This window comes from Gopherus flavomarginatus, chromosome 2, assembly GCF_025201925.1.
Source record: "Gopherus flavomarginatus isolate rGopFla2 chromosome 2, rGopFla2.mat.asm, whole genome shotgun sequence".
NCBI lineage: Eukaryota > Metazoa > Chordata > Testudines > Testudinidae > Gopherus > Gopherus flavomarginatus.
The window spans coordinates 50978801-51050404 of record NC_066618.1 but is presented as its reverse complement, the minus strand read 5'-3'; the positions used below and the strand labels follow the sequence as shown (position 1 = coordinate 51050404).

The window sequence follows — 71604 nt, the reverse complement described above, 5'->3', positions numbered from 1 at the left end:
GTACACTGTTGTGTTATTTAGACAAAAACAGTCTCAGCCCCCTGCACTCCCAACTTCACTGGGACTATTCATATGAATAAGGCAAGTGGGATTCAGTCGCAAGTCATTTTTCAGGTTGAAAGTGCCTGATCAATAGATATTAAATAAGCAACATATATTATACATTTTTCATTGGAGAACCATGCTCCCCAAGATCTTAATTATCCTACTGTCTTCCTTCCCTGCCTCAGTCCCATGTCCCTGTCCACAATGGCCTATTGTCATGTTGTATTGTCCTGGATTTAATTGATTGCAAATTCCTCATGGAATGGACTTTTATTTTGCTTCTAATCACACATTAACTGCAATGACACTACTCTAGTATATTACACTGTTTACATCTGTGTAAGCGAGAACAAAATCCACCCCCATGTTTCTATTTGACTGAAAAGCACCATGTACAGCTATAGAAGTATATAAAAATAATAAAAGAGAGCAATTTTTGCCCAAGCAGAAGAAAAAAAATCCATATCTATATAGAATTGGAGAACTGTAGAGCTGGAAGGGCCCTCAAGAGGGCATCTCATCTGACCCCCTGTGTTGATGTATACAGCATAGTGTGTATTGTTATCTTCAGACAAAAAAGCCAAAAATGATTGGTAGCATTTGTTAATGCTGATACCAAGTTTAATTCTATAAAGGTAATTTTTCTAAACTTAATAATTCATGAACATTTTATGTCCAAAATAGTATAATTAGTAACATCATCACTAAGGCCTGGTCTACGCTGGGGTGGGAGGGAGGGGGAATCAAAATCTAAGATGCACAGCTTCAGCTATGAGAATAGCATAGCTGAAGTCAACATATGTTAGATTGACTTACCTCCCGTCCTCAGAGCGCAGGATCAAGGGCCGTGGCTCCCCCATTGACTCCGCTTCCGCCTCTCACCCTGGTGGAGTTCTGGAGTCGATGGGGAGCACATTCGGGGATCGATTTATCGCATCTAGACAAGACACAATAAATCGATCCCTGATAGATCGATCGCTACTCGCTGATCCGGTGGGTAGTGTGGACATACCCTAAGTTATGAAGAAGCAAAAACATAATTTAGAGCTGAGAGAGCCATATATTATTGTTTGTATTGCAGTAGTGCATAGAGGCCTAAACTGAGATCAGGGCCCCTTCAGAGAGACCTTGTACAAATACTTAATAAGAGAGTTTCCCTACCTTGAAGAGCTTACAGTCTAAATAAACAAGTGGTGGAAGAAGAGAGATAGGCACAAAGAGGTAAAGTGCTCTGTCTAAGGCCATTCAGAAAATCAGTAGAAGGATCATGAATAGAAGCCACATTTTGTAAGTCTCACTCCAGTACCCTTATGCACTGGGCCATGCTTCCTCTCATAGAGGATGAGTTTAATCTCACACTAACTGTAAATTCTTTGATTCCAGTAGAATTATAACTGATTTGCCCTAGTAAAAACTGAAGTTACACCTGATTTGCTTTGATCTAAAGTGAGATCAGAAATAGGTCTATTGTTTTTTGGAGGAAAGAATTCTGTGGCAATTATTATGGAAGGAGCTGGCAGAAACCCTTAGATTTAGGCTGCCTAATACTTTTCATTATAAAAGATTATTTTGACCTTTAGTGAGTAGTACGAACAACTCCATTCTTTGTACCATGCCTTTGCAAGTCAACTGGGACAAAGCCCTGGGGCCAGACAAGTGCCTTTTCTTTTTCCCAAGGTGTTCAGTTCAGGTTTGACTGAGATACAAATTTCTGAAAATCATCGTTTCCTTTCTGTTACTTGGAGCAGCAACAAAATATTGGCAGCCTGCCAAAATAATAACTGATAATGAACATTTTAACCTAAGTTTGGGTGTACCCAGCACTAGAATATTGCAGCGATGAGAGTCCTAGAAGAGACTATGAAATAAAGACTGAAGTGTTCACTGCATGATGTGAGGTAAATAAGTTAGAGACCACTAATGTAATGATGATGATAAAAAATATTGAACAATCTAATTCCCTGAGCACCTTCCATCCTCTGAACTGAATGAGGCAAGGATCCTCTAAAACAATATATTATGTGAGCATGTAATTAAAGACTTCATCATAATGCATATACACAAGGCCGAAGAATTAAGGTTGCATGGCATTCTAAATTCTGGCATTTCTTAACTACCGAGTGCTTGATTTTGCAACATAAACAACATTGTTTTAACATCTTTTTTTAATGTAACAGGAATATAAACTTTACTGGAGTTGCACCTGCTTACACTTGGACTAAATGTTGCCCATAGCATGTAGTATAAAGTCTTTTCATCATTTTTTAAAAAAAGGCTTTGAAATAGCTGAAATATTTGAGTTTGAAACTCTGTTACTGAGCACGCACAACAATTACTTCTGATATAATTTTTTTTTCTGCAGTCATGATAAGACCCTATTTATTCAAACTACACTTAGTATAGTATCATCACAACACTCTCGTGGTGTTCTCAATGCAAAGTCAGTTGAGATGACATATCAATGTCAAAATGAAATGCTGTCAGAGTAAATGGATAGAGATGACATAACGATGTCAAAAAATGAAAGAAATCAGATCAATGTGTGCTCCACTACCACTCGAAAAATGGTAAGAGAGACGGATGCCACAGTTTTGGGCAATGTTTGTTATGACAGAAATGCTGAAACAACGTAAAAAGGAAGCTGGCACATGGCAGTAAAATAGCTTTGTATCCAATGGATTTCTCAAGATTGTCCATTAATTTCCCTGCATGGAGATCTTTGGGCACAGAATGTGGGCTGTTGATTTTTAATCTGTTCACATTTTTAAGAATCACGTCTTTGTTTCTTTTTCAATATTTAATTTGAAGGCCCATTACTCATTTAATTAAATTATCACCTTTCTTTCAAAACTATGAGAAGGAAAACACTCCTCATTCAGTTATACTCTATGGACACCAACACTGAAAGTGTCTTTCATAGGGATATAATAGTTAACAATCCTAAAGGAAAGGAATGCATAGGCATTGTGGATGTGATCAGTTTATGTCTACATATATCTATTTTTCTACTTAATAGTGTTCGTAAATCCTTCGAAAAGCTGACACTCTTTGGGGAAAAATCTTGGTATTGCAAGTGTTCATTTATAGATTACACCACAATGCAGGAATTCCTGCATTATCTGACGTTTTGTAAGAGAATTTTGATGAGATGTGTTATAAATGTACAGGCTCCATTTCTGCAAACCCATATGCACTTGAGTAGTCCAAGTGAATTTAGGGGAACCAGGCCCAAACATAAAATCACTCTTGTGCATAAACATTTGCAGGAAGCTGTTACAAAAGAGATACTGGAAAGGAAAATGGTTAGTAACTCAGAAAAAATGCAGCTCTCAGGTTTTAATACTCTGCACTTATACAAGCACTTTATAGACATTTTTAGTTATGAAGCAGGTCAGCGTCATTACCCCTATATTAGTATGGGGAAATGAGGCTCAATTATTATATTGCTAGATAAATGCAAAGTATTTTAAGGCCAGGCAGTAGCAGAGATGGAAATGCATGTAGCAGCTGTTACAGGTGCCCTATATGTTTAAGGCTAGAACTATTGCCTCCAGCATAATACAGGCCAAAGAATTTTGCCCAGAGATTCCTGCATCTAGCCTAACAACTCGGAGTTGAACTAGTGAAAATCATCCATGAGTGGGATTTTCAAAAAGGATCAACACTGGCCTAACTTTGCTTCTACTGAAATCTATAATAAGCCCCCACTGACTTCAACAGGAGCAGATTAGGGTTAATGTTGGATGCTTCTGAAAATCCCACCCTACAAAGACATCCAGTCTTGATTTGACGTCCCCAAGTGATAGAGAATTTATCATGTTCCTTGGTAAGTTGTCCTAATGATTAATTATTCTCACTGTTAAAAATTTGTAGCTTGTTTCTAGTTCAAACTCTCTGATTTCAGCTTCCAACCATTGGCTAGAATATAGGACCTCATAGCTTTTTGTCCTGGGATTAATCTATTAATCCATATGGTTTTGGGGGAAAGACATGGCCTGTTTTTTTATTTGTTTATATGACACTTGAAGAATGAAAAGATATAACCCACAGTTATAGAAAGCTCCTCTCTTCATTTCTGGATGCAACTGAAAGTTTATACAACACAGATCTGCCTTGACATGTTGATGCTCTATACTTCTAGTGGATCGTGTATAGCTACAATTCCGAACAAACACGCCATGTTACAGGAGAGATAATGGGGTCAATCATCTTGACAAGCCAAGTTTGGTAGCTGTCCTACACTGCAGCCAGTGCCACTATAAATGTTTTACTTTATTTAGCCTGTATCCTTGGTATGAGTAGTAGTCTGGGTATGTACTTATACAACTTCCTTGGTTCCTTCCTAAGAAGCAATCATTATCTTTCTCTTGCTTTTTCTAGGATTGGAAAGAGGTCAAACTTCTGTTCGATCTGCTTTCAAGTATTTTCTGTATTTTCAGGATTTGCACTGAGTTTCCTCTCGACACTCTAAGAGATTTACCAGATAGATACAGCAGATAGAAAAGGGAATATATTAGTGAGCCTCCTCTAAAGATGTCAATTTGTATCCTTTATCTAGTATCTCTATGTGCATGCTAAAAAATATTGGAAATTTTTATAAAGCACTATGGTCCTACTGTGTACCTTTCAAAATCACCATATCTTCTGAACATGGGAGGAAACAATACTCTTTTATCAAGTGACAGTTTTCAAAAATGATCAATTTATAGGGAAACAGAACTTAATTGTATGGCTGGGATCTTCAAAGGAGACTAAAGGAGTTAAACACCCAAATTTGCCTAAAATCCCAGCCTATGAGACAATTTTTCAGAAGTGCCTAATTGACTAAGGAACCTAAGTCCCATTTTCAAAAAAGAGACTTAGGTCCAGATTTTTAAAGGTATTTAGGCATTGTTGCACTCAGTGTTGCAAGTCTAATTGATTTAGGAGCATACACCTCATTTCAAAAGTGATTAAGGCACTTAAGGGCCAAAATCTCCATTGACAATGAGATTAAGGTTCCTAAGTGCCTAAATCACTTTTTAAAATAAGACTTAGGTATTGAAATGTAGAACACAGTGATGCCTTAATACCTTTAAAAATCTGGGCCCTAGGCACTTAGCAGCATGTAGTTCAGTGAAAGTCAATGGAATAGTGTCACAGCTCAGGGCAACTGCACCTGTATTCCCTTTCATGGTCCAGCAAGGGAACCGACTCTAAGCTCCCAGCTCCTCAGCCATCACTTCTCTTGAGATGATACCCATGTCTCTCGCCCTCCTGACCAGGGAATTTCCAGGTGGCACAGCCCTCAGCTTACATTGTGAATTCCCCAGCAAAGTCTGTTGTACTGGAGAACTTATGACAACAGTTAAACTAAATTAGAAGATTGTGATTTGGCCCCAGCATCCAGTAACTATCACCTGGGAAAATAAAATCCCTCAGACCCCACCCCATTCCATAGGTAAGTAAAACTTAACCCAAGCCTAAGGTGCAAACAAAGTATTATTTATTTGGGGAAAGTGAACACAGTTTAGGGGGAGAAACAATGAACAGAGCAAAACAGCACAGTGGTTGGAACCAGTTGGGCCTGAAGCCCGGCTCCCAAATAACCCTTAGCAAACTATGGCTATCCCTAATTAGAGTCCTTTTTATACTTGCCGAGTGATGGTGGTGACTGGCAAGTGGACAGCAGACAGCTGACCGGGAACCTAGTCCCTACAGCGGCTATTGGGGTCCGGACCTTCCACTGCCTCAAGATGGAGTTCACAGCAGGAACCTGGCTGAGATGGAGCAAATGGTACGGCTCGGCACATGCTCAGGATTCTCCTGGATGGTTTGCAGGTAAGTGATGCCGATAATGTTGACTCTCGAAATCCACGCAAAGTGATGGGTTCAAGGGCTGCCTCTATGGCAGACAGCCATCGTTGCTGGACACAGTGTCCTTATATATATAACCTCTATGGCGCAAAAGTTCTGTAGAGAAGGGCTATTGTTTAGCCCTATAAAATATGGCGATGCCAACAAGATTGCATCCAAAACCATAAATGTGCATAAGCAGCATACAAACCTCATTACATTAACCTGTTATAACAGAGGGATTCACATAACATAACAAAAACCTGAAAAATAAGCCTACAAATCAAGCTGCCTAAGCAGGCCTTCTTTACATTTCTCCTCAGAAATTTAACTGTGTAATTGCCAAGTTAACTTACCAGCAGTTCTTTATAAGCAAGCACATTTATTCTTAAGGTAAATGCATTACAGAGAAAACATAGTAAAAATAATAAAAGGAACCTACATGCATGCTAATAAGCTTAGCAGAGATCACTCCCATTCCAACAAGAGCTCAGTCCAGTGAGCAGACTTTCAAATCCCACCCAGGGGTTTTCCTGTGATCACCAGTTCATAAAAGCTGTTAGCTCAGAACAAGCCCCCAGACTGGGCCAAGTCCTTCCAACCCTTCCAGGAAGGATGCGGGCCCTATTGAAGGTCCAATCCAGTTGTTGGATTAGAAAGAAGGCCCGGGGTCAATTTAAACTCAAGCTATTTAACCAGAAATCTTTTCTTTGTCTGTTGGTCCCTGGAAAATCCAGTCTGAACCAGCATATGTGAATCTTTCCCTCAGTGGAGGTAGCTCGCTGGAGGTATTACAACCTGAGTGAATTTGCCTAACCACTCGCCACTGTTCTTATTTCCTGGAGAGCTATGGTCACCCTCCCCCACGGAATTACAACCAATCCCTGGCCCACAGTGATACATAAACTTAATTCAATAAGGTTTAATGTAATTCAATAAAGTATGTCCAGGATATTGCAGGAAATCACCATATCTGTCACAAATGTGACTTAGGCTCCCTAGTACCAAAGACACTTTTGAAAATGGCACTTAAATTCCTAAGTCATATAGGTGCTTTAGAAAATGTTATTGCCTGTCACTAATGGATGAAGAATAGAAAGCAGCATTATTGATGTAAGATGAGAGAGTATTTTTCTCTACACCAGGTCTACAATTTTTCCTGGGGTAGAAAGGGTGCCATAGACATGTACATTTCATTTCAAAGGTAGATATTAGAGCTGGTCAAAACTGTTTATGAACATTTTCAAAAATATTTTGTAAAAGAATTCAGCAATGTTTTAGTTTGGTTGGGGGGGGGGTTGACCATCTTATACAGACTTGTTGAAAATTTTCAAAAATTCAGAATTGTGGTGAAATAATTTAATTTGCATTGGATCTCTGTCCATTAGGTTTTCACATTCACAAATGCCAAATCTATGTCAAAAAGTATTAACAACACTATAAAATAACTAGTCAGATCATGCTTACCAGTAAAAAACAGATAATATGGAAATATTTTGGAAAGCCTTTAAAATAAAGTTTTAATTAAAAAAATTGAGTTCCCTTTTGTTTATGTCCTGTATAATCGAGACTTACACTGTGAGCAAATACTACAAGTACCTTTTTATATATGTATATGGTTAAAAAGGGAATGAGTCTATTGCTGTTTAAAACATGCCTCGCTGGAAAAGCTATTGACTTTTCCATTCTAATGCTTTAATTTCCGTCTACTCTTGCACATTGGAACACTCCAGGTGAGTACTGTGTGTGCAACTGATTACACTGTGTTGCACAGCAGGAAAACCTCTTATCTCCAGACTGGTTGCCTGGTTGAGAAGAAAAAAAAAGTAGTAAATACAGCTGTAGAAGAATTATTTTGTGTTTCTGTGCTGTTTATTTTAATGTACTAAAATGACAAAATCATGGAAGGCTGAAAAAAATGCCAAATTGCAAAACAAACCATAAATCTATATACATGCTGTCATAACTATAAAGGGAATGGAACAGCCCTCCTGTGTACAATACTATAAAATCCCTCATGGCCAGAGACACCAAAATCCTTTTACCTGTAAAGGTTTAAGAAGCTCAGGAAACCTGACTGACACCTGACCCAAAGGACCAATAAGGGGACAAGATACTTTCAAATCTTGGTGGGGGGAAGTCTTTTGTTTGTGCTCTTTGTTTTGGAGGTTGTTCACTCTTGGGACTAAGATGGACCAGACATCAATCCAGGCTCTCCAAATCTTTCTGAACCAGTCTCTCATATTTCAAACTTGTAAGTAACAGCCAAGCAAGGCGTGTTAGTTTTATCTTTGTTTTCTCAATTTGTAAATGTTCCTTTTTGCTGAGAGGATTTAACCTCTGTTTGCTGTAACTTTGAACCTAAGGCTAGAGGGGGTTCCTCTGGGCTATATGAATCTGATTACCCTGTAAAGTATTTTCCATCCTGATTTTACAGAGATGATTTTTACCTTTCTTTCTTTAATTAAAAGCTTTCTTTTTAAGACCTGATTGATTTTTCCTTGTTTTAAGATCCAAGGGGATTGGATCTGGACTCACCAGGAATTGGTGGGGGAAAGGAAGGAGGATGGTTAAATTCTCCTTGTGTTAGATCCAAGCGGTTGGATCAGTGTTCACCAGGAACTTGGTGAAAAAGTCTCTCAAGGCTACCCAGGAAGGGGAAGTTTTGGGAGGAAAGGGGGTGTTCCAGATTGAGGAATCTGGATAGTGGCAGAGAAACAAGATCTAAGCTGATAGTTAAGCTTAGACGTGTTTATGCAGGTCCCCACATCTGTACCCTAAAGTTCAGAGTAGGGGAGGAACCTTGACACATGCCTATAAGATAAGTTATGTATATTGGCTTATTACTCAGGTATATTTTCTATCAATCCAAGTGATTTATACACATTTCTTCTCCACTTCATATTCAGTTTTGTTACATATAAAATGAAATAGCTTTGGGGAGATGAATTTAACAATTTAAAGTGATCTAGGCCAGAGTTATAGTGTTATTAGAGACTGCTCAAATTTCATTCTTGCCATTTTTTTGCTAAATTGGGACCTTCGGTTTGAATTTTTGTCAGCCTATTATTTTCTTTTTAACTCACTACAAGGGTTTTGTTTTAAAAAAATCTGGAATATTTATAGATCTGTGCAAAGAATAGAGGTTTTGTAAACATAACTGCCAAAACTTGATTTGAAGAAAATGAAATCTGAACTTTGAAGGGGTTTATGCCTCTTTTTTTCCAATTTGCAAAGGAGTAGAATAATGCAATCCCTTTTATTTTCTATTCAAATAAGCCTGAAGTGTTTTCATCTGTGGTGTGTAAAGGTTGTTTTGCAGACAATGAATTTAAGTATACGCTGTAAATTTGCGTAGATGCTTATGATTAGGTAGGATAAATAAGCACCGTTATCATGTCATAATTGTAAAAACAAGGGTGTGCAGGAATCTGTGACCATCACTCTTTTTTAACACTCCGTTGGTTTGTGAAATGATGTTGGGCAAAGATTAAATGTTAAATGTTTAACATGAGTGGCTCTCCTTCATCTCTATCCTTAGCAAGCCTTTTACCAATGGAAGCAGTGTTCTTTCCTGTCTTTCCTCAATTCAAACCCTGCCCCTGGGATTCTGAAAATATTTCCCCTATTAAATTTCCCCTTTTTCGTTTTGAGTGGAGGTGGAATTAATTCAGTGTTTTGGTTTATTAACAACAGCAACATCAGTTAATGTAGCATTCATTGAGTAAAATCCTGGCCCCACCAAAGCCAATGGGAGTTTTATCGTAAACTTCAGTGGGGCAAGGATTTCACCTATTACGCCAAAACCTGTCTAAGAACAATGGACCTGATCCAGGTTCTATTAAAGCCACTGGAAACACTCTCATTGCCTCCCATTGACTTCTTTTGGCTTTGGTGCTGGCTGTATGGCCCAAATCCTCAAAGGCATGTAGGGGCCTAATGCCCATTGTAGGTGTTAGGTGCTTAAATACATTTGAGGATCTGGGCTTTTGTCCCTTTAATCCACTATAAGTAGGAAGCTACTATTTTTGTTGCCCAAGCTGCAGTGGGACTGCAATCTCCCTATGGAGAAGTTAGATGAGCCCTGAGACAGGCTGCACTGAGATGATTTCATCTGTCCCATAAACTATTATGGCACTTTCTGAACTACAAATACATTGAGACAAATACATAACAAAGGGTCAATCCAAAAGATGATATGGGATTCTTCCTCCTAAAGGAATGACAACTGAGAGGGGGAGAAAATGATTATATGTTGGACCAATCAAAGCTCAACGGCAGGGCCCTGCAAAGAAATAGGGATGTGGTGAACCCACCTGGAGAGTTAGAAAATACTCTCTAAAGATCCTTGAGAGCGGAGGTATCAAATTCATTTCATATGGCAGGCCTGATCGGATACCCTGCCATTTGGTGCAGGCTACATTCAGCAAAAATTATTAAAACAGAAGTAAAAAGATAAACCATGTTGGTAATTACTTGCATTTATTTTAAATTTTAATGATGGTGCATACTAAGTGTTCCTGAGCACACATTGTGATAAGACTCAGTCTAAGGAATTTGTCTCTTGTGTTTCCAAATCTCAGTGCAAAATTTAAACAAATTAAACATCAGAAGGAATATCCTTTTGATTGTAACAATGCTAAGTCTTTTTTATTATGTCAGTTACATATTACAAAAAAAAATACGAAGACAACTTTTGAGAGTGGAGGCCAGTATGCAGATTCAGAAATTGCTGAAGCTTTTTTACTTACAGAATTTTAATAATATATGCTCTAGTGTTTTCTCCTTTTTAAAAAGTAAAAGGAAAGAAGAAGGAAAAAACCATATTCCTTAATGTTTCCACTTTGTCAGAAAAAATCTCAAATTATATTACTATCTGACTAAAAAGTCACTAGAGATATTCACTTTTTCTTTTCAATCTGATTGTCCCTATGTTGTCTGTTCTGCTAGATTAAAGAGCTGTTACCAAAAATCTTTTTCCCCCGTAGGTACCTATCCTGATAGGTCTTGATCTAAAAGCACCTGCCTGTCTCAGAAGGTGTGAATGACAGAATCTGAAAGAGGGACCTTATTTCTCACCAAACATTTTTAAAACTTTGACATCCCTTAACCAAAAGTATCAGTATAGTCCTAGGCATATAAGGACTAGAAGAGCCTCAGTAGTTCACCTTATGCAACAAGAAGGACCATTTTCGTTCTGTAGCAAGAGTAAGTCTTGCTACAGAAAAAATCTGAGTGAGAGAAGAAAATATCCCCAAGTTTGATATAACTGAAGATCTTCACAGCTGGTAGAAAAAGTCTCAGTTTGTAAAGCCTACTCATACTTTGGGGATATACGATGTATGTATGTATGGCTTGTTTAGAGTAGGGCATGTTTGCTTTCTTGCAAGAAGGCCTTCTTAAAGGATAAAAGCTACAATTCAAAAATTAGGACAAGAAAAAAAATCTCTTCCTTCTATATTTGAAAACATGAGAATTAACATCTAGGCTACCTTGAACAGCATGAGTAAGCTACCAGTGATGCCAGGCTTCCTCGGCTAAGAGAGGCTGAGGGAGCTCTTGAACTTCAGAAGCCTACATTTCAAAAACTTTGACCAATTATCCTTTAACATGGATTTACGAAGGCAAGAGTGATAATCTGACATGTGTCATAAAGAACAATCTCAATGTAGGGCTGGAAAAAGACTTACCTGATGTATTGAAGCCCATGTACTTGAGAAGAAGCAACTCTCTTTCCTTCTGAGATACTGGAGGAGAGAAATGAGGTAAAACTGTAGTAATATTCAGAGGTTATCAGACTTTTGTATTGGTGACCCCTTTCACACAGCAAGCCTCTGAGCATGACTTCCCATTATAAATTAAAAACACATTTTTTTATATTTAACACTATTATAAATCCTGGAGGTGAAGCAGGGTTTGGGGTGGAGGCTGACAGTTCATGACCTCCAAATAATAACCTCATGACCCTGAGTTTGAGAACCCCTGGGTTAGAGGAAAGAAGCAGAGGAAATTATATCAGCACAGATCAATCAGCTCCCTCAAATGAGGGAATTAGCCTTTTATTCAGATTAGCAATCTAGATTCATAGATTTTAAGGCCAGAAGGAAACCTTCTGATCATCTACTCTGACATCCTGCATAACATAGGCCATAAAATTGTGGGTCTTGTTGGATCCACAACTACATCTACATTTCCAGACAACAGTGGCCCAGAGTGTGTTTGTTTTTTTCCCACCTATGTTTGGTGACGCATTGTGACCTTTTCTTTCTGATGCAGATCTCACCATGCCTTTGTCACTTACAGGCCACATTCCTGAAATAGACTCCATGTGGTGCTCCACCTGAAGACCATTCTGAAACTTCAGCTCATGCCACATAGAGAAGCCTATTTGCTTTGTGGTGCTTCTTTCAGGCAACATTTGCACCCGTGCCCTACAATGTGCACTAGCTTATATTTTGTTTCTGGTTTTCATCCAATATGATAGTTTGACCTATAAAGTCCAAGTGGCTTGGATCTTAGCTACCTTGGCGATCACCCTGCTCTAGCTTTAGCTGATCTCAAAATAATAGTCTCAAGTTGAAATGGGAAGGGGCTGGTGAAAGAGCCAACTCAGTGTTTGTGATACAGACACAGAAAATCAAGAATTCTGATTATGTTATTTCGCCCACTCTCTCAGAGGGAAAAACACAAAGCTGGAATTAGGAGACCATATTGATTGGGAATGAGGAGACAATCTAGGATATTCTTCTCTTTCTCTGGCATACTGTACATAGACTGAGTAATAATGATTAAAATATAATAAAGAAACAATAATGACATAGGGTATATGGGTGTCCAGAGCTTGAGTATAAGAACAATGGAGAATCTTGTCCCCCTTCTTTAAATATTGGAATAAAGAAAATAGTTTAATACTTTTGGAGCAAGGTCAGCAAGCAAAAGGAGTAGCCTTGTTAAATATTTCCCACTCCAGCCCTGTATTTTATAGGCTGGATTGGGACTTTAAGGCATAGCCTTGCATTTGAAATGCATGGAAGAGCACACTGCAGCAGGCACCCCTTGAAGCATTGTAACTGGCTTAACCAGAATTCCTCCTGTGGATTCTGGACAGTGCAAGTTACAGCTCCAGCACCCTTTCAACGAGTGCAGCGTGTGCTACCCTATACATGTGGCTACATCTGAGCTGGGCCACACCTGGTGCTAACATAGAGCACTGGCTCCACCTCTCAGCCATATTGTTGCTGCTGCTTGGGCATGGGTGCAAGAGAAGGCTCCTTGTGCTCCCCTCAGCCCTTTGATATCCACAATCTGCCCTATGTTTGTGAATATGTAAATTATACTACTTAGCATTGTATCATGGTTTTCAAGTTCAATGTATTTGCAAACATTGGGCCAGATTTACATTGTCAGAACCCAGGCTGCAGACCATGTTGGTGATAAGTTCATCAGAAGCAGAGGTGCAGCAGCGAAAGTCATCCAAAACCTTCTCTTTACCAGAGGACTGAAAGCTCCCCAGTGCAGGCAGGGAGGAGCTTAGCAGCTGTTGCAGATGTTGCAGAGGTGGAACATGAGAAGAATGGCAAAGGCTGAAGGGGTGGAGCACAGGAAAGAAATAGGAATGATCAGAACAGGTGAAAGATGACTGCTCTGGTCCTCAACTGAGTGCACGTACGCACCCTTTTATAAACACCAATGGTGGCTGCAAGCGTGCCCCAGTGGATCACAACTGAGAATGGCAAATTCAGGATGAACTGCTGAGAAATACGGCAGATACGCCCCAAGGCTGAGAAATAGGGCAAATGCCAGTCTCATCAAATAAAAAGTTCTCCTGATCCCAAAGGACCAGCCACACATCAGATCAATATTTTACTTAGATTTTACCCAAAAATCATGCAGATGCCAATCCTTTAGTATCTAAAATCTAAAGGTTTATTCATAAATAGAACGAAAGAAAAGTGAGAGTTAAAATTGGCTAAAGGAATCAAATATATACAGTAATTGCAAAGTTCTTGGTTCAGGCTTGTAGCAGGGATGGAATAAACTGCTGGCTTGATAAGTCTCTGGTTGCTTCCAAATCATTGGAAGGACTTCAGTCCCTTGGTTAGAATATGCCCATCAGTATAAGTCCATAGTCCAGAAGCTTGAGCAAGAAAGAGGCTGGAACAGGGTAGAGGCAAAATGGAGGGGTTCCAGGGCCATTTATATCCTCTCCTATGTGGAGGGAAACCCATTGTTTCAAACAAAAACCTCAGCCCAGCTAGTGGAGAATCACAGGTGACCAGATAGTGTTTGGAGTCACATGGGCAAGTCACATGTTCACGCCCAATTCATACCTATATTCCACAACAGCACATTTACAGGACAGTCCACTCAGTGTAGATGGGCATCTTGCATGGTCTACTGTGAGTTAAGTGTCCTTTTGATGGGCCACTTAATTTGAATAGTCCCTCCAAGATGTGCTGGCTAGCTACCTTGTGAGCATTAGCCCAGGAGCAAACATTTGAAATCCACTTATAGAACTAATACTTATAACTTCAAATAAAAAAATACATGCATACAGGTAGCATAATCATAATCAGCAAATCATAACGTTTTCATAGACACCTCACTTGACCACCTTTGTACAAGATTTGCTGCAAATACATAAGTATTTGCAACAATTATCTATATGGTCATATTTTAATCAGACAACATCACAGTGGCGTTTGTAAGAACCCAGGAATCTACTCCACCAGTCCCTGGGCCTGCAAAATCAGACCACATCAGCACATTTTATCCACGAGTGGAAAAAAGCTCCTCCTTTTATTTCTGAATCAGGTAAGCTGCCATCTCTGGATCCAGAAAGCCCACAGAAAGATTCTGAGATCCTAGCAAAGTTTCCAGGATCTTCTGGTTGGGTTTCCTGTTCCATTGGTCTGCTCAGTTCATGAACTCAGAATTTATCTCGGCATTTTCCTCATCCCTTCAATGCATGGCATGATGTATTTGCCAAAATCACCAGAGAATTCCATTCAGCTCATCATGAAAGGAGTAAAGTTTCCATCCTGAGCCAGACCCAACTTTTTTGCCTTAGTTTATTATATAGGATTTTCCATCCCTTTATCTTCTCATCGCATTGCTTGCTGCTCAGAATGATGCCCAGTCACTCAGACACCCAGTCATACTCTAAAATATTGAAAATGACCAAGTTTAGCTGGGCCTGGATCTCCTCCCCCCAAGTGAATACCATTGTCTGTAGCCTCAGGACAGTTGGCACCATGCTTGCAAACTGGCTTTCTGTGTGACATACTGATAGAATCAGAGTACTGTACAGAAATAGAAGAAGGTGTTCTCTGAGAAAACAGAGTGCAATTGCTCCAGTATGCAGTGTAGTGTGCAGAGCTATTTGTATAGGTAAGTGGCTTTGTCCAGCATGTTCCCTGTGCAACGGAGTGCAGAAAGTAGTCCAGACAGTCCACCCAAGCAGTGACCAGTGTAGCGTGGGATGGCATTGGGAAGACTATAGGCATCACTGGGACTCTGATGCCTGTGGTTTTCAATGACAGTGGTACTATGCTTGTGCGGGACTAGCACAGGGCAGGCTCTGAAACAAGTCTAATCCAAATGGTGATTGATCCACCTGTGTACCATTGAGACCACTTCTGTGTGTGGAATGTTACAGGCATGGAGCTTGGTAGTTAGCACCTCAAACTCCTCTAGTGTCAACAAAGCCAAAGTGAGCAGGGCTGGCTTCAGATTCTGGTGGCTCTCAGTAAGACGGAACTGGACATGCTGCTCTCCTCAGAGGCCAAGGGATTCCAGGATCTCCAGCCAGGATCATATGTAAGCAAGGGGCATGTCTGGGACTAAGACATGGGCAATGGGGCTTAATGGTCGGAGCCATGGGGGAAGCCAGGCCTGGAGGTTAGAGCAGAGTCAAAGATCAGGACCACAGCATGCCTCTAGGTGCAGTCAAACACAAAGACAAGGGGCAGAGCCAGGGATTAGAAGCCTAATGCCAAAGCCAATGGGTGAGCCAGAAACATGGTTGGGAAGTAGAGCCAGTGTGGGGGAGGAGTGGGATGGGCTGAGGTGGGCTAGACAGAAAATTGGAGGGTCTACATCCCCCTCTCAATGGCCCCGCCCCCTACTCCTCCTCAGGAAAGTGCTGGACCCACCTCCTCCTCTCCCTCCTCTCCCCCTCAAGGCCCTGTCCCCTTGCCAGATTGGAGGCTGGAAGCTTGTGCCATAGTGCAGACAGCCCAGGGCCGGCGCTACCATTTAGGCAGCCTAGGCAATCGCCTAGGGCGCCAGAATAATTGGTGGGCACCATTTTGCCCGGAGGGGGGCGGCAGGCAGCTCCGGTGGAGCTGCCACATTCGTGCCTGCAGATGATCGGCTGCTCGCACGGCTCCGGTGGACATCCCGCAGGCACCACTGCAGCAGCCCCACCGGAGCCGCAGGACCAGCGTGCGGGGTGGCGAAATTGCCTTGCGCCTAGGGCGCTCAAACCCCTAGTGCAGGTCCTGAGGCAGCCACAGCACTCCCTCATCTCCTCCTCCTGCTGGTGCCTGGGGCCCCCAGGCTGTGGCTGCTTCTCAGCTCCCCACTGCTGTGCAACTGTTAACAGCCAGGAACAACCACCCCAGCAGCGGGAGGGGCAGGAGCAGAGCAGAGCAGAGCAGGTCAGGCCGGGCCACTGTGGGGAGCCCTGAACCCACCACCTGCCCTGGATGGTGTGCCACAGTGGGCAGGGACATAGGTCAGGGTCTTCTCTCAGGGCCCCCAGCCTCCCACCCAGGCTTACTCCTGTGCTTCTGCTGGCAGTGGCACTGCCTTCAGAGCAGTGCACTCGGCCAGCAGCTGCCGGTTTCTCCACTCTCCTTCAGAGCTGAGTGGAGGGAAAGCAGTGGCTGCTATGGGGTGGCTATGGGGAGGCTAAGGAAAATGTTGGGGTGGCCATAGCCCCTGCAAGCTCCTCATAGCACCACCCCTGGTCAGAGCCTGAGTGTCAAAGATGGTGACGGGCACAGGCTGAAGCATGCACAACAGCAAGTGGGGGAGGTGCAGAGGCAGAGGCAGGAAGCGGGACAGGCAAATATGTTGAGCAGCCAGTGAGCTCTGACTGCTGCCGGATCAAGTAGTAGCTAACTCCACCCCTCCACCAATCGGGAAGTGCCATTGCTCAGGCAGCCTCTGCTAAGATCAGCTCTGTCCAGTGTGTTGCTAGGACGCTGACCCTGCTTCAGCTGGGTCCCTGAGAGGGCACGGCCACTGTAATGAATTTGCCCCGAGCTGGAATCGCCAAGGGGCATGCTTGGGTGTGTGCTCAGATTTAAATAGGGAGGTGATGTCCTGGGATGATGACCATGGAGCAGAAGTGCCAGAACCTCAGTAGAAGTGAGGTTGGGCATGAGGCCCCGCCCCTTAATGTGGCCCCACCCTCAGTCCCTCCTCTCTCCCCTAAGGCCCTTCCCCTAGCCAGGCTGGAAGCCAGAGCTGGACAATGATAAGAGCCACCCAGGGAGCCCAGGCCACTGTGGGGAGCCCCGGACCCACCACTTGCCCTGGGCAGGGTGCTGGGGGTCCCAAGAGCAGCCCCCAGTGCATGCTCCTTTCCCCCATGGTGCACAGCCCAGGGCAAGCGGAGAGTCTGGGTGCCCACAGTGTCCCAGGCTCCCTGGGCAGCTCTTATCACAGCCCAGCTCTGGCTTCCAGCCTAGCCAGGGGGCGGGGCTTCAGAGGGAAGAGGAGGAGCAGGGGAGGAGACATTGAGAGGGACCAAGCCTTGTGGCAAGGGGGTGCTAAGGCCCACCTCAGCCCCCCGCCTGGAAATGGCTGGCAACATCGGCAGGGGCTGAACTTTCCAGCAGGGGAGTGGATCACCTTATCAGCTGATCACCCCTGCCATGAAGCACAGGCCCTGCCATCACCACTCTGCGCTTGCCCAAGGCTTGCAGTCTGCAGGAGCGGGGGGACAACATGTCTCCCAGACCCCCAAACTACACCCATGTTAAGAAGTGGGCAGGCATGGTCCTCCCTCTTTTAAAAGTGGTGGGGCCATGGCTCGCCTGATCCTCCTGGTTCCGGCATCCCTGCCCTGGAGGAGTGGAGGGTGCACAAGTAAGCAGACAGGTTCATCCAGATGTGGAGCAATGCAGAATGGGATAGCAGTTGGAGGACTGCCTGAAGTGGTATAGTTAATTTGAAATAGGGATACAGCCACACAAACCTTATAGCTAAGACCCTACTTAATTTGCAATATTGCAGATCCCATAATATTGGGCTTTCACAGCAATTTTTTATTTTAATGAGCTTACTTTCAATAATCCATAATTTTGCATACATTTTGAGATCTACAACACACACTCTTTTCCCCTGCTAGTACTGAAGAACCCATTTAGCCAAGCTGATAGCACCTGGAGCTTGGGCTGTCAGCACCATGCATGATGGGGCTTCTGCTGTCAGCCCTGCACATTAATGACTCGAATATAGTTGCAGCACAATGTCTAGTTATCAAAAATCTATCAAGCATAACGTAATACTTGAGTGTTTATATTGTTGCAGCAGATTTTTCTAAAACAAATAGGTCTTTTCTGGCTTTTCCAAATGACCGCAATTAATAAACGTCCATTATTACTTTTCCATATCTTGTCCGCAACTTGGTGCAATTATTTGACTATTGTCCCACAATTCAAGTAGGGCCTTGTTTATAGCACCATAACTCATTCTGAAATTGAGATGTGTTGCTTCCAAAGTGGATTAATTAAAGTGGGATCAGACACCAGATACATTGAAAAAAAATTGTTTGGGGGGAGGGACAAGAGGAAGCCAGGCAGTTTATGTAAAAAAACCCCAAAACTATACGCCCTCCCCAAAAAACCCCACTCTTTCCTGTGTAGACAAGTCCAAAGTCTATGTCTCTGTGGTGTGTAGAGTATATACACTGCACGCACCCCTAGCACGGATAGTAGTGTAGATGGTGAGGCACTGCTTAGGAGAATAAAGACATGCCTGAACCTTTGGGTATGTACCCTACACTGCTCTCTACAAGCTCAAGCAGTGCTGCTGCCCATGTCTGCACTGCTATTTTCAGCAGAGTAGTTTCCCACAGCCTCCCCACTGCCAGAGCCTTATGTGAAACTGCACCTACTCTGCCACCAGTGTAGACAAGGCCTTTAGATGTGATACAGTGCATGTTCTGGGGATCACCAAATTTCCTTGTTATTCCCTGAAAACATGAAGATAGAAAGATTTTGTCTGAACATGAAAAGATGTCATCTGAAATCTTCTGGTCTTCAGCTGAAATATGAGGCTGAAAAAACAATTGTTTTCCAGTGGAAAGCAGGCACTATTCACTATATAGTGTAATAAAAAACCCAATTTTCTCTTGATAAACAGTTTGAAAAATGTCAACTCACCTTATGTACACTGTTCAGAGGAGTCAGGCCTGTCACCGGCTGGGTTTAATATTTCTGCCAGCACAATGAGTCTGGCTGGGTGTGTAACCCACACACCTACTGAGTGTGGTGTTGTGTCCCATCTAGTGGCCCTGAGACCACTTAGAGAGTTAAATGAGTCTGTTCTACAGCTTTAACTCATAGCCAGTTGGTGTTTGGTTCATGCTGTAGCAGCTCCTGCACTAAGCTCTAGAGATCCTTGGTTCAATCCCACCTACCAATGACTAGGGGTGTTGGTGTTACAGGTGCACACAGGGTAAATGACTTTGGCAAAGATCACAGAGGATGTCACCAGTATAGCATGGTAAGAGAAACCAAGAGTCCTGATTCCTTGGCCCCTAGCCTCCATTCTGAAGGTGCCCAGCAGGTATGGAACAGAAGCTGGGTGTACCAGACACTTTCCTTTGGCCTCCCTGTTTCACACAGTGATGTTGCAGAGTGCAGGCCGGCTGCTGTCTCGTTTTTACTGCTTGAATCCCCCTCCCGTCGAGTCTGGCTTCATGGCACCTGCAGCTGCACAGCCCAGTAGGGCCTGAACACCAAGCAGCGTGTTAGGGGCGAGCAACAGCAGCAGTTTCCCAGCCCAGGCTCCTCTGCCCTTTGCAGAGAGACTGTTCTGCTCAGGCAGCGCTCCTGGCCGGCATTACCGACAAGCACCGCCAGGGGGTGCAGGAAACGCTGAGCATGACAGGAGCCCCAGCCTCCAAACGCGGAGGGGCAGGCGGCCTTGGTCAAGAGAGCCTGGCTGTAGCCAGACAGCTACCTGCGCGAGAGGCGGGCAAGGAGCAGTGTACCTCTAGGCCACGGTGTGGCGCTCCTAGCACAGACATCAGCGTCTGCTTGAGCAGCTGCCAGAGCTGGGACCGTGGATGCTGAAATAACTCACATTCCTCCTACGTGTCACAGCTGGGCGCGCAGTTCAGTGTCTGTCCCATGATCTGCCCGCTCCCGCGCCTCCTCTTTGGTTTGCAGGCGGAGATGCTACTCGCTTCGTCAGGCGCACGAACTCCGCAAAAGTCGTTTGTTTTTTAAATCTTGCAGGAATAAAAAATGCAGAGATTTGAGCCTTCTGCCGCTGGGGCGTCTAAGCAGGGGCCCTGGGCAGAGTCTCCCTCAGCCACTGAGCCAACCATGTGCTGATAAACAATGACCATATTGTGAATAGAAAACAGACTCCCGCTCCTTATAAAATGCTCTCTCCCCACCGGATGTGTTAACTAAAAGCCACTGAGGAAAACAGAAGAAAGTCAAGAAAATCGGGTTCAGACTGGTAAAGATGGGCGCAGGAAAGCCAGAGAGAAGCTGGTTTATGTGCCGGAGGGCCAGTAATCCTCCCTCAGGTGGACTAATGGATAGTAGATTTACCTTTTTAAAAAATCAGCTGTTTGGTTGTGTGATTATCTGGGGGGGGAGGGTTGCTATTATTATTTTAATATTAAAACTTCTTACTCCAGGGGCCTATGAATAATAAAAAGGAACCAGCGTTCTGTTCTGGAGGATTGTAATCCAGATGCACAAAGGCAGCTGCAGATGATCATGTCATTAAGGTTAGGCTGCTGACTCCAACTCCAGTTCTGGACCGGACCTCAGACTAGCTTGATGCCAGCTCTATATTTCGCTTTATTGTCTTCTTTCAAATGTTACTATCTTGCCTGGGCATGTTGAGGTGCATTGCCCAGGAATTTATGGTACAAATGCGTCTCTCGCTCTCCCTGCTTCGTCTGCTTAAAATCTCCACCGTCCCTACCAAATGGATGCAAATAGGATATTTTAATAAACTTGCTTCTCCCACCCCCACCCCCCCCCCATGGTAAACAGATCCTCCGCCCTCTTCTCCTCTTTTAAAAAAGTATTTGCAATTGATTTAAGTAAGTGATTCATGTAATTAAATGGTTAGGGATTTGTTTAATGTGATTTTATATGAGCTGCGGACATTTCCAAAGCAAACAATGAGTTCAAGTACAACATACATGGTTGTGTTACAAGTGTTACCCAGCTGGCTAGGAGATCTTCAGAGAGCAAACAGTCTAAATCTGGAGAGTAAACAGCTTCAGAAAAAATCTACAAGTCCCCAGGTCACTGAAAACAGCCTTTCATTTGTTTTCCCTAATGTCTAGTAAAATCTGAGACATTTTTGTAGTGCTATTGTAAAATACCTTGAGACGGGCGCTCACAGATCTATTTCTGTTTTAAGGGGACCTGGGGCTGCTTGGGGGGGGGGGTTGTATGTGTGCTTTTATTTAACTTCTCTGCGGTGTGGATCTAGTGCTATATTTACTTAAGACTATATTTTAATAATCATAGAGAGACCAGTGTTAGGGGGGTTGTGCATGGTTTTGCTGCAAATAAAAGAATGGCTCTTGAAAGCTGACCTCATTAAACCAGTCTTTGGGGGCAGTGGGATTGTTATGTTCTAAGGGGTACAATATTTTATACCAAATTTAAAAAGCCCAAGCAGACTGGAAACGACATTTTATACGTATCTCAGTACCTAGAACTTAGAAGGATGAGTGAGTTCTGGGATGGAGAGGAGATCTCATAAAACCTGAATCGTAAGTGATTTAGCTGCAAAACATCTTCCCACCGGCCCTTGGGACTGACCCTCCGTTCAGAAGCACAGCACGCTGTCTCCTATTTCTACGTGTCACCCTGTCCTTTTTTTAGGTGCCATCGATTTGCTGTGGCTCGTTAAGCAGTCTCCCCAGCCTCTCTCTCTGGTCACAGCAACAGTGTGGTCATTTGCAACTAGACAGTTTTAAGCGTCCAGAGCTAATTGTACATACTGTCGTGTGGAGCAATAGCTTTATCAAGCCACGGGGCTTGAGGAAGGCGAGAAGGATCAGGCCCTTTGAGATTCGGTTCTGGCGCCCAGTGTGAAAGGCGCCTGGCAGCCGCGTGGGACTGTGTTACACAGTTATTACAATGGTGAGCGTTCCACAGCGATGGGACCTTTCCAACCATGTACCAGAGAAACTTACTAGACCCTATCCCGTGCTCAATTCTCCTGCAGACCCTTGTTGATATCAGTAGGGAGTTCGGCTGGAAAACTGATATCCCGGGAAGAGGTCTTTATTGCATGCAGTGATTGAATTAGATCTATTTTAAATGTGATTCATTGTATTTAATAGAGGTTCTGCAGCATGCCTTTAAGGGGGGCGGAGGAGAAGAGCCCCCCTGGATGAGAAAGTTGCTGATTTGTTTCCCACCAAATCAGAATTCAGAGTTTAAATCAGTAATGTCCGCTACTTTAGTTACGAATACCGAAGAAGCCACCACATTGAACTCCAATGTAATCCCCCTTCTCTGGACCTCCCTTCGTTATTGATCTTGCAGCAACCTACAATACGGCGATACTGGGCCAAATGTATCCCTGGTCTGAGTCCACGGCAGTACGTGGATTTGCACCAGGGATGAATTTAGCTCCGTGTGTGTATTGAGCGGTAGTGGTGACGATCTTTCACCAAGCGTGATGTCTATAATATTTGCACATCTCTCTCCAGCTGACTGGGGAGCAGAGACTCTCCTGATACCGATGTTATGCCTTGTTCATTGCTGTTGGTATTCACTTTAAAAGAGCTCGAAATGGACTTTTTTTTCCCCTAGCAAAGCTTTGTTGTGCAAAACTAGTTGGACGAGTTAGGGTGTCGCTGCTCCTGATTGCTCTGGCCAATGGAACCCGATCCACCCTGCTGTGCGTAAGAGCGCAATTAAGGATTTAACCAAGCCTATGCTGCGCCCCAGCCAGCAGTCTGCCAGAGACAGAGACAGACACAGAGACTCAAAGACTCCCAGCCTCCTCCCCCAGACATGTCTGCTTAGCCCTGAGCAGCCTCAGCAGCCAGCCCCAGCAAGCAGCCGTCTCCAAGGTATGACAGGAGTATTTGACAGAAGGGTCCCCAATATCAGATCCAGCGATTTCCAGGCTCCTTTCCAGACGTCTGCAGCCATGCACCATCCGTCTCAGGAATCTCCAACTTTACCCGAGTCCTCGGCTACGGATTCCGACTATTATAGTCCAACGGGGGGAGCCCCGCATGGCTATTGCTCGCCTACCTCGGCTTCCTACGGCAAAGCGCTCAATCCCTACCAGTACCAGTATCACGGCATGAATGGACCAGCTGGGAACTATCCTGCCAAAGCCTATGCAGACTACAGCTACGCGAGTCCTTACCACCAGTACAGCGGGGCTTACAACCGGGTACAGAGCTCTTCAAACCAGCCAGGTGAGAGCTGGGGGGTGGGGTGGGCTGGATTAAAGGGGGACATCTTGCTGGTACGGAGGGGGAGGAAACTGAGGCGATGGGGAACAGTTTGTGGGAGTAGTGGCTGCTGGGAAGCCAAAACATCAGGGCAGAATGATTCCCCGAGAGCTTTGCTGGGATGGATCCTTCTTCGGACAGTTCTGGGTACCTGGCTTCGTGGCTTTTTAAAATATGTATCCTGCGCAGCTAGCGATCCTTAAATGGGGTGGGAATAAAGCCACCGAATTAATGTGCATGATCTTAAAACTCCTCTCAGAAGCAGCCATCCATTAGCAAAGCAAATGCTTGTAAATTGCCCAGGGCCTCCGGGGCTGCCTCCAGAGAAATCTACGTACAGAAAGAGAAAGAATGTCGGGAGTTTGTGTCTCAAACTCCGGCTTATTGGAACTGTGCAAAAGGAAATAAAGTTTGCTTCTCCCACCCCTCCTCCGGCCCCCGCGGCTGGGGAAATCCCTGGCAAGGGAAGGGTGAGGATCTGGCCGGAATTCTACCCCCAAAACTCTGAAATGTCTGACTACTTGTGCAGTTTGCAATGTTTTGCTTTAGCCGACTGGAGCCTGCTTGGAGATGAATGTCGTGAGGAAATTGTGGTGCTCACGGCTTGGTCAATGGCTGAGGGAGGGCAGCCGGGTGTGGACGGGAGAGATCTGCTTTTGGAAAGGTTTCTGGTCCGATCTGATCTGGTCCGGGCGGCGCATGTTTAATCCTGCTCGTATTTAGCATCCAGTCAGTGTGCGGAATTAAAACCACACGCTCGCGCGCGAATCTGCTTCTCCGGGGTTCTTCTTACACACTTCAAGAAGCACACTCAGGAGCAGACGGATATACTGGGGTACCTTATCTTTCCCCTGCCCCCACCCCTTTGTGAAACAGATTGGATCGCAAACCAGACTTTTCCAGTAGCAGTCCCAATGGATTGCAGCATCTGCAATTCTCTCCCGCCAACCTCTTACGTCATTTATATACATAGATATTTGCTTTCACTTTTTTTCCCCTGTTGTTTGCTCTTGCTCATCAAATCAAAGGGAAAATAAAGGCCACTGGCATATTAAGGCTATTTGTAAAAGAAACCAGACGCATCTGCGCGCCCTTTGCAGATCAGCAGCGATATGATTATAACTATAATCGGCCCTCTGTCTGAGCCGGAGCCGGCCACTTTCTGTTGAACTGAAGGAGGCCAGTTTTCTTGTGGGCCTTTGAACTGCGTAGACCTCAGTATTGCGTCTTCCCAGCCTGGCCGTCTGGGCTCTGCGGGTTGGAATTCGAGACATTGCAGCCTGCAATTCAGTGGCTGCAGCTCGCCCGAGGGGGGAATGGAGGGATGAAATATACTGCCCAGTGCACACCCCCATCACTGGGCTCCTTCACAGTGGAACTTCAGAGGTTTAAAAAACATGACCGGCTTGTAGGACTGATCTGCAATCCCCCAGAGCTCTCTCCCAATACATTTCGCAAAGAGGGAACGGAAACTGGTTAGGTGCCCCACCAGGATGGTGGGAGATTACTCCATTTACCCCTGCCAGCTCCTTCGCCTCTATTCCACCAGTATTTTTAAATAGCCCTCACCCCGCGCGGGTTGTGTTTGTAGAGTTGGCGGCTGCAGTGGCTGGGCCAGTGGGCTGGATCTTTGTCTGCTCTTTTTCTCCACTGGGGACTTGATTTTTCCGGGAAACTCTAACCTGATCTATTTTGGATTGTTTAGAGAAAGAGGTGGCGGAGCCCGAGGTGCGAATGGTGAATGGCAAACCAAAGAAAGTTCGCAAACCCAGGACTATTTATTCTAGCTTCCAGCTGGCTGCGTTACAGAGGAGGTTTCAGAAAACTCAGTACCTAGCCCTGCCAGAAAGAGCTGAACTGGCTGCTTCTTTGGGACTGACACAGACACAGGTAATGCAGCCTTGGGACCTATTGCCTTTTCCTTGTCGGTATTAATACGGTCTTTCTCACCCACCAGAGAGGAGAGCCGATGCCACTGGTGAGGGATATAAACAGTAGCCGGATCCTATTCATTAAGACACGCGAGACAGGCCTGCTGTTCTTTAAATGGGCGGAGTGGGTTTCGTTTCGTTGTTGATTCCTGGTTTTTGTATTACAAACAGCTCTGTATTCAAAGGCTTGGGCGCTCGCTGGCGTTCACACGCAGGAGCTTTGGAAGCCGGGGTTTGTGCAAAAAGGGGAGCAGGGGGATGTGATGATGTCTCTCGCACTTTCATAGTCTGCTTGAAGGCTTTCAGATCTATATGCAGAGAACAACTCCATGGCCACGTATCTCTAACGCCGACGTTGTCCATTACAAACATAACCAGTCACTGTTACCTTCCGGGTTGAATTCGTGGCACAGAAAGCGATAGATAGATGAGCTGGCCACCCACCCACCCGGCCTGCTTCTCTGGGGCGAGACTGGCGTGGTTGTTGTTTGTGTTTACACTCTATCGCCGGAAAGGCACTGGAACAAAAATAATCCTGGTGCAGAGGACAGAGCCTGCTCAGTCTGCAGAGAGAGCAGAGACTGGAATAGACGAATCTGAATCAGACGCGTTTCTCTCGCTTGCCTTCACTCCCCCTCCCCCTGGCTTCCTTTGAAATGTTTTTATGGGCTTCTATTACCCTCCCATAAACAAAATTCTTCAGAAAAGGACGGCGGTGGCTTTCGCAAGGTAATTGCAGCAAGGCACTGCCGGCCGCAGACAAGGGAGGGGGTAGCACCGGGGCAGAATACCTACCCGCCGGACCCGAGCTTGCATTCCTCCAGGTAACAGACTAAAGTTGGCCCGCAGGATCGGGCCGGACGGGGTCATTGTAAATACCACGCTCGATAGTAGATTGCTCTGGGTAACTGACGTGCTGGTGTCCGGAAAGATTTAACTCTCTTCTCTCCCCTCCCCGAGTGAAGTCAGACCCTCAGCCTGTTGCCTCAGATCGTTTCACATTACGCTGGTATTAATCATCTTGATTTCCCCTTCTCTCAGGTGAAAATTTGGTTTCAGAATAAAAGATCCAAGATCAAGAAGATTATGAAAAGCGGGGAAATGCCTCCGGAGCACAGTCCCAGCTCCAGTGACCCCATGGCTTGCAACTCTCCACAATCACCTGCGGTTTGGGAACCTCAGGGCTCTTCCAGATCCCTCAGCCACCATCCTCATCCTCATGCTCCAAACTCCAACCCATCCCCTGCATCCAGCTACTTAGAAAACTCCACTTCCTGGTATTCCAGTGCTAACTCCCTCAATTCCCACCTCCAGCCCCACGGCTCCCTACAACACCCGTTAGCGCTGGCCTCTGGGACAATTTATTAGACTATTTTTTCCCCTGGACTCCTGTGTTTTACTGTTAAGGAATCATAACGAAAGGAATGCCTGTGGGGGAGTTTTAAAGGGAAGCAAAACAAAACAAAATTAAATGTGTAACGCTTGTGCATGTAACTTATTGCATTTCAAAGGAGACCCTTTTTTACAGACGGACAATTTTTGCTCAGCTGTGGACACTATCAATGGTGCCTTGAAATCTACGACCTCAACTTTTCCAGAGACTTTTTTTTCAATGTTATTTTAACCCTGTAAATAAGTGTAGATAGAGGGATTAAACTGTATATTCTGAATAAATAAAATTATTTCGACCATGGGAGACGTTTCCAAAATACCCCTTTTTCCATTGCAAAGAGAAAAAAAGAACAGATTCCTTTGCTTGACTTGTTTGTTGGCGAGATAGATTTGTTTAGGGCCCGAACCTGGTGCAGATAGAGACTCCTTGCTTAGAGGCGCAATCTCATGGGAAGCACTACGGACTGTAAAGGTTTACAGGATCTGGCCGTGTAGGTCCTCCTTGTAAATCTAGAGCTGCCCGCTAGGGAAACTGTCATCTGGAGAATGGGCTTTTCAAAGACAATTTACACTTTACCCAACATTATTTGCAATTAAAAGAACAGTACAAATTCTAACACTGGGAGAGAGAAATCTCTCAGTAAAGCCTCTCTGAATCCTTGGCTGAGAGCAATTATCCTTGAGAGCTCCGCAGTCGCTAGGGTAATTATACAAATTACATTTCCTTCAAAGGAGGCTTCTAAATACGAGAAAAGGATAAAACCAGGGCAAAACTCTCCTTGTGCCTATTAAAAAGCTTGTATCGGGTAGAGGCCAGCGATACCCTCTGAATAAGGGATATTGGAGGAACCTTTTTAACTGTGTTCATGGAAAAGCCCAGACCTCCGAGCGATCGTTATCTTCTTCATCTTTAAAGTCTTACTGCAATTAACGGGGACAATTTTCAGATAAGAGGCTGGAGATCTGATAATGGGGCAGGAGAAATGGCTTTCCCACAATACACGGGACTGATTCCAGTCGGGGGCATTAGTGATTGTATTGTGTGAGCGGGACGTGACTTCAAAATGTGTGCTGTGTTGTCGGCCTCCTCTTATGCAGAATAAAACGATCTCAACACCCTTTATTACTATTTATTTTCACTTGGAAGAATCTCTCCCTCCCCTTAAAATAAAACCCAGTACAGGCAGGCGTCCCCTGTGCAAACAGAACAGCTGCGTTCCCAGGTTTTTGTAGGGTCATGGGCCTTTAGGGGAGTTGGCCAGCTCTGGGGCAGAACTGAGCGATCGCTATTAAAACCTGGGCTAGAAATAAGAAAATGTGTGAGAAATTGATTGCAATGCGGGAAAACGGCAGCGATCAATGTGACAAAGGCTTTTTCTTTTCTTTTCTTCCTGGATTAGAACATAAAAAATGGCATCCTGTCAGCTGAGGAGTTCAGTGAGAGCTGTTCCAGAGCTCGGAGACAGACCTGAAAAGACACGCTTTGTACCCTCGGGCACAGTTACCTGTCTCTCGTCCCTTCTTCCCCGGCCCCCTCCTTCTGTTCTCCCCCAATTCTTGACCGCCTCTTTTTTTTTCCCAAAGAAAGAAGCCAAGGCTCGCTGTCTTGTAGCAGGTTGGGGGGGGGGGGAGAGCAATTGACTTTTAGTACAATGGATTAGTCTGTTCTGTAGAACTTTTTCTTGGACGTTGGGAAGGGGTGTGAGCGTGTGTGTGTGTGTAGGAGGGAGGGTTGTGCAGACAAACAGGCACATGCAGCATGCAATGACTTCAGAAGTGTTCCTTAGTTGAGGAAGGGGGTTATCTGTAAACATTTGCTCTTTTTCTTTCTTTCATTCTTTTTTTTTTAACTCGCTGCTTATGGGGCAGCCTGCTCCATTTTACGTATTGTTCCTGTGAGCCGTGATTGCTTGAGTATTGCCTGCTGGTTGTATTTGTAAGGTTTTAGGGAATTTCCATCACTCTGAAGCTGCTGAAAAAGCTCAACTTTTGTCTCCTGCTAACTTCCTCTTCATTAACAGACAAGCGCGTACTTTCTTTCTTGTTCCCTGCTTGTCCTGGCTCTGCTCTAGGAAAGCGTTATTTTCAAAACACCTTTTGAACCTGCTATAGACGTTCCCCCTTTTTGGGATTCTCTGTCCTTTTGTTTTCAAGGTTAGGACATCAAAAGTGGAAATATATTTTCCAGAGTTTCCCCGTCCTCTTCTTTCTGTCTTTCTTTCTTTCTTTCTTTCTTTCGGATGTTTGATCCCAGCCACTTTGGTGAGTGGGAGAGAGGAAGAAAGAGGTGGGCATTTTATGGTCAACCTTGACCTTGAAGTTTTGGGTCTGCGATTGTTTAGCCTGTTATTAAAAGCAACGGCTCCCCGGTTCTGGGCAAAAACAACCAGCTCTGCACGTACATATTTGTATTCAACCTCAATCCCACCCCAGGATTTAATTGCTTCTGATGAAGTTGTTCCCTTCCCCCGCCCCCCACAGAATATCGTCCCCCCACAAACACACTGCCCGTGGCTCTGGGCAGATCTGTGATGGTTTAATACCCCGGAGCTCTCAGGCCAGGTATGTAAAGACTACTAGGCTTGGAGAGAGGTCAGTGTATGTCAGTGTATATGCCCATCACTGCAATAGGTAGCTATGTACACACCATTGCTGGGGTCGCTGTGTGAAAGCCATCGACAGATCAAATGCGCGCATATCTATACCTAACTAACGAGGCTTGGACCTATAGATTTTAGGACACTTTTCCCCATCCCTGTGTGCCCCTCTCCAGCAGAACAGCCGGTCCCAATCCAGCTCTGGGCTCTTTCCAGCCCTCTCCTTGGTGCCATTCCATTCTTGTCTTGGTAAGAGATGAACTGGCCTTTATCTGACGTTCAGTTTGTACTGGGAGAGTTGCTGCCTTTTTTTTTTTTTTTTTCCTGGCGGCCATGTGGAGTTGGGGCAAACCGGGGAGCCGAGAGGAGCCGCATTCCTGTGGGTGCCGAGCGGCTCCAGGGCTGAGCCGCAGGGCCTCACACACACACACACACACACACACACACACACACACACACACCATGCTCGCCCCCGGAAAGTGCACACACCCTGCCGCAGCGACACACACAAAGTCCCCACTTCTCCTGTGCCCTGCAGCGTCCTCTTTGGCACCCGATCGCTCCGGATATCACAGTAACAAATGTCAGATAAATCGTCCAGGAGCTGCTCTGCTGGGCTCCCCTAATCCTGTGTCCCTGCTGGGCTCTCTTATTATAGACAAACTGTCCACTCCTGACTCCTGGTCACTCACTATAATATCTCCCGGGCACTTTCTCCGGATGGAGAGTGCTTCGCCCCTGAGAAATGTCCAAGTTTCCTTCCAAGCACATATACACACGCCAACCTGTCACTACATAAACCCCAGCCAGCTCAGGCAGGCATTTTTCTCGCTTTCACTTCACTAGAGCTCCCCAATAAATTATCCCGAGCTGCAACTATTCCTTTGTATAGGCATTCAGGCCTCCAGACGTTACACATTTCAGATCTGGCAGCACCGATGTAGGAATACATCAGAAACGTGCTTCGCACATGTGTTATTTATTAAATATTTCTACCACGCAATTTTGCGACTGACAGTCTTTAGAGTGTGCAGTTGTGGATTACAGAACATATATACATTGCTTCAGTTAAATTAACCCCCCTCCACATACACTCCCCTCCTTGCTTTCAGTCATTTGAGCGATGCCTGCAGTAATGTAATAACCTGTTTCATAGGTCAGACAAGAACCGTGGAGATAGAAATTGGGTAATTTACATGAAGCCTCTTATTTTTTAAAGGAAGATCCTGTGTTACAGCAATTAGATGTTTCTGTTCTTTGTTCTGCGGTGCCTCTGTTTACATGTGATTTATGGGGATGAGCAGCATTTTATCTGCCAAAACTATATACCGTATTGGGCCTGATCCACATCCTAATGCAAGATTTATACAAAGCCGTAAAATACCGCACATTACTATCTTTAACCAAAGAAAAATACCTTCAAGACACCAGAGAGTTTTCATTTCATTCCGGTGAGGAATCTCAGCTTAGGTTCAGCTGTGCACTGCCAGCCACAGGCTAAATTATGAGCACAGGGAACGGCACCCTGAAATATGGGCTGCACATTATAGGATTTCATTGTTTTCTGCCGTTCAGAAAAGCCTGTTATATGCATCAGACTTCAGTCGATGCTTTTGCAATAGCTATAAGGAAGTCTTTCGAGTACAAATTCACTTGAAAGGTCAAATCCTCAGCTAGTGTAAATCGAAGTAGTATCACTGATTTCAGGCTTCTGTGCACCAGCTGAGGATCTGGCCATCAACGTCAGATTCCAGGAAATCCTTACGGTGCTCTTTCCATGTAGCATATAATGTATTGTGTAACCTTTCGACTTATGGTATCCCTTGATTCTCCCTTTTCCTTTCTTCGCGCTATTCTTATTGTTTTCCATGAAGAACAGGCGCATGCAATTCGCATATTATTAATATTAATTAGTATTAACATTATTAACATTCCCAAGAATGAATTTAGTCCTTAAAGGTCATAAATCCACAGCGCCTTCATCAATTCCATCCTATAAGGAGCCCAGGACAATGGACTCTGTAGGAACTGTCGAAATTTACATATACACAGTTCGAACTACTTTCCAGGTATAATACTGAGTGGGACCAACACTGTAGGCAAGAAAATATCCAGTTTGCTACCATAAACCTACAGTGATTAACCCAACATGTGTCTCCTGGATTGACTTGTTTTAAAAGGCTTAACATTAATACAGTGGTTATTAAAAACAAGCAAGCAAACAAAAACACTTTGATGATTTGGCCCATTAAAAAGGAAGCAGGTTGGTTTGCTTCACATCCGGGGTTAATATAAACTCATCGTGAGACTAAAGCCAATAGCCCAATGAGTAAACCTGACTAGCTGTTAGGCAGCCGTGTTAGTCAGGTTCTTTTGTTTAATTAATTACAATTAAGGCATTCTCGGCTAATTTCCTGTAGGACTCTTGATGACTTCTCCACTGAGTGAACGCGAAAGGGAATTAGGCCTATGGGCTCCATACTCGTGTGCTTTTTGCACGATGGCCAGATAGGATGCAAATTCCATTTGGATATTTTATTAATTATTAATTATTATTATTATTATTATGAAGAAGAAGAAGAAGAAGAAGAAGAAGAAGAAAACGCTTCTGTTCCTAGGAAGGTGACGTGCAGATAGTTAAATCATCTGAGAGAAAGCAATCACTCCACTGACATATTTGCTTTTTTGGGGTATGGGAGGGAGCACAGAGGTGTTTAAAAAACCCCAACAACCTAGGGAAATACTGCCTGGGACGAGATGAGCTGAGAAAAGGAATTATTTCAGACAGCAGCTCGCAGAAGTATCAGCCCCTGAATACACAACGAACTCACACTATTTGAGATTTGGACACGTAACACAGCAGACCACTGATTTGCTATTTTCTTAATTCCCGCTCTTCCTATTCCCTATGATTCAAACAGTCTTTTGTCCTTCAGAGTTTGATTTGATCGCTACTGTTCACATTTCACTTTTGTATTTTTCTCTTCCTATACCATTACTCATTGAGTGCCCCGTGAAATTACAATCGTACATTTTCAACTCAGCAACCCATTTGCAGTGCAAAAATAGGGTCTAAATAATGGCTGAATTAGCCCTACTGGACAGTTTCAGATGTAACACTCTGTAATAATTATATTGCAGGCTGGATTAGGATGCTATTATCATAATCTGGACGTTTACAATTATCTGTAATTTGCAAAGATGCGCCAGGTCTTGATTACAGCAGTTTTTTTTATCAAGCTAACCATCACTAAACAGTGACAGTAATAACAGCTAATTTTGCTGGCAATATAAGAGGTGCTGGGGTGTGCAAACAATTTCACACCTGGATGTGCTCACTCAACCAAGAATATAGAGAAAGAGCTTCTGCCCTGAGACTCAGAAAAATATTCTACACTGCTTCTGTTCAGTATAGATTTCTAGACCCTGATCATTGCTTAACAGATTTTCACTGGGGGTAAGTTTTTGCTTTTTGTATTCTTCAACGCACAGCTCATCTTTATCTTTTCACACTTTCGTGGTTACTTTTGCTGCTTTTGTAATTTCTATCATCCTGTTAGACTACTGTTTCATAGATTCAGAACTCCGTCCTTTTTACTAGTATTTCTGCATAGTCAATAGGATTTGGGTTGGTTCACGTTCTGTAAAAATAGTTTTCACTCTGAGGACCTATGGGAAATTCTCTTTCTATAGATTGGTTTGCTAGTCTGCTCGATAGACGTTCAGAGTTTCTATTTAGATGCATTGAAAGGAAGCTGATCGCTGTACCGCAATAACTATGACTATAAATCGCGAGTACATTTTTTGAACTGCTAGTCAAAGAGCGCACGATATATTCATGCAGATCTTTCCCTGTTGCCATGTATTTTGTACTCGTGTGCCTCGTATCTATTGTCATAATACACCGTACATTTTCAGAGGCAGGCTGTCGTTTTAACCTTGCAATTTACCTCAGAAAATTTGCTTACTGTTATTGCAAAGGTGGTAGAGTTTCTGATCAGGCAAGCACCGTTCCACCTGCAAAGAGGCACATGTAAACTACCAGGCTTGATTCAAAGCTCTTCCTTTTTATCTGAGAAGGGGATGGGCTTTGAAAGGAGCCATCATTGTATTTCTTGAGGGGCCAAACTTTAATGCACCCCAAAGTTTTAGAAGAATATTACCGAATATTATACAAACATGCTGCTGAACAACAGTTCCGTGAAACCAAAATTTTAGAAAGCCATAAGGAAAGAACAATGAGAGACTTGTTCCGATTCTATCTATAGATGACGCTGTTTCATGAAACTCTCTTTTGGTGGCAGCTATTTAATGTTAGATGACACTGTCTTTGCTATCATTTGTTCACCGTATTACTCTTGCAAAGGCCTGCTTGTGTCATCTTACATGTCTGTATTGAGTTTATTACTAAAAAAAAGTCTATCCTTGAAACAGTCATAAAGTACAAGAAAAAAATTATCACATTTTTCTATGCAGTACTCCACAACGCAATGGCTATTGACAGAGCGTGCACATGTATTTTAAAAGTACAGCAGCAACATGTACTCCAAAATACACGAGTAAAGCTCCTCAGATTCATCATATTCATGAATCAGCCACACTGATTAAGTCAGTGGCTAGGAAAGGGTTAAGTATTAGCCCACGCGATTAAGGGACTACTGCTGTATCTTTGGATTCTGATATCTTGGGATATAGAATGTGTGAGTGGATAGATAGATAGATAGATAGATAGATAGATAGATAGATAGATAGATAGATCTAACATACATTTGAAATGTTTCAACTGGTTTAGGATTAACCTGCATAAATAGAGGCTAGGTAGATATGCACCGGGTTTTCTAAAAAAGAAAAAATACTGTTGGTTTAAATGTATGATAGCTTTCTCTCTCACGTAATTTGAATAATTCAGTGAGACCCACTACCAGCTGTACTTCTGAAGCCTCTTCCATTCTTTTCAGCATTATAATTTTGGTTAATTTTCAATTTTAGGTCCTACGTCTCTGCAATTTGTGTATGAATAACAGAATAATTTTCCTCTTTTGTTTCGCCTTTCCTGTTCCTGAATCTAAATAAAGATGGCTTTTTAGTATTAAAAGTGGAAGAAAATTACAGGTAATTATCTTTGACGGTAAAAACGCTGTAATCAGCGGGCTACATGAAAAATTACTCTAATTATGGCTGCATTTAAGAGAATGGAAAAAAAAACCTTCTTGTGGATAAAAACCTTAAATTGTCCCCAATGTCTGCTTCAAATTGGATGGCACTGCAGCTGGAGGCTTTGTTCAGAATTGATCCTGGGGAGCTCTGAACCCAAAGTTTCACAGTAGGAAGGGGGGAAAAAGAAAAGAAAACATTTTTCTTAATGTAACAATACGAATGGTAGAAAATGACAAGACTGATCGGTTTTAAACCATTCTGAAGACTGACTGAGCGTGGAAGTTGCTCAACAAAAAAAAGGAACGGGTATATTGGTAAGTAGTCTTTGCTTTGTGTCTAATTATAGTGACTGTCCTTTTGCACGACTGTATATAGCTGTCATTATATGGAGCACTCTGAGTATCTCTATTGACTTCTGATAAATGGCTCAGTGGTTTCAAGGTTCATAATTTGAAGGATGCCCAGGTCTCTAGCCATTAATTCTCGCAGTATGGGGCTTGTGTGACGAAAGGACTTTCATTTTCATTATTTCTGTGCTTTATACAATATAATAAAGATATAATTCGCCCTGGTCAGTGCATTGTATACCTACGCACCTTTCAAGCTTTGCAAAATATTGCGTAGCTTTAATTGTCTGTCTGTTAATCAAAAACAAAAAGGGCACCTCTTTCTTTCCCCCTCCCCCTCCGCCTTACTTGTGTACGAAGTAATGCGAAGCACTGAATTTTACTTCGAGATAAACCTCAGATTAAAAGACACTATAATGTTTTTTTCAAATATTGGAATTACCGAAATGACATAGGCTAAGAAATGACCGGGCGATTAGAAACATCCACGATTCTCTTTGCAATAGTTACATATGTATTGTCTCAGGTTTATTCTTTTTAAGAAAAATCTTTTCAAGGGTTTGTTGTTAGATATATTGCTCTCTATGTCACAAAATTTGTTAATATCTAGCTAGCTATCTAAAGCGGGTGTGCTTTATAATATATAGAGAAATACAGGACACAGAGACGTTTTGTGGCTTTTACTCTATATATGAAAGAAGACAAAAACATACAAAGTATATTTACAACTAAAATTCAGCAATATATACAGAAAGGTTGCTCAATATAAATGTCTCTATAGCTTAGTGAATTGGTGAGAATACCCCCAATCAAGTACTGAACCTTTCAAAGCCATAGGACGGTTGTTTTGGTGGGTTCCTCCTTTGCCCTTTTCCTGTTAGATTTCAGGAGACTTTGGGAGGGGGGAGTTGGGGGCAGAGATCTGAGGGAGAGACAGTGGTTTCTTCTTGGTTGCTGTCCATTCCATTTTGATAAAGCATGCAGTTTTTGCTTCGTGGTAATGTTTTAATCGTACAGTATATTTTCCTTTTCAAGCACTTTTGCGCCCCCTCCCCTCCAGTCTGGCTTTGGTGAATACAAATGCAGGAGCGTGAATGGCCTCCCTTTCATCATGTAATATCGTTAGCTCATTAAACAAGTAAAAACGTTGCCGGCTATACTCAGGTTCTTCTGGTGGGAAAAAGTCTGTAAAAAGTTTGCTTTGCCAGTATACTCCAAAGCCACGAGGCTGGTTCCTTCGAGTCCAGATTAAAACATCCTAAAGAGAAGTGTCTTACGTGCGCCAGCATGGGGGGAAAAAAGTCTCTTTCTGTTCAAGATCAATCACTGAGGTTACTAAAAGAAAACAACAAAACAAAACAAAACAAAAAAACCCCCAACCTTGTCTCCTTGCCACACATACAAGTTCACACAGAGCCTGTTAAATTGGCACCGCTGGCAAGACAGCGACTGCTTGCCATATCGAGACTAGGGCTTTTTGATAGATTCTTTCTCTTGGACAATTCACATCATCTGTGGTCTCTGCATTGTGTCTTGATGTGGAGAAGAATACCAGTGAGAATAACCAGGCATGTAGCTGTTGGGAGGCATACTGACTCCCTTGGCAGAAGCTGAAACGTCCCAGACTGGAGGGAGAGCTGGAGACCGCGGGGACAGGGCAGCGGAACCTGGCAGAGGGTCGCTCTCATGAGGATTGCTGCCCTGCTTTAGCAGCTTCTTAAACTTGGAGCGTTTGTTCTGAAACCAGATCTTCACCTGTAAGCAAAAGGCGAAGAGATTAGGCCGCTGAGGAGCACCTAGCTGACAGCAGGAAGCACCCGACCGGGGTTATTTTTGATATATAGAAGGTTCTGAGTTTCCAAGTGGTAGGGATGGAGATGTGGGGTCAAGATGGCATTTTTAGAGGGTTAAACAAGCTAGCATTCGAACAACCTATTGTTAATAACAGAAATAGTGACACTGAGAATGGAGATGTAGGTTTTAAAATTGGGTGTTATTTTCTTGCCCAGGCCACCAGTAGTGCACAATGGAATTTATTCTGTTTTAATTTCTCACTCTCTCTCACCTACCTATGTGTGTACATTTAAGTACTTACACGCATATATATTTATGAACACACAAATATACACATGTACACACATGTAAACACACGTGGCATATTCCTCATTCTGTATTTTGGAGGTCGTTTGATTATTTGGAGAAACTGTGGTTAAACAGACAGAAGCATATCATCCTGTGTTAAGAGACACAGTAATAGTCAAAGGGCTCTTAAAAGTAAAACCTGAATCAGACAATTTGTACCATCAAGCTGTCCTTGCTTATATCCTTGGGGAAGGGGCTGACTAGAACAAGTGCTTTATCGTCATTTTAAAACCAGTTTTGAATGGAAATTGCTTTTTCAGAAAGAGTAACTGATATAAATCACCTTGGGTCGCATCCTGCCCTCTCTAGTCAAGTAAAACTCCCCTAAATTGAGTTTTCCCTGCATGAGGTCTGCATGATCGGGCCTTCCACGTTCGAATGATATATGGATGTAATTTAAAGATTCAAACCCTTGATCCTGCAACCCTTGCAGATAGTCTTTATGCAAGGATATTATCTCAATGGGACTACTCGTTTGTCTGTAGATTTTCAGGATCAGGCCCACATCTTGCATATGTCAGAAGAAATGCCATTTGTACAATAAGCAAACATATTTCCAAAATTTATATCTGCTCAATATTTAAAAATTGCCCAGGAAAGCTACTGTTGCCAATTGCAATTATAAAATATTGAAATTATTTATTAAAGCCATAAATGCACATAACTATGTTTTAAATGAATGGATAGTATTTATTCATTTGCTACTAACCCCTGCTTGTGAAGTCTGTAATGCCTAGTGTCTTTCAAGCTTAAATTAGCCAGGCTAGGACAGCTCCACCAACCACACTTAACTATGGCTTAACCTGCTATAATTTTGTACACGGTTGTCTTTGATCTTCAGATCTATTATCACCTTTTGTACATTTTGCCCAAGGGTAACCACTGCATTTGAGTTAGTCATCCAGGATGAATTAACTATTGATTTTACAGGTATTTTCTAATGCTCTCTTGCTTTCTCTGTCTCTATAGGTTGCCGGTCTGGCTTTTTATTTTCACCTCTGCCTCAGGCCCAAGGTTTTCTTGCCTTTGTTCTGTGCTCTTGTCACAACCGAACAATTTCATGTTGGTGCAGTAATAATTTGGATCCATTTGTTTTTTCTAGTTGTGCCATCGAAGGGTAAAATTTGATAACTAGTCGGCAGGGGGAAACGCAGATTCAGTCAGTTATTTTAGTAGTGAGCCATTTACTCTGTACTGTGTAATAAGATAACTCACATCACATTTGGCATAGTAGTAGCATGTGTGTTACCTTTTCTACTATCATGTACTTCTAATGAAGATCTCTCTTTGGTTGGCCTTGTATTGTATGACCAGGATTGCAGTGATTTGGGGTTCCCATAATTTACCTGTGTCTGAGTAAGTCCTAAGGAAGCTGCCAGTTCAGCTCTCTCTGGAAGTGCCAGGTACTGAGTCTGCTGAAAGCGATGATTTAAAGCCTGAAGTTGTAAACTCGAATAAATGGTTCGAGGTTTCCGTATCTTCTTTCCTTTTCCATTGAATCTGATTTCACCGTTTTCAATCACTGTTGTTTTTTGCTGATCTGCAAGCAAGCAACATGTTTGAAATGTCACCACTCCAGAGAATGCAGAGAACCCTCCTTGACTGTTTAACTGGGGCATTTTGTTGCTCTTTCCCCCCCGGAACAACCCGCATGCAACAATCCCATTGCCGTGTCAGTCCCACTGCTATAGTATGCACCCGGTCTGAGTGCTTAAAGGCATCACACCGAAATACCTCTTATTCGAACAGTGCGAATCAACGGACATAAGGAAGCCGTGCCTGTGTACTGGGTGGCTTGTTTTACTTACAAAAACACAGTATTTGTTTAATGAATGGATTGCTAGCTGCCTGGTCATCAAGGCGTTTACACGGCTAATTGATTTCATGTCGCCAGTTTGGTGGTCAGTGAATCACCAGTAGCAGCTTTAACCATGCTTTTTGTGCTCAGATCAGTACATACAAATAATCTGCTAACTGCGGAAGGGGAAAAACAACCACAACAAACTCATCTTGAAACTTTCACTCCTCAGGTGCTAACAGACATTTGCCTAATGCCGATCCCCTCGCCTAGTGTCACAAAGGAGCAACAAACATTATCTTTTCTCCCTTAGCTGAGGATGGGATCACTGCAACCTCTGTATAGCATTTCTCCCCAGCCATTAAGAGGCGGCTGCAGAAGCAGGGCGCTTGGTGAAATGCAAATGGCCAGTTTCACGTTAAATTTAGCTGAGCAGTAGGCCAGCGCTCAGAGCATATTAATGGGCAACACAAACAAACAAACACACTCACACCTAAACAGTCCAAACCCGCCGCCAAATAGCGCTCCCGGGATGGAGAGATCGCAGCAAAGCCAGGAAGGGCTGTTGGTATCGCCCTAGAAAATAGACGCCCCGGGCTTTATAGCCCCACAAATAGATGCGCCTCTTGAAAGCCACCCAGACCTGGATGTCGGCATAGACACGCATAGCTATAGGGACCGTATGCAATGCATAAGGCAGCTCCAGCATTTGCATGCCATGCACACACCCCGTGCGAAGCTAAGGAAAAGCACCGAGCTGCGCAAATACGCGAGTCCCGGCTGCTCCGGGGCCAGCACTGGAACCGATCCCCAGGGGCGGCGGAGCCCGGCCGGGGGAAGGAGCCGAACGCGACAAGAACGCGGCCTCGCTCACCTGCATCGTCCGCCCGCGTCTGGCTGGCCGCGCTGCTGTTGTGGTAGGACTGGAGGTAAGGGCTGTGCTGCGAGTGGCTCATGTAGGGGTAGGCGGCCAGCGAGCGGTGGTTGTAGGAGTTGCCGCTGGCGGGGTAGGGCGAGCTGTGGTGGTGGTGCTGGTGGTGCGGGTGCGAGCCGGCCGCCGAGTGCAGGCAGTGCAGCGGGTAGTGGGCGCCTGCCATGGCCGGCGAGCTCTGCTGGGAGTGGGACTGCGGCGGCGGCGGCTGCTGCTGCGGCGGCTGCTGCTGCCCGAACTCCATGAAGGCGGATTTGGAGGAGTCCTGCGCTTCCAGCCCGTCAGCCATCGTAGTCATGGTCATCATCAAAGTTTGGGAGTGAGAGAGCGGATCTCTCCGGCTCGCCCCCCGCGCGCTCGCTCTCTCCCCAGCCACCTTAGAGCCTATTATCCTGCACTGGGAATTAGTGAGGTGGCTTTTTTTTTTGGAGGGGGGGGGAGAGCAGTAGTGAGAGGGGCCTTGTTCGCGGAGGGAGGGGTGAGGGGAGGGGTGTGGGGGGGGCTAGTCCTGGGATTTTTTCCCTCTCCTCTTCCCCTCCATTCCCCCCCCTTGGTTGTTGGTTTTTTTGTTTTGTTTTGTTTTTTTTGGCTGGCGGAGTTTAAAGCGGAGATTTCTGAAGGTGGATGCTGGTAAAGTTGAGCTTCTGCTTTTAGACTTGAGGCAGAGACGCCACAAGTCGAATGGTTTGTCTCCGAAGGGCAGTGCCTTCCCATTGGTCAGTCAACCCCTGACGTCACCACCCCGGAGGCTGCGACTGGCGTCTGTGCGAGCTTGAGTTGAGCCCACCTTCGGCAACTCCAAATCCCGGCTCGAGCGCGGCGAGGCGGCGTGCGCGCGCCTTCCCCGGCCGCGGAGCTCTGCTGCTCCCCGCCAGACAGCAGCCCCCAGGCGTTGCAAACGCAGGCTGCCGAGCCGCTCGCTTCCTCCGAGCCGCAGATTAGACAAAAGGAGTCCATGCTGTCACGGGGGGCATTTTTTGCTCGTGTCGTGTGCATTGTCGGGCCAATGTAGCAGACAGCGAAGTATAACACAGCTACTAACCTACTAAAGGTATTTCAGTCCATCTGTACAGCCCAGAGTTTGAATGCACCTTAGGTTTCCCTCTCCTCTACTTCAAAACATGCAGTCAACCCAAGTGAAAAGGGAAGTTTAAAAGTGGAAAAACAGAACCGAAGTGCATGCTCCAGCCCCTCGTTCCTCCTGGGACTTGCTCCTTGTTGACCAAGACAATATTCTCTATATTTTAGGAAGAGCAGCAGCCTGCTCACTGCAGCAGCGAATCATTGGAGATCTGACAGTAATGCATTTTTTCCTATTGAAAACAGAAGCTACTGTAATGCTTTCAAATATATGCAAATGATACATGCGGTTAGTGGTTTGGCAAACCTTGATTACAATATAAACTACCCAAGAAAAAGTGCCTTCCTCCTAAATTTGTCTTTAGATTACAATTCCAGTTGATTTTATTTTATTGTCAACATTGTTAATGATAAAAATAGAGTCGTTTTACAGTTATTTTTACTTTCTGGAAGGAGGCAATTAGACGTCTAATCAGGAATACACAAAAATCTCCCATGATTAACTGCAGTACTTTGTTCAAATTGCTGCTATAAAATTCAGAACAATTTGCCTGTAATGATTATGGACTGGGTTTATTTTGGGAGGTGGAATAAAAGTGGATATAGCATAAATTATCCTCTAATTATACACCAGTGTCGCCTCAATTATCCTCTTATCAAAATGGTTGTCTAACTGCCGCATTTAGTTTCAATTCTCTCCTTTTTTTCTATAAAAAGAACTTCATACCTTGTTATTATTAATCCATTTATTATTTGCTAGGGGATTTATATCTGAACATCCAGGTGGTATTACCACTTCTCTTTCAAAGATGGACTGGGGAAAGACATTTAGTTTGAACCAGCACTGTTGCGGATCTATCCTTTTTTTTTGCTTCCCTTGTTTAAATCTCCTCGCGTCCAGCTAGAGAAAGCATGAACTCCAGAGCCAGACTTTACTGAAGAGGACCCAGGCAGAAAAAGAAAGGAGATGTGCAATTGGTTAAACTTAGAGAAAACTGGAAGTTCTGTAGATTGGGAAATGGGATCAATCTTCGGGCTTTGAAAACCACCAGCAGCTGCAATTTGCAAAACAGCTTTCAAGACTAAGCCCAGAAACGTATCCAAAACGAAGTACATGTCCTGACACTATTTCTGAGAGCGACATTTCCAGGAGACTTGTTTCGAACCTTTGCAGACTATTTAAAAACGCATCGCTTTTGGAAACATCAAGAGAGATTTAAAACAAACAAACAAACAAACAAACCGTTGCTTTGCTTCTCAGCACGGTTATTAGCCCTAGGAAAGGGGTGGAAGTGGTAGAACGTGATCTCACTATTTGCATATTGCACCGTACATGCAGTCGATGGGTTTGAGCTATTTGTTTCCCGGTGCATAGCCCCTAATCTCTCGGCGTTTATAGTGCAATTTGGGGGAATTGGGGGATGTCTTTTTTCTAGGGTGGCCGGGATGTTTTATCCCCCCTCCCCCCATCGGTGTTCAACTTCTTGAGCCTCTGGAGTCGGTTCAGTAACTCTGAATGCAGTTGTAAGTGTCTCGCTTTTGCTCTCCTCTTTTAACAGGAGTTCTACGTTAACATGCGAAAGGGTAACCCGATCCACGCGTTTACAAATCTACAATGAATAAAAATGCTCATAGTAAAACAGAGAGGGAGGAAGACAAGGGAAAGAGCGGACTATAACATTCGTGCTCCGGCCTCCTGTTCCTATTGGGGCTCTTGATTCATAGGGTGTAGGTAATGTACTCAATAGGAACAGGTACATTTGGCAGTTTTATTGCTTTATACCCTCCAGCTTGTTGTTAACACCAGGAAGGCGTTTTTCTGCAGGTGCGCATACTACCATTTTCTCCACGCTTTTCGGCAACAGCAAAAGCCTGCATAACAAAAGATGTCAGACAAGGGGCTAAGGAATGCCTTCAGAACGTTGCTTTGAAAGGACTCTGGCTGCATACTGTACAGCTCTGGAGTAGAGCCTGCGAAAGGTGGAACGCTGTACATAATTTTTTTGTAGTAAAATCTACATGCCACGCTTAAGAAAGAACTAGGCATCCTGGTCCTGAAACAAACAAGCAAAACAAACAAACAAACAAACAAGAGACAGGAATAGCGTAAAGTAACTGCTTCTTCCATAGCAACATATGGGTATAGCTGTGTTTCATCTTAAAGCTTCGGTTAAGTGACGGGTGTGCACCTGTATGTAGAACACATAGGGGAATGTGTGTGTGTCTGTGCGTGTGCGTGTAGAGTTTCACTTTAGAATAATAAAAGAATACAGGAGTATATATAATATAGTCAAAGAATAAAGTATATCTACTTTTATTTATTAGTGATTTATTATTACTCAAGGTGTGCGTGTGTATACGCACACACACATTCTCAGGGTGTATATCTAGATATAGCTGTAGATGTCCTTTGAGCAATTTACAGGGTAAGGACTGGCATTTTCTATAGGAGGGTTGAATACATCAAGCCGTATACTGGTAATTTCCCCCAATTTAATTAGGGAAATGTGTCAGTGTGGAGCGGGCGCTTTTCAGGGTTGATTGGCTGATATTAATAACTCTTGACTAAAAGGAGCGATGGTGGTTGTAAATATTGATTGTTTTCTTTTTGTCCTAGAGTTCGGGGGGACCACACCTTTAGGGAGTGGAAGGTGCTGAGGGGGGTTGTTGTAATGCCGCATAAAAGGTTGGTTTTTTTCTTTCTTTCTTTGCTGAACTCTGGTTTCATCGCCGGCAGGAGCTAGGCTGCGCCTTTCTCGCCCCATTGTCCCTGCGGCCCCCACTGCTTCTGGGTGTCTTCTCCCCCGCAGAGAAGGGAGGGCGATGCCTGCCCGGGAAGGGACCTCTATTATTTATGGGGGGGGGGAGAGACAATTTGGAGAATAATGGAGGCCGAAGCCTTTCTTTGGGGGGTGGGGTGGAGGCAGGTGTAGATATTTCTTCTCATAGGGAAAGGCAGGATTTAAGGCCTACGCTTTTTGGGGGGTGGGAAAGAAAGAAAAAATTTCTGAATAGGGCTCCCACACTAATTTGTCTCAAACAAGAATCCTGAACGCAGAATGTATCTATCTATCTATCTAGGTGTGTGTGCCCTTCAACGTGTTGTATGACGCTCTGGTAAAGCAGGGAAGGGGATGGTTGCCAAGTTGGACTCAGTTACCAGGTCGATTCTAAAGAAATTAGACCTGTATAAATATCCTTTGAATTCACAGAAATAGCTCGATATTAATTTACCTGGTCACTAAAGAATCAGATGGTATGGGAAAAGTCTTCACTTCTTTCTAGCGTGGACTTCAAGTCTATGAAAAGATATCAAAAATCAATAAGCAAATCGTGAATCCGCACAGAGAAATAAATCCCTTGCTCCCAAAGCTGAAGCAAAGACAATGTTGCTCTCCTTTCCAGACACTCTCGGGACTGAGGTTTGCAAAGTTAATTTTGATGGGTTGTGAGACTCTAGTCTCGCTAGAAAAACTCCTGGTACATTTCAGTCCCTGGTGGAATTGTTCAAGATTTCGACTTTTTTTTCTTTTCTTCTGTAGACACTAACTGGGTTCTCTGGGATTTAGACAAAAACTAAAGAGCCACTTTTAAATATCTGTTAACAAATATTTCCCAAAAATGAAAAGCGGCAGTTAATCATTAATGTTCTTTCTACTAATTGTTTGGGTTTTGGACATTTCTTTTGACTGCCAAATTTGAGCTCCCGAAGCAAGGTAGAAAGGACCAGTGCCAGAAAATGTTTATTCACGGCCACAAACCCCAAACTACAACCATTTCAAACGTTTAACCGGCCTTTAGTCAATTATAGGCCAATGTTGATTTCATTGCAGCTTTACCGAAACACAATGACTTTCATATTATAGAAATAGAATTCATTAGGAATGTGTAATGCCACTGTATTTGAAACATTAAGCCTGGCAAGCTGGCATTTTAAAGAGAGATGGATTGTTGTTGTTACAGCGGTACTGGCAGCCAGATGGAAAAAGAACTTAAAGCTATCTAGAAAACTTCACGATGGAATGTAGGCCTTAAGAAATACAAAATAATTAATTGGAGAGAAATGGATGATGTACATTCATTCTTACACATATGCAAACACACACACTGTCTTCATCTACATAGACATCTATGAATATACCAAGTATACTTCTATTGATAGTTTTTTAAAAAGAAAACGTAAAGCATGCAATACTAACAACACTAAAAACAAAATACAAAATACTCTCTCGTATTTTATTTTATTTTATTTTTACGCCTATAAAGTCATGTTTCTCTGGCCACAAAAGCTACATGTAAAACAAGGGACACAACCGTTTGAAGGAATTGACAACAACAGGAAACAGGAATCTATTTTTAGGGTATAATATGGAGTTATATAATCAGTCAGAGTCTTCCTAAATGCCTCCGGCAGTTTCTGTTTCATTCATTCATTCAACAACACCAAAGAAAAACAAAACACCACATTTGTATTTCTTATTTTTTTCTTTGAAATAAGTCTTATTCTGACAATATAGGGGTGGACTTTTGAGATGTATTCCCTACTATATCAGGGTCCTAAAATCCAGAAGTATTTTGTTTGCTTGTTTGTTTGTGGGTTTGAAATTGAGTCTTTAATTAGTTTAAACGTCTAAGGATGTAAATGCATGCCTAACTGAATGATCATTTTAGACAGTATTATTGTAAAAAGGGCTCAAAGCAGTTTTCTACGCATTTTGGACATCGGAGCACACCCCCATAGGCCAACACGCGCGCTGGTAAACCCACACCAACACATATAAACATGGACACATTTGAGCTAAGGAATTATTTACCCAAGAATTGCTGGAAAACTCAGATAGGAGCTAATTTTATAGTGTCATTATCATGTGTATTTTCTAGTTACTTAGTGTTTTAGGGGGGAAAGGGTGGGGTTATTGTATGATTTCTTTATGGAGCTGTTGGTGATATAGAGAAAAGAGTTTAGAAGGGGAGGTTATTCATTTTAAGCCGGGGAAAAAGCATTTGTGTGTGTGTGAGAGAAGAAAGTACTGCTTCTGGTGATAACCTGGGAAAGATATATTAAAATACACCCTGCTATATGTACACAGCATCTATCTATCTATCTATCTACCTATCTATCTATCTATCTATCTATGGTTAATTGTGTATTGCCTTTATTGACAGTAAATTCCCCGCTAACTGAATACACAGTCTAAGCTTGTGCATTCTGAAATGCTTCTAAATGTACAGCCCGGTTTGAAGACGACTGGTTCACATGGGAGGCGTTTCCTTCATACTTTACTTTTGACATTGTTCACAAGCGTTAACTGCCCGGGAATGACGATTCCACAACAAATAAGCAAAACTATGTCTGATTAAAACCGTCCTTCCTTGGCAGTTCGACTCTGCCTTCATTATTTACTGCTCCCAGAGAGCAGAGAAAGGCTAAACAAAATCTCTCTCCCTACATCTGCTGATCACATTTCTCTTTTCAGGCTCATACGCCTGTTTACCCCTAAACGCATTACTGGTCTCTTCTGCCAGGATGTCATCTTGCCATCGCCTTAATAGCAACTGAGTGGGAAGCAAAGGATCCCACAAAAAGAGGTCACCTCCTCAATATGAAAGCAAGCTATTTTAAGGAGAAGCTGTGGAGTTAAACGCTGCCAGTCCAACAGTAAGAGCGGCGTGGAGGTTTTTCTGGATTTCAACCCACTAGCATCATAACAGACAGGCAGGCGTCGATGGCTTTCCATACCGCTAGTGTGAAGGAAGTGGCAAGGGTGCTGGGGGGGGGGAAACCCTCCGAGCCTGCAGATGGATCACACACGCAGCTTTCTGTATTGTAACGTGGGTCAAAATAATAGAATTCAGAAGGGAAAGATCCGCAGAGAGCCAGCCACTGTCTCTTGTACAGATTTGTAGCGAAGCCTGCGCTGTAATTAAAACCTTACAGTCAGATTAATTCAATGTGTTGCTCTGCAGCGGTTTTTTTTCTAATAGTCAAAATCCGCTTTACAATTGCATTAGGTTTAAGGACTATTTCTGCGTGGCTCTCTGCATTTGCCAGGGGATAGGAGATAATGTTATTGCCTAGCACATTCTTTCTTCTCCCAAGGTACCAGCTCCAGGAGTCGACTTGGCTGGGGAACCTGATCGGTACGGGACCCATACAATGCTTTGAGTAGGGAGCTAAACATGATGGCTTTGGCAGTAAGGGGTAGCTTCTTATTAATGTATACCTGCCATGTAACAGCAATGATACGAGTATTGAGCAAAACATACCAACACGAGTCATCGTGTTCAGTTCTCTCTCTCTCTCACACACACACACACACACTTCTGTCCCCAGATTCATGAGGGAAAATTCTCCAGTCTATCTCGAAACCATTTCAGATTGAATGCTCCCCCGAGTGTAAATGATCGGTGCCCTCTCTGTATTAGCAGTTGGGTGACAGACAAGAGAAACTTGTGGTTCTCCCCCCCCACGCTCTTCTCCCTTCCCCTTTTTTTTTTTTTTGAAAACCTTCCAGAAATTAAGGGTAATATTTCAAGATCTCTGTCAAGATGTCTCCAAGGCTTTTTTACTTGGCACGCCCCCCTAGTGCTCTGGTGGTGCTGAAATAAATGTTTTATTATACGGAGAAAAAAATCCTCTGAAAAAACACACTTCAAACTTTCAAACTCCGAAGTGCCCGACATGGAAAAGCTCAGAACCTAATATAAACTCTAGGCCCTTTTAAGTCAGCCACAGGCTACAATTTCTTCTGCGGTACCAGTCAGTCTACCCCCAAACCAAACTCAGCGCTCAGGGTTTTAGGAATTCTTATACCTTCCTCTGATCGAGTTGCAGCTATTTCGTCAACGTTTTAGACGCTCAGCTGAACGTGCCTCTTAAAAACATAGGACTTCTAGTAAAATTCACGATTAGTGTGTCATTTCAGCACCGTCTGAAAAATCGCCAGCTCCTTGGCAAGTGAAAGCAGACGCGTTAATTGCAGTAAATTATCGCGAGGTCCTCTTTTCATTCTGTTTCGCCCCAGTTTATTTTTAGTGCGCTTCAAATGCCTACACATTTCCCTTGTTGGGATCAGTGCAATTATTTACTCTACCTTTAGGGATGCATTTACCCACCACTGAATGGCAATGTAGTAAACACAGAAAAATGTCAATCCAGTTATTGAGGTTTATTTAATATTAACGGAGGTAAACGTGGTTTTACTTTGTCTTCAGGCCGTCCTCATTATCTGGAATAGATTGCAATGAGCTCTTCCTATTTTTCCTTTCAATATTGTTGCTTCTTTTTCAGGATCTCGGTAGAGAGTAAAAAACAATGCTTAAAATAAAACTGGAACAGGTATCCCAGAGGGATTCATTATCTACAAACTCTCTGGAGAAAAATCTAAGCAGAAACCAGTGGCTGGGACTTTAAAAAAAGGTAAAAGCCTCTTTAGCAACCGTCTCCCCCAAATTCCTCATGGTCCGATCATCTAGAGCAAAAAAAAACTCTTGACAATATCACTAATTCACTTTCACTGGAGTATTGAATTCGCCTGCCTGATTAATTGCTCTCACATACAACACTGAGATTTAACTTCCTGTGAGTGAAGATCGTCACCTTTCCCAACGTGGATGGTCCCCTGAACCATCACCCCACGACAGAGAGCATTGTGCACTGAACAAATGCAATAAGAAAGGACGGAGGGAAGGGGTTAGGGATAGGCCAGGTATCTGTAGCACTAAAGGAGGGAGGTAGCCAAGGATTCTGACAGATGGATCCGAAACATATCAGATCTGGATTAACTTGCCTGCTTTGTGAAGCGTCTGCATCTGAGAAACCAGCCCTCCTCCACTCTGCCCCTGGCAGGTTTTGTTACGAGTGCCTTTATAAATGTTGGATCCCCCTCTCCTTTAAAGATCCGTTCCGTTTCTTTTTCTCACCACGGGAATATTTCCACTCTCTGTAAAATAAAACAAAAAAGCCCAGAAGAAGTAGAAACGTTTGTTGTTGTTGTTTTTTTAACGACAACATAAGTAACCTAATTTCGTATCGTGGAAGTAAATTTCATGCTAGGATATATTTTGCATAACATGTAATCTCTCCGAGCCGGAAGACATTTAATTAAAGCCATACTCCGAGAAGTACAGTTAAAAGAGAAGTCATATCACCACATACCCTCATTCACATTCAGGATTCAGGACAGAATTTACATTGTTTTAGTGTAGTGTGTCGCCTTCCTGACATACGAGGCCTGGAAACACAAGAAACACCACAAAGGATATCGGGGGGGGGGGGGGCGGGGGGAAAATAGTGCCGGAAGCGCTAATAAATGGGGTTCATTTATTTTGCCTAAATACCATTGCTCTCTGTTTCATGATTCTGAATTTCCGATCAAAATAATTTAGAGGAACAGAAATAAGATAACGGTTGCTATAGGATGGAGGTCACTTTAAATCCCTGGGACAGTTGTTTGATGTTATCACTTCACTGTGATGCGCTGAAGTCTTCTTAATATTGTTTTGGAACACATACATCATTGGGTCTAGAATGTACGGCACATTTCAGGGGAAAGCGGGTTGCTCTTGGGCCATTTCTGAGATGTCCTGCAGTTCACACGAAAAAAGGGCAGGAATGCACTTGGGTTTTTTCCATCATCTAGAACCTGCCACTAGCCCAATGTTCTTCCTGTGCTTGTGCACAAGGGGCTAGGGACCAAGTGCTTAGAAAAGCAGACACAAAAATGCAAATAGCCTGTCTGCTCATTTAAACGTCAGACTTTGGGAAATGATTGTATTACACGCGGCTGATCAGCGTGTGTATGAAAAGAGCCAGCACCACCAGTACCGTCATGGGATCTATGAGCTTTTTATTCCCAGAAGAGTTTTGCACCGCTGATAAATTTCCTATTGGATTTTTTTTCCTCCGCTCCTCTCAGTATTTTGACTAATCCCATATCATAATACTGATTTAGCCCCCAAAAAAGGGGAGAAATACCCACATCCCCAAACGTATGCATTTGATAAAGAACTCTCAGCAGAACACCAAGGCGGGTCTACTTGGAAAGGAGTAGTCTTCACTAGTATTTTTTAAAGTAAAACCACAAGATCATCTCGCAAATTCCAAATGGAAACGGGAGCGTTACTGCAAGGTTTGCTTGTTGGTTACCTTATATAATATTTACAAAGGCAGGGATATTTAATTATAAAGCCCTCACTCTCATCTTTCTTCCGTTCAAGTTCATAGAAAAAACTCCACGGAATGGGTGGGGATAGGATCGGGCCGTAGGTAATAATTCTGTCTACAGCAAATTTCGTTTCACAGGCTGCTAGATCGTTCTCCTTTCTGTGTGTGCTTTTGTAACTGGCGCTCCTAGTACGGTTTGATATCCTTCAAAATGACTGTCTATGCCCCAATAACGTGTAATTAAGACATTTTAGCTAGTTCTTTTTCTTTAAAGTGGCATCAAGACATTATAAAGGCGTGAAAAGAAAACAGCAGCAGTCCTACCTCACGGTTGTGACTGTTTCATTTCACAGGAGACAAAATTCAGCGGTCAAATCAAATCAGAAAGGCTCTGCTTAGTCTCCATGTAGCGGTAATTAAAAATATTAATTGGCTGCGTCGACTGCTCAAGAAGACAAATGTTGGTAAAAAAGCATCATTAATCCTCCAGTCATTAACAGGCAGTAGGGGAAGCTGGGCTGCTAGGACGTTCAAAGGAGCAATTTGTTTAGTGTTTCCCAAGATCTAATAAATGATTTTAAAAAATATTTTCCATTACTTAAAAAAAACAAACATTAACTTTTATGTGGCACTAAGCAATGGTCGGTTAAAGCGTTTTAAATGACCTAATTGCAGTTTTAGAGGACAAAGTAATCCCCCTCCCCCAAAGCCACAGCTCTCATTAATGTTGCTATCAACAAACGCTGCAGAGAGGCTCACTTCAGCTCTTGCTGGTGTGTCCTAAGGGCCTTGTCCCTCCTCATCCCTGATTTCAGGAAGGTCCTGTTAGACTAGCCCGCAAACAGCTCTTCACAAGTTTTCAAGGCACTGACCACTGGGCCTGATTCTCCCCTTACCTGGAGTCACCCGCTGCAATCACTGGAGTTACACTGGTGTGTGGGTGGAAGTGGAGGAAAATCCGCCACATAATAGGAAACCCGGTTCTGCACTTCTTACGTGCCCCGTGAAGCCACTGACTAGCTTCATGGGGCTGACTAAGAGAGCGCAGCCTTGGGCCCGGAGTGGACTGGCGAGGAAACTTCTGCAATTGCCGAACCAAGTTTGCCAAACGCGAAAGCGCGTTCGGGCAGATCAACTGATCTCTGTCCCTTAAAGCTGCGGAGATAAGAGCCCAAGAGCAGAGAGATCTGCGAAAACGTCACGTCTAAACGGATACAGGGAGGGACCTGCTGCTTGGTGCAGTGAGACTCTCATTTAATTCACCGACAGAAAACTTGCTGTTATTTACGTCCTTTGGGCTGACAGAAACCTGAAGAAGGCAGAAGAACCTGCAGAGCCGACCTGGCCACCCGTCCTGAAATCTAGTCAGTGCAAGAGACCACCCTGCCCCCAGGCCGAGCACAGCTCCAGTGCCTCCAGTCAAACCGGATCAGTTAGAGTAGACAGGTGATAGCTCGCAGTGTCCTACCTCTCCTGGGAGCGTGTAGGCCCAGAGGTCCCCGCTCCCGGTGGCTGGCCCTGGGACTGTCCTTCCGCTTTCTGACAGCCGCAATGGACGGAGGAAACGTGAAGAAGAGACACTAGAACTCACGGGTGGAGCTGGGCTTGCAAGCGAGGAGGGAGAGCGAGCCCCGGGCCCTGCAGCAGCCAGCTCTGCAAAGGGACCCGTCTGAAGTGCGCTTTGAGGGGACTTGCGAAATATCTGCTTCTCCTCCATAAGTTATCCGAATTGCCTCAACATTCCTGCATTGCAGATCTCTTCCCTCCCTACCCCCTTCCCTACACATGGTTTAGTAACAGATCCCCCCAAAGACAGGCTCCAAAGCCACATTTTCATGAGTGGACTTTTTTAGCTGGCTGATCAGTTGCCCCTTCAAAACCACCGCCTGCCATTGCCTGGTGTCAGTGGCCCCTGGGAGAGTGAGGCCGCCATCGGGGATTATTGATAGGCCTCATCTAGGCATTATTACAGCTCTGTTACCCCTGAACTCTCAGAGCCACAGCACTTTATCATGTGAATTCAACTACTGGGCATGCGCGCTGAGGCCAGCAAGAAACAGCCTTGTTCCGTTTTCGTTGAAAAAAAGTGACCGAGCATGCTCTGTAACCGACTTTTCATATAATCTAGGATATTCCCCTCACCCTTCAGTAATCCACAGCTTGGACTAATGAGCTGCAGTATCTCAGCTGACAAATGACATCTTGTTATCTAAAGAGAGAAGCGAGAAGAAGGTAAAACATCGTATGAGACCATCGCTCTCTTGTTGGCCCCCTCATTTCAGTTATTGCCATTCACGAATTAAAACACGTGCTTAAGGAGCTGTCTAAATAACCACACGCTCTTCTCCAACCTATAAGGCGTGAGCATCGCGATTTCTCTCCATTCTGCAAATTAGCTTTAGACGTTCCCCGGTTAAAGAAGCAGGCGCCCAGTCCTGAGGGCCCCCGCTAGTTGTAGGGCATGAAATTCCCCCGTTTACTGCAATATTTAGGCATAAGGGAGTTGTCTGAGGCTTGGGCTTTTGCCTTAAACTCCATGGCCATTGTCAAACGAAGATGCTCCTTTAACCTAATACCGTGAACATTTTGAAAGCCTGTTCTGCAAATGAGTGTTGTTGTGCATCACAGTCACGTACGCGCACACAACTACTTCATTGGGAAAGATTCACTCACCTAGAATCTTACTGCAGCTCCATTTGTTATAACCTCAGCCTACGAAGTATCAGTCCCGCGCTGCCGATATCTATTTATAATTTAGCACCACTAACCAAGGACCCCATTATGGGGAGTTTTGCTTGAGGACTCAGGATCGGGCCCTAGATTTCTGACACGCAATATTACTGGTTTACTATAAGATCCTTATGCCACCCGAGCTCAACCATTAAAATTCCTTGTAGCTATACTTTCCTTAAAGGGTGTTTATGAGCTGAGGGCCATGCAGCTCTACATAAATGTAAGTGGTAATATGCAAAGTCTTTATATACCACTTACTTTATTTCAATAATCATTTATTTTGGATTTAAGTATCATGAACTTAGCTGAAAGGTTAGTGTGGTTTTATTTTCATAACAAGGGACTTTTCCTACATTAAAAAAGTATTAATCAGTAGAAAGTAAGATATGGGTTTTTGATGCTCTGATGTCACATTAATAATTGTTGCATCATGTAACTTCCGACATCTTGGTTTTAATTTGCAGTGAACCAAACAGAGATATTTGCAATTTTTAAAATAAGCACTCTGTGTAATAAATGGGAACATTGTGCATGAATGCTGTTTCTTCCCCCTTTCTTTAGAAGACATTATTAGCTCTGACAGCATGCAGCTCAGGTTTGGAGGAGAGGATTTTGTAAAGGGATGACAGACAGGAAGGGCAGCAATCATGGGCTTCTTGGGCTAAAGCTTTTTTTCTTTTTTATCAGAATGTTCTGTTCGATGCCATTTATCCTTGATGATAGAAAATTGCTCTGTTGCCAGGACGCTGCTGCTGAAATAGAGGGCAGGAGCCACATTTCCATTTTGCAGCTTGAAAGCTATTCAAATGAATGTGTAGAAGGGGGGGGGGGGGGAATCTAGAGATAAACAAATGAGAATAAATCGAGTTCCTCTTTTCTTTCTTTTTCTCCCTCTTTTTTTGAGGGGATGGGGGAGCTCTTCATTTCTTACATAGTTTGTTTTTTTTTTTGTTCATCAGCAGTTGGAATACCTGTGAAGTGTTGTAAATCAAGGGACATTTATTCTGGTGCTGCTAACGCTACTGAAAATGTAAACATATTAAAGAAACTTATGTATATGTGTGTGTATACACACCCACCCACAATTTTTATGTGTAGGTCTATAGCGAGAGACACAGAGAGAGAGAACTGCAAAAATGATCTTTCAACAGTCTTTCAATAAGTATGATTATCTACCAATGCTTTTAAGTGTTGACTATTATGGAAAAGTGTCATTCTAAGACTATTAAGACAGAAATATTTAAATCGGAGTATTAACACTTCTTTTCCACTTGCTTATTTTTCATCTATTTTCACTTCATGTAACACATTGGCAATCAGAAAAGATCTAGAACATAACCAAACAGCTATGTACTAGTGCACATGACTAATGTTCAATATTTAGCCCAAAGAGGTTTGTTTATTTATCATTTAAAAGCTAGAAAAAGTCAAAATAAGTCGGGCCCAATATTTATAAACCAGATTTATTAAAATGATAAATAATTCTGTTCTTCCTTGATGTTTATCCAACTTTCAGATTAGCTGAATAGTTTAAAAACCGGAGCAGAGGATTTTTAAACAATTTCAATTTCTTGTTTCTTCTACAGGCTGCTGCTGTATCAGGCTAGAAATGTTGGCCATACCTTGACTGAGGCTGTAAAAACTCCCAAAGCGTCCTTTTACCACAAAATAACTTTTAAAGAATTCTAACTGCACTGGTCTGTGCAAAGTCTGGTGCCAGTGAGTCATGGGGTTTTGCAGATTATGCAGTGTCCTCTTAAACACAGAATTTTAAGTGACCATAATGTATACGGTGACATACTAAATTTGATCCGCTGGGATTTTTTCACTATGTCATTTCAACCGAGTTTTGCCTCCTATTAATCTATAATTAGCATGTTGGCTTCAAATATAATGTATTCCAAAGTGGCACCTTGTTAGATGTGGTTCTCGTCTGCAGTGAAGAAAACCTGAAGAAGAAGAAGAAGACAGAAGAAGAAAGAACTATGAGTGAGAGACATTGATTTATTGGCCTTCTCCAATAGCTTCTCCACGAGTGTCCAGTCCAGCCAAGCACAAGACTTCATTATTGATTTTTAAATTTCTCTTCAGCTGAAAGTATCACACTGCAGATAATAATGAAGTATAATCACTGCTGCTGTCAGATTATACTAAATACACAAATCCAAGGGCTCAAGAGTGTTAATTTTTCTAAATGATTAAGATGATGTTTCTTGCCGAATTACCTGTCGGGGATATTCCTGTGTTCCTGAGCATACACAACACAGATCTCCCCAACAGGCAATGTTGGATATGGTAATGTAAATACATTGTACATATATCATAATTACATAATTGTTTGCACTGTACAAAGCGTTTGTTATTGTAGTCCAAGACTTTTAGTGCTTGCAAATAGGACATCCTAACAAAACAAACAAACTAAAAAAACGCCATCTGTCTGGCTCGACATACACCTGGCTGGCTCAAGCTTGCATTCTAATTTAATATGGTCTCTGGAGATATTTTAATCGAAAGTATATGCATATATACACACTTTCTACTCGATTGGACACTCATGGAAAAGCTGTTGGCGAAGGCCAATAAATCCCTCTCTCTCTAGTACTTTTTCTTCAGATTTTCTTTAATTGCGGAGGAGAATCACAACAAACTAGTTGCCGCTTTGGAATGAACATTGTAACCCCAAAGTGCAGTACATGTGCAGTGTATGTATTTCCCAGGCTGTCTTAATGGAGCATTAAGTTGTGTTCACACATTGCGAGTCTCTTTTCCTCTCGTGGTCTGTGTTTGCTTCCCTACGCTGACAGGATACGTCCTGGACAGTTTGGCCTTCCAAGGAAAGAACGTGCGCGTAGATAGTTTGATTTGCTGCTGCAGGGGAAGGGACGCTCTGCCCTATGAGGAGCAGCATGCTTTCTTTGCAAATGTTGAACTAGGTCCATAAGGATGAGGAGTCGGATCTTGCAACTCTTCTCAAGCGAGTAGATCTTGCCCTCAAGAGGAATCACAAGGAAGTCAACGGGCTAGTCCCCTGGTAAGGATTTGCAGGATGGAGCCCTGAATCTACGCTTGTAGGAAAGTTACTCTCTGGAAGTATTGAAATTAACCGTCTTCCAGTCTGTATGCAATAGCTTAGAGTCTAGGATTAATTGACTTTTCCCTAGGCACATATTTTTGCAGTGTTATTACATTAGCCTTATCGTAAACACAGCCAGCGACCCATCAGGGCTGTTAAAGTCAGGAAAGTGATTGAAACACTCAGAGGAAGAGAAATCGCTTCAATTTTCAATATAAATGAGCTCTGTATATACTTTATTGGTGTGCAAAGAACCATCAGCTGAAACAATTGTATACAATTCCCTATCCATTTAAAGCGAGAGTTTATCTGCTTGACTCTGTTTGTGAGTGTTGGGGACCCAGTTCTGTGTATCAGAACCACCACACTCGCCTGTATCATTTCCAATGCACTGAGGTGGCTCTCCTACCGGTAATGGAGTTAAAATACTAAGCGTTGGAGGAGGGACAGCTTTCCCGTCCCCAACTGGGGGTGTACAATATGCACTAATAACAGAGACGGCTTTGATCGCCGTTCCGCGATTTCCAGACAAGCTGCCTGGCTTTTATTCTCAGGGTTGGCTTTAAAAAGATGGAGTCGTACAAGCCCATTCGGGGGTCGCGGCGCCCGAGAATGTGACACCCAGAGCGAATGTAAAAGCGAAACATTGTGACTCTTTAACCGGATTGGGGTGGGGGTGGGTGGGAAAGAGGGGGAGTCAAATTTCCACTAAAATGCCCCGGGAAGGTGCTTTAGTGTGAAAACCTGCCTCGAGTTCCCGTGCCCTTGCATCGCTGAACAGCAGCTGCGTGTGTATGTGTCAGAATAAAGTCATTATCGAAACGATCATGTTAATAATGTTTTTTCCCACACACACTTAGTTCTGATGGACCGTGGAACCTACCGCCTGGCCCGAACTGCACCAGCCCCACTACCTAATCTCAGCCCACTGGGATATTTACTGGGCTATCTACACATGAAGGGCCAGATCCCAAGTCCATTGAGGTCAGTGGCACGATTCCCATTGAGTTCAGTGAGGTTTGGCTCAGCCCCATGCCAGGATGGTATTAGCATGATACATAAGAAAAGGAAACGACTCGATATGGGCACGGGTTTAAAAACTACTCGATAGGAAAGTGCTTGTCAGCATTTACTGGTGTCCTCTAATTAAAAACTCGCTGGGTTCCATTTCCCCCGGCATCTCTAGGCTGTCCCTGTCCTTATTCGCCATCCCCTCTCCAGAGTTCGGTGATGTGCGATGCAAAGGGTAAAGAATTGCATCAATCCCGCTTTGATCTCTAAAGGGTGATCACAGCAGAAATCAGGTCATCACACAGACAGGCACTGCTGTGGAAATGAGCTTTTTGCAGGATATCTCCTTTGGCTTCAGGGCTTCCATTGCCAGGTGGCAAACCGCAGACGTGTCAATATAAAGGAATAAATTGTGATTTGCGGGTAGAGATTAAAGCTACTTCAATCCAAGCACTTGCTATTATCCAATAGATTCATAGTCCGGTGTCTGTGCTTCCCATCCCTAGCCATCCGAAAGGTATTAACTTTGTTGGACTTCAGAAAATATAAGATGATGCATGCAAGCTTAGAGACCTGCAAAGTAACAGCATCAGTGTTTAAACCCCACTTTGGTTTTGGAGGAGGGGCTGGGGTGAGAGTCTAGGGTTGATTATGACCAGTTTACTTATTTGTAACGAAGGACAATCTTGGTGCTAACATCAATTAATTAAAATAAGTTAACTTTTTTTAAAGCATCTTTTCCACTAGGCTAGACTGGGTCCTAGAGCACCAGGTGTGCGTAATAGCACCCATCTGTTGAGAGCACTAGTAAGACAAAGATTAGAAGACCTGAGTAAGTTTCAAAAGACCAGACTGAATTTTTGACTAAGACATATTGAACGAAGAGGTGACAAAAGCCACGAAAACTGCCTGCAAATAGAGTCTACCACAACAAAACATAGCATTGTCAATACTGCATTTATAATATAAACAATGAAATGTGTTATAAACTAAAGAGAAACATTTATGCAGACATCCCCCCTTTGTCTTGCACATTTTTTCCTTGGTATTTGATATATTGCACACCGCCATGCCCAGCCCACTCCCTCCCTCTTTCTCTCTGTTCCCTCCCTCCCCTCTAATCATGTGGAGCTGGTATAATTAAGGTTGCCTGACACTTCCCATTGTAAAATCCTGTTTTCAGTTTTTTAATAGTGCCAAACTTTAATCATTCAGGTTGAATGTTTTCATGTCCCATGGAAAAAAGTAGTATGTGATCATATAATTAACGTCTGTATCATAATCCATTCACACAAGGGAAACGAATTAAGGTTACACAGGCAACCTTAATTCTGGCTAGGACTGTCAAGTGATTAAAAATAATTGCAATTAATTGGGAGGTTAAAAAATAATCATGATTAATCGTGATTAATCACGCTGTTGAACAATAATAGAATAGCATTTATTTAAATATTTTGGATGTTTTCTGCATTTTCAAATATATTTATTTCAATTACAATACAGAATACAGAGTGTACAGTGTTTACTCTATATTTATTTTTGATTACAAATATTTTCACTGTAAAAAACAAAATAGTATTTTTCAATTCACCTCATACAAGTACCATAGTGCATTCTCTTTACCATGAAAGTTGAATTTACACATGTAGAATTATGTACAAAAACCCCTGCATTCAAAAATAAAACAATGTAAAACTTTAAAGCCTACAAGTCAACTCAGTCCTACTTCTTGTTCTGCCAATTTCTCAGACAAACAAGTTTGTTTACATTTGCAAGAGATAATTCTGCCCACTTCTTGTTTAGAGTGTCACCTGAAAGTGAGAACAGGCGTTCACATGGCACTGTTGTAGCTGGCATAGCAAGATATTTACATGCTAGGTGCGCTGAAGATTCATATGTCCATTCGTGCTTCAATCACCATTCCAGAAGACATGTCCTTGGTGATGACGGGTTCTGTTCAATAATGATCCAAAGCAGTGTGGATCAACGCATGTTCATTTTCATCATCTGAGGCCATGTCTACACTTGCCAGGGATCCACGCTGTTGTGATCGATGCAGTGGGGGTTGATTTAGTGGGTCTAGTGAAGACCCGATAAATTGATCACAGAGTGCTCTCCGGTCGACTCTGATACTCCACTGGAACGAGAGGAATAAGGTAAGTCAATAGGCCCATTGATGCAGTATGATGTAGAGACCACAATAAATTGACCTAACCTACATTGATTTCAGTTACATGAATAATGTAACTGGAGTAGCGTAACTTAGGTCGACTTACCCCGGTGGTGTAGACGAAGCCTGAGTAAGACACCACCAGCAGAAGGTTGATTTTCTTTTTTGATGGCTTGGATTCTGTAGTTTCCACATCGGAGTCCTGCTCTTTTAAGACTTCTGAAAGCATGTTTCACATCTCGTTCCTCTCAGATTTTGAAAGGCACTTCAGATTCTTAAACCTGGGGTCAAGTGCTGTAGCTATCTTTAGAAATCTCATATTGTACCTTCTTTGTATTTTGTCAAATCAGCAGTAAAAGTGTTCTTAAAATGAACAACATGTGCTGGGTCATCATCCGAGACTGCTATAACATGAAATACATGGCAGAATGTGGGTAAAACAGAGCAGGAAACATACAATTCTTCCCCAAAGAGTTGAGTCACAAATTTAATTAAGGCAGTATTTTTTTAATTAGTTCATCAGCATGGAGGCATGTCCTCTGAATAGTGGTCAAAGCATGAAGGGGCATACAAATGTTTAGCATATCTGGTACATAAATACCTTGTAATGCTGGTTATAAAATTTACATGTGAATGCTTGTTCTCACTTTCAGGTGACATTGTAAATAAGAAGCAGGCAGTATTATCTCCCATAAATGTAAGAAATTTGCTGAACAAGAAGTAGGACTGACTGGACTTGTAGGTGCTAAAGTTTTACATTGTTTTGTTTTTGAGTGCATTTGTGTAACAAAAAAATCTACTTTTGTAAATTGCACGTTCACATAAAGAGATTGCACTACCCTACTTGTATGAGGTGAATTGAAAGATACTATTTCTTTTATTTATCATTTTACAGTGCAAATATTTGTAATAAATAATAATAATGTAAAGCGAGCACTGTACACTGTGTATTCTGTGTTGTAATTGAATTAATATCTTTGAAAATGTAGAAAAACATCCAAAAATAGTTAATAAATTTCAATTGGTATTCTATTGTTTAACAGTGCGATTAAAACTATGATTAATAGTGATTTATTTTTTTAATCTCAATTACTTTTTTTGAGTTAATTGCATGAGTTAACTGCAATTAATCAACAGCCCTAATTCTGGCATTTCCTAACTTTTGGATGATTGACTTTGCAACCTTAGCATTATTTTAATGTCATTTGTGTGTGTGTAATCGGTATACAAATTGAACCAAAACAAATATGTCTGGAACCTTGTCTCTAAATCTCTTTGAATTTGAGGTTGTTGATGGATTGGATTTGAACCTCAAGAACAGATATGTTCCTACAGTTTGGATTCTGGGTCTGACCTAAATCATGTTTTGTGACTCTGGTTCAAATGTAGCCAAAGTCTCATGGCAATAGCTCATGAAATCTCATTGTTATGAATTTGGACACAGCTTGGAACCTGGCCTAAACTGGATCCACTTGTGAATCAAAACATCACCTCCTCAGCTACCACTATTTAAGGGATCACATATCTGGGTGTTTAAGAGATGAATATTTATCTATCTGTCCTTAGCTCTTCATTACGGATACCTCAAAATGCTTAGGTTTTATTAACAGCAGCATTCCTTAGAATACATCCTAAAGCAGCAACCTTAACTGACTCAACTTTTTTTTAATAACTATATAGGAGTAATACAGAGTGTAAGAGGTCCACTGGGTCTCTATAACACAGATCCCATGAGCTCTGCAAGGTTCCTGGTTACCACCAGACTCACCTGTCCTGCAGATCTCATGAACTCCACAAAGTACCAGGGGCTCCTCCATTCACAAGACGGATGCCACTTTAGGTGCATAAGTCCAACATTTAGGCCCCCCTGGCATTCACAAAACCACCTGTCATAAAGAGATAAGTAAGAGTTAATAGAACAGAAGTACTTCATATCTCTTTTGCCTGTAAAGGGTTAACAAAATCAGTGAGCCTGGCTGTCACCTAACCAGAGGACCAATCAGGGGACAGGATACTTTCAAATCTTGAGGGAGGGAAGTTTTGTGTGTGCTGTTAGATTTTGGTTGTTGTTCACTCTGGGGGCTCAGCGGGACCAGATGTGCAAACAGGTTTCTCTGCAATCTCTTTGATACAGTCTCTTATATGTCCAGAATAGTGAGTACTAGGTAGATAAGGTGAGTTAGGCTTATGTTTGTTTTCTTTATTTGCAAATGTGTATTTGGCTGGAAGGAGTTCAAATGTGTATTTGGCTGGGAGGAGTTCAAATGTGTATTTGGCTGGAAGGATTTTAATTTGTACTTGTATACTTAGGCTGGGAGGGTACTCCCAGTGTCCATAGCTGAAAGACCCTGTAAAATATTCCATCTTAAATTTACAAAGATAATTTTTACTGTTTTTTCTTTCTTTAATTAAAAGTTTTTCTTGTTTAAGAACCTGATTGTTTTTTTTATTCTGGTGAGACCCCAGGGGACTGGGTCTGCTTCCACCAGGGAATTGGTGGGGAGAAAGGAGGGAAGGGGGAAAGAAAGGTTAATTTCTCTCTATGTTAGGATTACTTTTTCTCTCAGGGAGAGTCTGGAAGGGGGAGAGAAAGGTTAATTTCTCTCTGTGTTAGGATTACTTTCTCTCTCAGGGAGAGTCTGGGAGGGGGAGAGGGAAGGAGGGGGGAAGGTGAATTTTCCTCTCTGTTTAAAGATTCAAGGAGTTTGAATCACAGTGATCTTCCAGAGTAACCCAGGTAGGGGAAGCCTGGGAGAGGCAACTGTGGGGGAAAGGGTTTTCTTTCCTTGTGTTAAGATCCAGAGGGTCTGGGTCTTGGGGGTCCCCGGGCAAGGTTTTGGGGGACCAGAGTGTAACAGGCACTGGAATTCCTGGTTGGTGGCAGCGCTACAAGTACTAAGCTGGTAATTGAGCTTAGAGGAATTCATGCTGGTACCCCATCTTTTGGGCGCTAAGGTTCAGAGTGGGGAATTATACCATGACACCACCACTCATCTACCAACCACCAGAAGACAAACTACTTATACACACACTACAACCATTATAATTAGATACAGTTATTAATAACTGTACTTAATTACAACCTATTTTCTTCTTCTAAAACAGTCTATGCACATGTTTTCAAGGAGATTTAACCATGTGGAAAATCTGGAGTAGTCACAAACTATTTTTTAGCTAAAGGGATACAAAGAAATGTTAGACACATGTTAACATTTCAAGGCAGAGCAATTTTGTAATGATCTGAAACTCAAAACACTGTTTGACAAAGTTTATCCAAACATTGCAAAAATTGTACTTAAGCCTTCAGAGTAAACATACAAAGAAAAAGAACAATAGACAAATGTGAAATTCAACTAGATCAGCGATTCTCGAACTTTTCTATATCATCACCCCAAGTTATAACAGAAAACATTTCAGGACCCACTTCCCATTTAGCCAGCCATAAGGAAAGGCAGGGTGATCATGATCCCCTGAAACATGTTTGTGACTTTTAGGTTGAGATATCAAGGCCTAGATGATGGTAGACCCACCAACTGGAATAGCTAATCAGGAGAGACAAAAAGAGAAAGCAAGCTCTTATTCAGTATATATTTATATAGCACAGGTTGTAAGGATGGATAAGTGATAAGAAAGGAGCGGGAGAATGGACCAGTGGGTAGAGTGTTAATTTGGGATTTGAAAGACTTGAGTTTAACTCCATGTTCTGCTACAGCCTTCTTGTGTGATGTTGTGTAGGTCATGAGTCTCTCTGTACCAGCTCCTCATCTTTAAAATGGGACTAACAACATTTCGTTATCTTACAGGGATGTTATGCAGATAAGCACACTAATATTATGAGGTGCTCAAATAGGATATGTCCATCTAATTCTTTTAGTTTCTGTCTGTTAAATCCCCAGGAGGGATGGGGCACATATGACAGGAATCTGTCTATGTGAGCCTGGATTCAGAGCAAGGAAAAGCCAAATCAGTGATTAATCAAAATCATACCTAACAAGGATTCTTTTTTTATTGCTTTGTAGGCCTGATCCTACATGCAGTTCTCAGATAAAATTTTCCATTGAAATCAAATAGTAATTCTGTCTGAGAATGACTAATGGGTTGGGCCGGATCCTCAGCTGGTGCGAATCAGCACCAGTCCATTGAAGTCAATGAAGTTGTGCTGAGGACCTGCCTCTAAATGTTTACACTGTCTGAAACATATTTTTCAGATCAGCATATTTAAAACAATTTCCCACATGTAAGAGACAAACCATTATACTTCTGGACTGCCAGTAGAAGCAATTTTAACTACTACACAGGGGTTTGTTGAAAAGGGAAAAATAATCAGCTATTCTCCTCTCTCCCCCTATAAGGGCTAGTATAATGCCCTTTGAAGACACTGGGAGTCTTTCCATTGACTTTGGTTCAGAGAGTTAAGCATGGGACGAGGAGAAGAAAGCCCTTTGGCTTTTAATTAAGGTTACCCAACTTGTGGAAAGTAGTTTTTCTCCAAAGTTAGATCTCTTTGCTCCACTATTTTATTTTTACATGTCCCACCCTAGTTCCTGCCTCCTTGCCAGACCAGTGCACTTAGCACCAAAATTTCAGCCATTCAATGTAAGGAAACATACTGAATTTAACATGCTTCTCTTGGAAAAAATGCTTTTGCCCTCCATAACTGATGTCTGTTACACATGAGATATGTTGTCCAACATAGTCACATATACATATCATAGTGCATAGGATACTTTTCTAGTCCTTGTTTCATTCTAAAAAGCAGAACAGTTAAATTGTGTTGTTTCTGAGGTTATGAAATGTATCTATTTGGCTGTCCCATTGGAGAAAGATAGGCCTTGTCTACACTACAAAGTTTTGTCAACAAAAGTCAGCTTTCATTGAGAAAACAGTGGAGGGGTACACATTACAATGCTACTTCCAATGATGAAACTCTCCTGCGTTGCTGACAAAATAAAACCACCTTGACGAGAGGCATAGAGCTTTGTGCAGCAAAGTGTCAGTGTAGACACTGCGCTTGGTTATGTCACTGTAAATGGCCTTCAGGAGGTGTCCTGCAATGCCCATCCTAACCGCTCTGGTCAGAAGTTCGAACTCTGTTGCCCTGTACCTAGGCTCCTCCCCATTTAAAGGCCCGGGATTTTTTGAAATTCCACTTCCTGTTTGCTCGGCATGGAGAGCTCACAGTGCACCTTCCCATCTGACCATGGTGGCTCCACGCAGAAAACACTCTCCCACTTGGAGCACACATGAGTTGTTGGGTCTGCTGGCACAATGGGGAGAGGAGGCTACACAGTCCCAGCTCCTCTCCAGCCGTAGGATCTTCGATACCTATGGGCAGATTTCTCATGGCATGTTGGATAAGGGCTATGAATGGGACATGCATTGCTGTGTGAAGACAAAGGCACTGAGGCAGGCATACCAGAAGGCAAGGGAGTTAAACCATCACTCTGATGCTGTGCTGAAGACCTGCTGCTTTTATAAGGAGCTGGACGCCCTCCTTGGTGGCGACCCCACCTCCACTGCCAAGAGCCCCGTGGATACTTCAGTGGGGCTGGAGACAGCAGATAGCAGAATTAACCCTAAGGACAAAGTCGTGGATGAGGAGTTTGAGTAAGAGGTTGATGTGGAGCATGCAGTAGCATCATCCCCCTCCCCTGGGCTGAACTCACCATGTTCAGGGTGTTCCCCAAGCTGTGTGCTTGTCAAGGGACAGTAAGAAACTGATTTGTATTTAAAAAGAAGTGCTTTTTACTATAATGATTCAATGCTGTGTGTGAACTAAAAATCATGCTTCTGTTTATTGATTCTTGTTCTTCTGCAGATGTGGCCTTCAGGAGAACCTCCTACACACCAGTGGAGTGCCTTCACCAGATAAAGAAGTGACCAAGGAGGAGTAAGGATGACATGAGTCAAGAGGTGCTTCAATCCTCAGAATGCAGGGTGCAGACTTTAAAAGAAAATTATAAAATATACAGGCAGGACAGAAAGGAGAGCCAAGACTGAAATTTAATGGGTCAGGAGCAGATTATAAAAGTGATGGTGGAGCAAATGGAGATGTTGAAGTCCCTAATCCTGCTGCACACTGAATTCATGCATGGTTCCCCGCCCCCGAAGCCGATACAGAACTGCTTTCCATGCCCTCCTGAAATTCCTCCCATATATTCCTTGCAATTTCCTGGCCTGTCTAGGTATTCCATTCAATCCATCCCTTCTGACAGCTCCAAGATGATAGCTGGACTCACACATAGCTAAAAGAGCCTACACTGATGTTCATTATTATCTCCCTTCCCACCAAGCCTTTTGTGTGTGTTGTTAATTAGTATTTAATAAAAACAAACTCTCTGAAAGATAACCAATCTTTATTTGTCTCCTACACATGGTGGTTGCTGCTGGAATTAATACACAGTGGCAATTTGATCATTTGCGTAGTACAAATCATGGTCAGGAATCATCAACATTTTCATGAAAGTTAACAAAGCATGGCAGAGTGTGATATAGAAAGACACTTTACTGGAACTCACTGTCCAAATGGTGCCTCAAAGCCTCTCTGATTCAAATAGCCCCCCATTATGCCCCTCTAATAGCCCTGGTATCTGGCTCTTCAAAATCAGCTGCCAGGTGATCCACCTCCACATTCCACCCATGGGGAAACTTTTCACCCTTAGCCTCACAACTATTATGGAGTGCACAGCAGGCTGCTATGACCATGGGAATATTTTCCTCATTTAGGTCTAGCCTGCCATAAAGGCAGAACCACCACACTTTTAATCTGCCAAAGGCACATTCCACAGTCATTCTGCACCTGCTCAGCCTACTGTTGAAGCACTCCTTGCTGCTGTCCATGTTTCCTTTGTAAGGCTTCATCAGCCATGACAGTAAGGGGTAAGCTGCGTCTCCCAGGATCACTATGGTCATTTCAACACCCACCATTGGAATATTCTGATCTGGAAAGAAAGTCCCTGCTTGCAGATTCTGTACAGGCCAGTGTTCCTGAAGATGCGTGCATCATGCACCTCCCTGACCACCCTGTGCTGATATCAATGAAATGCCCATGGTGATTCACAAGGACCTGCATAGCATAGAGAAGTACCCATTTCTATTGATGTACTCCCATACAAGAAGGTCTAGGGCCAAAATTGGGATATGTGTGCCATTTATTGCCCCGCCACCATTAGGGAATCTCATTGCTGCAAAGCCATCCACTATTTCCTGCACATTGCCCAGAATCACTGTCCTTTGTAGCAGGAGGTGATTAATGGCCCTGCACACTTGCATTAACGCAGTCCCAACAGTGGACTTCCCAACTCCCAACTGATTTGTGACAGACCAGTAGAAATCTGGACTTGCCAGGTTCCACACAGCGATTGCTACGCACTTGTCCACCAAGAGGGCAGCTCTCATTTTGGTATCCTGGTGCCATGGGGCTGGGGTGAGCTCCATACACAGTTCAGAAAGGTGGATTTCCACATCAGAAAGTTCTGCAGCCACTGTTTGTCATCCCAGACCTGCATATCCCACCACTCAGTGCTTGTTTCCCAAGCCCAAAAGCAATGGTGCACCATGTTCAGCTGCACTGTGAATGCCAAAAGTAATGTGTGTTGTTTCTTTCCCCAGCATACAGCAGGTCAGACAACTCTGATTCCTGTACAGATTGGGAGCCCATGATATACTGCATGACCATCCACGATGTGTTCACAACAGTGACCACAACACTAGAGAGCAGTGAGAAGCAACATTTAGTTTTATAGCATTTCAAATCTTTTGAGCACACAGAATGATGAGCAGCACTTGTTCATAGGAACAAGCTAGTTCAGCTTGCTCATCGAATTCCTTTCCAAGTGGCACATTTATTGAGTCCTTGCTTGGGGTGTCCTTCTCAAAGCCTTTATATCTCATGTGGTGCACCCTTTTGTAGGGTCTTGTTAAATACACAGGATCAGATAAGAGCTGTGATAAGTGTGGTATAAAAACCTAAAAGCAATGTTCAGGGGAGGAGTGCCAAACCCTTCACTCAGCAATAACACAAAAGAGGGCAAATGTAAAGCAGAAAATGGGGAAGAGAAAGGTCATCCAAAGGAAGTATCTTGGGGACAAAGAAATATGATGCTGGTGAAAAGCTCATCCTTTTGTAAAAATAAATAAATCTGTGACTGTGTACACCCACTGTTCAGTATATTACATATTTCCCTCTGTGCCTGAGCCAGAGAGGACCTGGGTCTCGTATAGCTACCAGCAAAGGCCATGTAACCCTTTAGCTCAAGCTGTAGAAGCTTAATATGCTCTTAGCAGTGGAGGTCCGGGTTCATTTCTTAATGATGACCAAGGTAACAGTATTAATAGCTATATGCCACAAGAACACAGAATGTAGGTTATTATCAGGGTTATCCTAACACTCACCTCTCCTTGTTATTTTATCCCAACAGATGAGATCAGTAGAGATGCTCTCACAGATAACCCCTAGATTTTCATGTCTTGGATCTGGGGGAAGGGTCTTCTCACTGGAGGACAGGAGAATCCAGAATTTGCTTCTCTCATTGATCTCACAGGGCCTGAGCATGTCGTTTTTCAGGGCAAGCCTTATCTATACTTGAGGGGTGGTTTAACCCTGAGGAGAGGTAGGGTTGAATTTCTTTTACTGGCAGGTTGGTGGAGTTCTGGTCAGTTGACTTGTATCAGTTTTGCAGTGTTTTAGTTTAGTGTTTGGTTGCAGGACTTACTGTGGCTAGAAAATTGGACAGGCACATTCTATACATTATATGGTATTTAGCCCTTAGTTTTCTGCACTGGCAGATCAGGCTTTGTGTGGCATGACTCTTTTAGTGCATTTCTAGCTATAATAGACTCTTAGTAATAACATGGTCCTGTTCACCCCCTACATTGGTCCAGGCAAGGTTTTCTGTTTACATATATGAGGTTCCTAGGGCCTCATTCTCCTCTCACTCACACTGGTGCCCACTTGTGTTATTCCACTTACTTCAGTGGAATTACTCCTGATTCACACAGTCATGTAAACGAGTGGAGAATCATTTCATAACCTGTAATAACACGGACCAGTTTAGTAAGAGCATCAGCAGAGAACCAATCCTTATTCTGCTGAAACCACAAGGCTCCTGTCATAAACAGATAAGTAAGAGTTAATAGCACAGAAGTAATTCATGTCTCTTTTGCCTGTAAAGGGTTAAGATCAGTGAACCTGCCTGTCACCTGACCAGAGGACCAATCAGGGGACAGGATACTTTCAAATCTTGAGGGAGGGAAGGCTTTGCGTGTGCTGTTAGTTTTTGGTTGTTGTTCTCTCTGGATTCTGAGAGGGACCAGACGTGCAACCAGGTTTCTCTCCAATCTCTCTGATACAGGCTCTTATAAGTTCAGAATAGTAAGTACTAGGTAGATAAGGCGAGTTAGGCTTATGTTTGTTTTCTTTATTTGCAAATGTGCATTTGGATGGAAGAAGTTCAATTGTGTATTTGGCTGGAAGGAGTTCAAATTCATATTTTGCTGAAAGGATTTTAATTTGTACTTGTATACTTAGGCTGGGAGGGTATTCCCAGTGTCCATAGCTGAAAGACCCTGTAACATATTCCATCTTAAATTTACAAAGATAATTTTTACTGTCTTTCCTTCTTTAATTAAAAGCTTTTCTTGTTTAAGAACCTGATTGTTTTTTTATTCTGGTGAGACCCCAGCGGACTGGGTCTGGATTCACCAGGGAATTGGTGGGGAGAAAGGAGGGAAGGGGGAGAGAAAGGTTAATTTCTCTCTGTGTTAGGATTACTTTCTCTCTCAGGGAGAGTCTGGAAGGGGGAGAGAGAAGGAGGGGGGAAGGTGAATTTTCCTCTCTGTTTTAAGATTCAGGGAGTTTGAATCACAGTGATCTTCCAGGGTAACCCAGGGAGGGGAAGCCTGGGAGAGGCAATGGTGAGGTAAGGGTTTACTTTCCTTGTGTTAAGATCCAGAGGTTCTGGGTCTTGGGGGTCCCCGGGCAAGGTTTTGGGGGGACCAGAGTGTACCAGGCACTGGAATTCCTGGTTGGTGGCAGCGCTACAAGTACTAAGCTGGTAATTAAGCTTAGAGGAATTTATGCTAGTACCCCATCTTTTGGATGCTAAGGTTCAGAGTGGAGAATTATACCATGACAGCTCCAAAAGCTAATTTTAAAGGACATCACTGGAGCAGAGAGGTCTGTACAAGAATCACAAGGAAACTATATCATATATGAAAGATCATATAAATTATGACCACGTTTTTTAATCAAGCAATAATCTTTAGGAATATTCAAGCCATATTCTTCAAATAATGCTCTTCACGGTTAGTAAGGAATACATGATAACACTGTTAGCTATTTCTCCTGTCAAATAACATCTAATGTCTGAAATACATTTGACAGACATATACAGACTTCCTTTTGGGTGAACTACAAAGAAACATATAGGTCAGTATGATCCAGCCTTTCATTACAACTTTGGAAATATAGGTTTTTACAATGGAATAGCATCTTCGCAGTACTTTGACTGTCAAAAACCATAATTTTAGTAATTGTTTATGCATTAGGGAAACCTCAAACTAAATCTGAAACCATGTGAGGGTGAAAAGAGCAACAGCTGACATTTCAGAATAACCGTTATGCTCTAGCTGGAGATATGAGTCAGCATAATGAGTCTGACAACAAGGAGGGGGAACCCCCCCCCCAAAAAGAGGAAGGTGGAAGAGGCATGGGCAGATTTCAAATGTAATTTCAGATGCCAACCCAAGTGCATTACCAAGCAAGGAGACTTTCATCCTGCATGTAGGGAAGCAGCTCCCAACTGGTTATCATAGAATCATAGAAGATTAGAGTTCGAAGAGATCTCGGGAGGTCATCTAGTCCAATCCCTTGCTCAAAGCAGGACCAACACCCACTAAATCATCCCAGCCAAGGCTTTGTCAAGACGAGTCTTAAAAACTTCTAAGGATGGAGATTCCACCACCTCCCTAGGTAACTCATTCCAGTGCTTCACTACCCTCCTAGTGAAATAGTGTTTCCTAATATCCAACCTAGACCTCCCCCACTGCAACTTGAGACCATTACTCCTTGTTCTGTCATCTGCCACCACTGAGAACAGCCTCGCTCCATCCTCTTAGGAACCGCACTTCAGGTAGTTGAAGGCGGCTATCAAATCTCCCCACACTCTTCTCTTCTGCAGACTAAATAACCCCAGTTCCCTCAGCCTCTCCTCGTAAGTCATGTGCCCCAGCTCTCTAATCATTTTCATTGCCTTCCGCTGGAGTGTCTCCAATTCGTCCACATCCCTTTTGTAGTGGGGGAACCAAAACTGGATGTTATACTCCAGGTGTGGCCTCACCAGTGTCAAGTAGAGGGGAATAATCACGTCCCTTGATTTACTGGCAATGCTCCTATCAATACAGCCCAATATGCCGTTCACCTTCCTGGCAAGAAGGGCACACTGCTGACTCATATCCAATTTCTCATCCACTGTAATCCCCAGGTCCTTTTCTGCAGAACTGCTGCTTAGCCAGTCGGTCCCCAGCCTGTAGCAGTGCATGGGATTCTAGCTTCCTAAATGCAGGACTCTGCACTTGTCCTTATTTAACTTCTTTAGATTTGTCCAATTTGTCTGGGTCACTCTTGACCCCATCCCTACCCTCCAGCATATCTACCTCTCTCCCCAGTTTAGTGTCATCTGTGAACTTTCTGAGGGTGCAATTAATCCCATCATCCAGATTATTAATGAAGATGTTGAACAAAACTGACCCCAGGACTGACCCCAAGGGTACTCCGCTTGATACCAGCTGCCAACTAGACATCAAGCCATTGATCACTACCCATTGAGCCCGACAATCTAGCCAGCTTTCTATCCACTTTATAGTCCATTCATCCAATCCATACTTTTTTAACTTGCTGGCAAGAATATGTGGGAGACCATATTAAAAGCTTTGCTAAAGTCAAGATATGTCACATCACCTCTTTCCCCATATCCACAGAGCCAGTTATCTCATCACAGAAGGCAATCAGGTTGGTCAGGCATGACTTGCCCTTAGTGAATCCATGTTGACTGTTCCTGATCCTGATTACAACTTTGAAGAAGCCCAAATGCACATGTGGTTCTGTCAGAGGTCACTTGTGCTTCAAACAGCCAAAATAGAGGGGGACAGAGCTTAACAGTTTGGATATTTTTTCTCATTTTTGCAAAAATATCACGCAGTGCTTTCTGGCATGCCACCTCCACAAATATGTACACCAGTTAGATCACAGCTATCTGGGCATTGTGGAGGTCAGCAGAATTCCTTCTGAACAGAAGATAACAAAAGCTGGATGATTTCTCTGTGTCTTAGATCCATAGATTTCAAGGCCAGAATGGAACATTGTGAACTTCTAGTCTGACCTCCTGTCTAACACAGGCCACAGAACTTCCCCAAAATAATTCCTAGTGCAGCACCACGTGTGAGCTTAACTCTAACCTTCATGACTCTTAATTACTGCCTAATTTCCTTCCCATGCTGCCA

The 71604-nt window shown here is 43.2% G+C and overlaps 2 protein-coding genes and 1 long non-coding RNA gene across 7 annotated transcripts; 2 read left to right on the top strand and 1 right to left on the bottom strand.

The window, feature by feature from the left end:
• Nucleotides 1–23048: 23048 nt before the first annotated feature.
• On the top strand, nucleotides 23049–27975 carry DLX5 (distal-less homeobox 5). Its single transcript, XM_050941744.1, has 3 exons — nucleotides 23049–23539; nucleotides 25281–25465; nucleotides 26548–27975. Exons 1-3 carry the CDS (start codon nucleotides 23185–23187, stop codon nucleotides 26872–26874), a joined length of 867 nt encoding a protein of 288 aa, XP_050797701.1. The 5' UTR covers nucleotides 23049–23184; the 3' UTR covers nucleotides 26875–27975.
• Nucleotides 27976–32833: 4858 nt separating this feature from the next.
• LOC127045566 (uncharacterized) lies at nucleotides 32834–65416 on the top strand. 5 transcript variants are annotated; one of them, XR_007772772.1, is made up of 6 exons: nucleotides 32834–32952; nucleotides 34485–34966; nucleotides 48242–48370; nucleotides 56783–56906; nucleotides 59757–59841; nucleotides 64922–65416. It is a non-coding gene; the product is annotated as an uncharacterized LOC127045566 (long non-coding RNA). The 5 variants fall into 5 exon arrangements; XR_007772770.1 differs by lacking the exon at nucleotides 48242–48370; XR_007772773.1 differs by lacking the exons at nucleotides 34485–34966; nucleotides 48242–48370.
• On the bottom strand, nucleotides 35631–40257 carry DLX6 (distal-less homeobox 6). The gene is made up of 3 exons (XM_050941745.1): nucleotides 39814–40257; nucleotides 38488–38681; nucleotides 35631–36754 (listed from the first exon to the last, which is right to left on the bottom strand). The coding sequence occupies exons 1-3, from the start codon at nucleotides 40175–40177 to the stop codon at nucleotides 36503–36505; spliced, it is 810 nt and encodes a 269-aa protein (XP_050797702.1). The 5' UTR covers nucleotides 40178–40257; the 3' UTR covers nucleotides 35631–36502.
• Nucleotides 65417–71604: the final 6188 nt, after the last annotated feature.

What these genes read in the sequence shown, in the direction of transcription:
- DLX5 (XM_050941744.1), top strand. Translation starts at nt 23,185, where the DNA reads ATGACAGGAGTATTTGACAGAAGGGTCCCCAATATCAGATCCAGCGAT. An exon ending in GAGCTCTTCAAACCAGCCAG is followed by an intron (nt 23,540 to 25,280) that starts GTGAGAGCTGGG and finishes TGGATTGTTTAG; the next exon opens with AGAAAGAGGTGGCGGAGCCC. An exon ending in TGGGACTGACACAGACACAG is followed by an intron (nt 25,466 to 26,547) that starts GTAATGCAGCCT and finishes CCCTTCTCTCAG; the next exon opens with GTGAAAATTTGGTTTCAGAA.
- DLX6 (XM_050941745.1), bottom strand. Translation starts at nt 40,177, where the DNA reads ATGATGACCATGACTACGATGGCTGACGGGCTGGAAGCGCAGGACTCC. An exon ending in GACGCGGGCGGACGATGCAG is followed by an intron (nt 38,682 to 39,813) that starts GTGAGCGAGGCC and finishes GCTTGCTTGCAG; the next exon opens with ATCAGCAAAAAACAACAGTG. An exon ending in TAGGACTTACTCAGACACAG is followed by an intron (nt 36,755 to 38,487) that starts GTAAATTATGGG and finishes TTTTGCTTACAG; the next exon opens with GTGAAGATCTGGTTTCAGAA.